The sequence below is a fragment of the Triticum urartu genome, chromosome 4A (genome assembly GCF_056163025.1).
Source record: "Triticum urartu cultivar PI428250 chromosome 4A, HENAU_Tu73, whole genome shotgun sequence".
In the NCBI taxonomy this organism is placed as follows: domain Eukaryota; kingdom Viridiplantae; phylum Streptophyta; class Magnoliopsida; order Poales; family Poaceae; genus Triticum; species Triticum urartu.
In genome coordinates, this window is record NC_141876.1 from 590,655,673 (window position 1) to 590,727,761 (window position 72,089).

Sequence of the window (72,089 nt, forward strand, 5' to 3'; positions counted from 1 at the left end):
CGGCCGGGTTCATTATCGAAGTCTTCCATCCAGAGTGGTTGGCTAACCCGGTGCTCGTGCTTAAAAAGAACGGCACCTGGCGTATGTGTGTGGATTACACGGACTTAAACAATGCTTGTCCGGCTAATCCTTTCGCTCTTCCTTGTATTGATCAAATCATTGATGCTACGGCAGGTTGTGAGCGCTTGAGTTTTTTGGATGCTTATTTTGGGTATCATCAGATCAAAATGGCGGTTAAGGACCAGGAGAAGATGGCTTTTATTACTCCGTTTGGAGCCTTCTGCTATGTATCTATGCCTTTTGGGCTTAAGAGTGCCCAGGCGACTTATCAGCGGTGTGCAGAACTGTCTTCATAGTCAGATTGGGCGCAATGTTCATGCTTATGTGGATGACATCGTAGTGAAGTCCAAATAAAAGGAGACCTTGATAGATGATCTGAAGGAAACATTTGATAACCTCCGGGTCTACAAGATGATGCTTAACCCGGCCAAGTGTGTTTTTGGAGTACCAGCAGGCAAGCTTTTGGGTTTTCTGGTTTCTAATAGAGGTATCGAGGCTAACCCGGAGATGATCAAGGCAATCACTTCTTTGGCTAAACCGGCGTGTATCAATGATGTTCAGCGTTCATAAGCCGGCTAGGTGAGAAGGCCATACCGTTGTACCAGATGATGAAGAAGACAGACGATTTTGTCTGGAGTGATGCTACTAATACCGCCTTTGAGGATTTGAAGAGACAGCTCACTGAGCCGCCGGTCCTTGCTGCTCCTATTGATAAGGAGACATTATTATTATATGTGGTTGTTAACACCCGTGCTGTTAGCGTGGCCGTTGTAGTAGAGCGCAAGGAGGCTGGCAAGGAATATCCGGTTCAATGGCCGGTTTACTACGTTAGTGAGGTACTTATTGAGTCTAAGCAAAGATATCCTCACTGGAAGAAACTCGTTTATGGGGTATTTATGGTGAGCCGGAAGCTTAAGCAATATTTCCAAGGTCATCCCATCACGGTGGTTAGTTTTGCTCCTATAGGAGATATTATTCAAAATAGAGAGGCCACAGGACGAGTCGCCAAGTGGGCCATTGAACTTGGACCTCATGGTTTGAAGTATATGCCACGCACCGCTATCAAGTCTCAAGCATTGGTGGACTTCATCAACGATTGGACAAAGATGCAGATGCCTGAAGAGAAGCCGGATAATACATATTGGACTATTCATTTTGATGGGTCCAGGCAATTGGGAGGCTCGGGGGCTAGAGTTGTTTTAGCTTCCCCTCGAGGTGATAAATTTTGTTATGTGCTACGGTTGATGTTTCCCTGTACTAACAATGCAGCTGAGTATGAAGCCTTGCTTCATGGTCTTCGGATGGCTAAGGAGATGAATTTAAGCCGGGTAAGGTGCTTTGGCAACTCAGATTTGGTGGCTCAACAAGTATCAGGCAAGTGGGATTTCAAAGATCCTCTCATGGCGGCTTATCGCCGTGAAGTTGATGCCATTGTTGGACACTTCAAGGGTTACCAATTGGAACACAGTGATCGCAGAAAGAATGAAGCAGCTGATGCTTTAAGCCGACTGGGGTCTCAGCGTAAGCCGGTGCCACCTAACACTTTCTTAGATTTTCTGCCTAACCCTTCTGTCAAGTTGCCTACAGAGGAAGACTTGGTTGTTCTAGACCCGGAAGCACAATTGGTGGCGGCTCTTCATGTCATCCCAGATTGGATAGTGCCATATTTGGCTTATATGACCCGGGGCGAGTTGCGTGAGGATGAGACCTTGGCTAGACAGATAACGTGACAGTCTAAATCGATGATGATTGCCAATGGTGAGTTGCATCATCGCAGTGTCACAGGGGCGTTTCAACGTTGTGTCTCTCCTGAGGAAGGTCAAGAAATTCTTCGTGAAATCCATGAAGGGGATTGTGGTCATCATGTCAGTTCAAAGTCCCTTGTAGCCAAAGCCTTCCGTCATGGTTTTTACTGGCTAATGGCTCACGCTGATGCGGAGGATCTGGTCAGTAGGTGTGATGGTTGCCAGAAATTCTCACGACGCACACACGTGCCGGCTCAAGAGTTGAGGATGATTCCAATTACTTGGCTGTTTGCAGTCTGGGGGCTCGACATGGTTGGACCTTTCAAAAGATCCAAAGATAAAAAGACACACCTTTTGGTGGCAGTTGACAAATTCACAAAGTAGGTTGAGGCAGAGCCGGTTAGTAAGTGTGATGCAGTCACGGTGGTTCAATTCATGAAAAAGGTGATCTTTCATTTTGGCTTTCCACACAGCATTATAACTGACAATGGTACTAATCTGTCCAAGGGTGTTATGGAGGAATTCTGCCAATGTGAGCATATCCGGCTTGATGTTTCATCAGTAGCTAGCCCCCAATCCAATGGTCGGGCTGAAAGAACCAATCAGGAAATCCTGAAAGGTCTCAAGCCCCAGCTTACGGTTCCTTTACAACGGACGCCGGGCTGTTGGGTGGAGGAGTTACCCTCTATGATATGGAGCATCAATACTACCCCTAACAGGTCTATGGGTTATACGCCTTTCTTCATGGTTTACGGAGCAGAGGTAGTCTTGCCTAGTGACATCCGTCATGACTCACCCCGTGTGGCGGCTTACGTTGAGGCTAATAATGAACAAGCCCGTCAGGATGCACTTGACCTGTTAGATGAAGAGCGTGACTTAGCAGTAGCCCGCTCCGCGATTTACCAACAGGACCTGCACCGTTATCACAGCCACTGAGTTAAGTCCAGAACCTTTCAAGAAGGTGATTTGGTGCTCCGGCTCATCCAGGATCAAACTGATGCACACAAATTATCCCCACCTTGGGAAGGACCTTTTGTGGTCAGCAGGAATTTGAACAATGGGTCATACTATCTTATCGATGTTCGAGAGCACAAATACTCATGTAAGTTGGAGGAAGAGACCCGCCGGCCGTGGAATATCGCTCATCTTCGGCCTTACAATACTTGACACCGACTCTCATGATGTACATACTTTGACGTTGTATATATTATGATAAGTAATAAAGCAGGACCTCTGTCCTTTTCATCCTCAATAATTACATGTCTTCATCATGATAATTTCAAAATGACCAACTGGGGGCTGATTCAAATCTAGCTTAACCCTTTGGTCCGGCTCATGATCGTATTTGAATCTAGCCGCTAAACCATATGGTTACTAGGGGGCTTCCTATTCAAACATATGGTGTATTCAAACCAAAGAGAACATAGCTGTCGGTACCCTCTTGATCGGCGCAATGCCAAAACTCACTAGGGGGCTTCTTGATCGTATTCGAATCATAGCTTAACCTCTTTTGGGTCTGACTTGGATCGTATTCGAATCAAGGTCGTTAAAAACCTCTCAATGTCATTTGGGGGCTTCCTGTTCAAACATAGGTCGTATTCAAACCAAAGAGAACATAGCTGTCAGTACCCTCTTGATCGGCGCAACGCCAAAGCCACTGGGAGCTACATGATCGTATTCGAATCCTAGCTTAACCCCTTTGGTCCGGTTTACTGATCATATTCGAATCCTAGCTTAACCCCTTTGGTCCGGTTTACTGATCGTATTCGAATCAGAAGCCTCCAAATTTTTTCTTTATGTTTGACTTACGTTTTTTGCAAGACAATCTTTGTTCTGCGTTTTTCGTCTAGATCTAAGTATAAGTATGGTTTCAATTTAACCCGGCTTGGTTTTTGACGGTAAATCGCCAGTGTATGACAGTCATCATAATTATGGAAGTGTTGGCTTCTACCAAGACTGGGTCATCACCCTTACTGTTCGAGTTACATAAACCGACAGTTCAAATTCAAGGTCACGGGTATGATATTGTTGTTATGTTCCAAAGTTAAAATTCATAATAGGCTAATTTGTGTATCTTCAATCAGAGGCTTTCCAGCCTTAATAATTCTTACATCCAGCCTTAGTAATTATTACATTCAGCCTTACTTATACAGATATGTTGGTCTCCATGATTGTGTATTGGGTGTTATGACCCGTCTGGTGATAAACCGCTAGGACAATTTTAATATATTGAATGCAGGAATAGATCCAACACTACTGATATTGTAAGGGATGTAAAACATATCTTTGTATGACGGACAACGGTGTTGTACGCAGCACAATATGCACGATGACATAGCAGAACAAGTTTCAACGCTAGCCTATTACAAGGCATTTGGAGCCCAAAAAGGGATAAAATTGTTTGTCTCGCATACATCAGGTGATAAGTTAGGCCGGTTCATAAATCATGGCATGGCTAACTTGATGGTTGTGGCTCATCCCTCGCCGGTTTGTCTTCCTCCACTGTCTGGAAATTGGATTTGGTCCAGTCAAAGCCACGTAGGGTGATAAATTCAGCCTTGTCATCTATCAGACCAGACGGGTCAATCTCAGGGGCAAAGGTGTGCTTGCGGTTCGGTGGGATTAAATCCATCACTTTGTATGCAGGAGTTGCTAGTCTCTTATTTTCAATATCAAAACACGGCTGATATTTGTCAAGTTCGGTCTCATTGCCAAGGATTGTAGCACATGGGCGAATTTCCTTAACGCAGGCAGCAAAATCTTGTTGGTCAAAAGGTGTTCCATCTTCCTTGAGACTAGGATATCCTTTCATTATATCAGCCGGGTCTAGCTCTGGCATCCAGGCTTTAGAGCGGCTTAAAGTCGACACAGCTCCGGCTCTACCGCAGGATCGCTTGATTTCTTGGAACCTACAGGGAAGACAGACAGCTTTTTCAAGACGTCGCTCAATAAGTTTGGCTCTTGGTTCACTGGGGAGATAGTAGCAAGAATCCGTTGAGCTCCGGTGTACAATTGCTCCACGAGGGTGTAAACCGCCTTCGGCTTTATCAACGGATCTTTGCTCAAATTGCTGCTCCTGGGACCTGTGCAGATTATACAATGAGTGAAGCAGCGGCTTATGTTATGATGACAAGGATTCACTTTGAATAATTAATAACATGACTTACCAAAGATGGTGGAGACCATCTGAGACACACGGTTCTTTAAGACGGTGAGTTCAGTGGTAACTTTTTCCAGAGCCGCCTCAGCTTTTTCGGCACGATGGATCAAGGCAGTTTTTTCATTGGCCCAAGCATCCTTTTCTACACTGAGGTTGGTCTTCAGTTTCTCTGTTTCAGACACACTAGCCTGCAATTTGGATTCAGCCTTTTGGGTCTCCTTTTCCTGAGCCGCCAGCCGGGTCTTCGTCTCATGCAGTTGTGTATCCAAATCAGCTATAGCAGACTGCAGGCAGCACAGGTATGTCAAAGTATGTTCAAAAGAGGATTACAACAATTAAAGTCCCAAGCACTTTGCCAAGCAAGCACACTTGGCACTTGGGGGCTAATGTCTGCCAAAGCAATTTTTTCTCTTCTGAAAAGTCCCAAGTGTTTTACAAGTAACAACACTTGGCACTTGGGGGCTAATGCATGTTGCTCAAAATTCTTTCTATGAGCCGGTTAAGCTGTCAACAGTTTCAGCTAATACATGAGGGATACGAAGTAGTGTATTGTTTTGTCTATAATGACCGGTTCAGTCATGCTGATTAAACCGGCCCTTGGGGACTAGACATGCAGAAGTACATTGTTACAAAAATCTGGTTTAAAGTTTTTAAATCGGACTTGAAGGAAGACTAGAACGGAAGCTTATAAATGTTTCAAGTCTACATATCATTCAAGTTTATCATAATCAAAAGACTTGGGGGCTGGTAGAGTATATAATTCATGAAAGTCGGGGAATGTACCTGTTGGGGAACGTAGTAATTTCAAAAAAATTCCTACACACACGCAGGATCATGTGATGCATAGCAACGAGGGGGGAGAGTGTTGTGTACATACCCTTGTAGACCGTTTGCGGAAGCGTTATATCAACGCGGTTGATGTAGTCGTACGTCTTCACGATCCGACTGATCCAAGTACCGAAAGCACGGCACCTCCGAGTTCTGCACACGTTCGGCTCGGTGACGTCCTCGCCTTCTCGATCCAGCAAGAGGGACGAAGTAGTAGATGAGTTCCGGCAGCACGAAGGCGTGGTGACGGTGTTGGTGATGAACAATCTCCGCAGGGCTTCGCCTAAGCACTACGAAAACTATGACGGAGGACAAACTAGAGGGGACAGGGTTGCCAGCACACGGCTTGGTGTTTCTTGATGTGTCTTTGGTGCTAGCCCTGCCCCTCTATTTATATGTTGAGCCCTGGGGTCGAAACTTGGAGCAAAAGCCTCCTCAAAGTCGGTTTTGCCTGAAAGGCAAGAGTCCCACTCGGACTCCAGGACCAAACTCCACAATCCTTGGTGTCTGGCCCAGACGCCATGGGCCTCGGCGTCTGGCCCATGGCCAGACGCCAGGGTCTCCGGCGTTTGGCCCCCTAGCCTCCGCAAAACTCCTTTTGCACCGACTTATAGCCCCATGGGCCTGACCCCTTGGCCAAACCATATCATCCAATATATTAATCTTTACCTCCGGACCATTCCAGAGCTCCTCGTCATGTCCGTGATCTCATCCGGGACTCCGAACAACATTCGGTCACCAACATACATAACTCATAGTACTATATCGTCAACGAACGTTAAGCGTGCGGACCCTACGGGTTCGAGAACTATGTAGACATGACCAAGACACCTCTCTGGTCAATAACCAATAGCGGGACCTGGATGCCCATATTGGCTCCTACATATTCTACGAAGATCTTTATCGGTCAGACCGCATAACAACATACGTTGTTCCCTTTGTCATTGGTATGTTACTTGCCCGAGATTCGATCGTCGGTATCTCAATACCTAGTTCAATCTCGTTACCGGCAAGTCTATTTACTCGTTCTATAATACATCATCCCGCAACTAACTCATTAGTTGCAATGCTTGCAAGGCTTATAGTGATGTGCATTACCGAGTGGGCCCAGAGATACCTCTCCGACAATCGGAGTGACAAATCCTAATCTCGAAATACGCCAACCCAACAAGTACCTTTGGAGACACCTGTAGAGCACCTTTATAATCACCCAGTTATGTTGTGACGTTTGGTGGCACACAAAGTGTTCCTCCGGCAAACGGGAGTTGCATAATCTCATAGTCATAGGAACATGTATAAGTCATGAAGAAAGCAATAGCAACAAACTAAACGATCAAGTGCTAAGCTAACGGAATGGGTCAAGTCAATCACATCATTCTCCTAATGATGTGATCCCATTAATCAAATGACAACTCATGTCTATGGTTAGGAAACATAACCATCTTTGATCAACGAGCTAGTCAAGTAGAGGCATACTAGTGACACTTTGTTTGTCTATGTATTCACACATGTATTATGTTTCCGGTTAATACAATTCTAGCATGAATAATAAACATTTATCATCATATAAGGAAATAAATAATACCTTTATTATTGCCTCTAGGGCATATTTCCTTCAGTCTCCCACTTGCACTAGAGTCAATAATCTAGTTCACACCGCCATGTGATTTAACATCAATAGTTCACATCATCATGTGATTAACACCCATAGTTCGCATCGTCATGTGACCAACACCCAAAGGGTTTACTAGAGTCAATAATCTAGTTCACATCGCTATATGATTAATACCCAAAGAGTACTAAGGTGTGATCATGTTTTGCTTGTGAGGGAAGTTTAGTCAACGGGTCTGCCACATTCAGATCCGTATGTATTTTGCAAATTTCTATGTCAACAATGCTCTGCATGGAGCTACTCTAGCTAATTGCTCCCACTTTCAATATGTATCCAGATTGAGACTTTGAGTCATCTGGATTAGTGTCAAAACTTGCATCGACGTAACCCTTTACGATGAACCTTTTCTCACCTCCATAATCGAGAAACATATCCTTATTCCACTAAGGATAATTTTGACCAATGTCCAGTGATCTACTCCTAGATCACTATTGTACTCCCTTGCCAAACTCAGGGCAGGGTATACAATAGGTCTGGTACACAGCATGGCATACTTTATAGAACCTATGGCTAAGGCATAGGGAATGACTTTCATTCTCTCTCTATCTTCTGCCGTGGTCGGGTTTTGAGTCTTACTCAACTTCACACCTTGTAACACAGGCAAGAACTCCTTCTTTGACTGTTCCATTTTAAACTACTTCAAAATCTTGTCAAGGTATGTACTCATTGAAAAACTTATCAAGTGTCTTGATCTATCTCTATAGATCTTGATGCTCAATATGTAAGCAGCTTCACCGAGGTCTTTCTTTGAAAAACTCCTTTCAAACACTCCTTTATGCTTTGCAGAATAATTCTACATTATCTCCGGTCAACAATATGTCATTCACATATACTTATCAGAAATGTTGTAGTGCTCCCACTCACTTTCTTGTAAATACAGGCTTCACCGCAAGTCTGTATAAAACTAGATGCTTTGATCAACTCATCAAAGCGTATATTCCAACTCCGAGATGCTTGCACCAGTCCATAGATGGATCGCTAGAGCTTGCATATTTTGTTAGCACCTTTAGGATTGGCAACTTTCTTATTGCATCATATACAACTCTTCTTTAATAAATCCATTAAGGAATGTAATTTTGTTTATCCATTTGCCAGATTTCATAAAATGTGGCAATTGCTAACATGATTCGGACAGACTTAAGCATAGATACGAGTGAGAAGCTCTCATCGTAGTCAACACCTTGAACTTGTCGAAAACCTTTTTGCGACAATTCTAGCTTTGCAGATAGTAACACTACTATAAGTGTCCGTCTTCCTCTTGAAGATCCATTTAATATTAATGGCTCGCCAATCATTGGGCAAGTCAATCAAAGTCCATACTTTGTTCTCATACATGGATGTCATCTCAGATTTCATGGCCTCAAGCCATTTCGTGGAATCTGGGCTCATCATCGCTTCCTCATAGTTCGTAGGTTCGTCATAGTCAAGTAACATGACCCCCAGAACAGGATTACCATACCACTCTGGTGTGGATCTCACTCTGGCTTACCTACGAGGTTCGGTAGTAACTTGATCTGAAGTTACATGATCATCATCATTAGTTTCCTCACTAATTGGTGTAGTAGTCACAGGAACAGATTTCTATGATGAACTACTTTCCAATAAGGGAGCAGGTACAGTTACCTCATCAAGTTCTACTTTCCTCCCACTCACTTCTTTCGAGAGAAACTCCTTCCCTAGAAAGGATCCATTCTCAGCAATGAATATCTTGCCTTCGGATCTATGATAGACGGTGTACCCAACATTTTTATTTTGGGTATCCTATGAAGACGCACTTCTCTGATTTGGGTTTGAGCTTATCAGGTTGAAACTTTTTCACATAAGCATTGCAACCTCAAACTTTAAGAAACGACAGCTTAGGTTTCTTGCCAAACCATAGTTCATACGGTGTCATCTCAACAGATTTAGATGGTGCCCTATTTAACATGAATGCAGCTGACTCTAATGCATAACCCCAAATCAATAGTGGTAAATCGGTAAGAGACATCATAGATTGCACTATATCAAATACAGTACGGTTATGACGTTTGGACACACCATTACGTTGTAGTGTTCCAGGTGGCATGAGTAGTGAAACTATTTCACATTGTTTTAACTGAAGGCCAAACTCGTAACTCAAATATTTTACTTCTGCTATCATATCGTAGAAACTTTTATTTTTATTACGACGATTCTCCACTTCACTCCGAAATTCTTTAAACTTTTCAAATGTTTCAGACTTGTGTTTCATCAAGTAGATATACTCATATCTGCTCAAATCATCTGTGAAGATCAGAAAATAATGATACCTGCCATGAGCCTCAATATTCATCAGACCACATACATCAGTATGTATGATTTCCAACAAATCTGTTACTCACTCCATTGTTCCGGAGAACGGAGTCTTAGTCATCTTGCCCATGAGGTATGGTTCGCAAGCATCAACTGATTCATAATCAAGTGATTCCAAAAGCCCATCAGCATGGATTTTCTTCATGCGCTTTACACCAATATGACCTAAACGGCAGTGCCATAAATAAGTTGCACTATCATTATTAACTTTGCATCTTTTGGCTTCAATATTATGAAAATGTGTATCACCACGATCGAGATCCAACAAACCATTTTTGTTGGGTGTATGACCATAGAAGGTTTATTCATGTAAACAGAACAACAATTATTCTCCAACTTACATGAATAACCATATTGCAATAAACATGATCCAATCATATTCATGCTCAATGCAAACACAAAATAACATTTATTTTAGGTTTAACACTAATCCGGAAAGTATAGGGAATGTGCGATGATGATCATATCAATCTTGGAACCATTTCCAATACACATCGTCACTTCACCCTTAACTAGTCTCTGTTCATTTTGCAACTCCTGTTTCGAGTTACTATTCTTAGCAACTGAACTAGTATCAAATACCGAGGGGTTGCTATAAACACTAGTAAAGTACACATCAATAACATGTATATCAAATATACCTATGTTCACTTTGCCATCCTTCTTATCCGCCAATTGCTTGGGTAGTTCCGCTTCCAGTGACCAGTTCCTTTGCAGTAGAAGCACTTAGTTTCAGGCTTAGGTTTAGACTTGGGTTTTTCACTTGAGCAGCAACTTGCTTGCCGTTTTTCTTGAAGTTCCCCTTTCTTCCCTTTGTCCCTTTACTTGAAACTAGTGGTTTTGTTTACCATCAACACTTGATGTTTTTCTTGATTTCTACCTTCGTCAATTTCAGCATCACGAAGAGCTTGGGAATCGTTTCCGTTATCCCTTGCATATTATAGTTCATCACGAAGTTCTACTAACTTGGTGATGGTGACTAGAGAATTCTGTCAATCACTATTTTATCTAAAATATTAACTCCCACTTGATTCAAGCGATTGTAGTACCCAGACAATCTGAGCACATGCTCACTGCTTGAGCTATTCTCCTCCATCTTTTAGCTATAGAACTTGTTGGAGACTTCATATCTCTCAACTCGGGTATTTGCTTGAAATATTAACTTGAACTCCTGGAACATCTCATATGGTCCATGACGTTCAAAACGTCTTTGAAGTCCCGATTCGAAGCCGTTTAAGCATGGTGCACTAAACTATTAAGTAGTCATCATATTGAGCTAGCCAAACGTTCATAACATCTGCATCTGCTCCTGCAATAGGTTTGTCACCTAGCGGTGCATCAAGGATATAATTCTTCTGTGCAGCAATGAGGATAAATCTCAGATCACGGATCCAATCCGCAGCATTGCTACTAACATATTTCAACTTAGTTTACTCTAGGAACATATCAAAAATAAAACAGGGGAGCTAAACGCGGGCTATTGATCTACAACATAGATATGCTAATACTAACAGGACTAAGATCATGATAAATTTAAGTTCAGTTAATCATACTTCCTCCGTCCGGGAAAAGTTGTCCACGGGACAGTGTATTTGTTTTTTTTCAAAAAACCCACAGAGTTTTAAACACGTCACGAATAACTCCATCTCCTTCCTTCCTCCTTCCCCGTCGCCCGCGCCTTGCAGCCATCGCCGGCTACCCACCCACCAGGGCGCCGCCGGCTGCCTAGACCTGCACCGCGACCAACGCCAGCGCCGCGTCCCAGCGCGTGACCAACAACAGCGCCGCCACTTGCTTGGACCCACACCGCGGCTTCCCACCTGCACCGCCCGCCATGAAGGCGACCTGCGCCGGCGCCCGCCTCGAGCTACGCCGCCGGGCCCGTTGAAGCTCGCCGCCCACGATCGCCGCCAACGTTCGCCCACCTTCGCCGCCCACCTGCACCTCCGATTTTATCATCTTCAGCCGCCGGCGCCGTGGACAACTCCAGCCACTCCCGCCTCTGACACTGCTACTGGTGGGCAACGCCGACGCCGTGGACCTCCGATGCTGTTTTTGCCTTTTCCCCTGGCTCGCCTCTGCTGCCACTCCCTCCTGTGCTACTGGTGTTGTTCAATTTGCTGCTGTGAGTCTGAATTTGATGTTCTTAGTACAGTAGTTACTCTGGTTCTCAAGCTGTAGATGAAATTCAGTCAGTGGATACAAAGCTAGAGAAATAATCCAGGACAAAGACTGTACAAAGATGCATTAGCCTTAAAATCACATTTCTGTTCTGATGTAAAAACACCAAAGATGCATCATGTACTCTACAGAAATGTTGCAAAAAAGATTCAGTTAACACAGAAATTAACTGAATGTGTCCCCCAATGTCCAATGTTCATCAGTTAACTGAATCTCACCTAGAGTAGAAGCAATTTCTGATCTACTGTTACTGTGGATTAAGTTGGATATTGTTGGACTAACATAATTTCTAGACATGGCCTAAAATTTCTACACACTGATTTGACAAGCAATACTCCATTACAGAGAATATTTACACTGAAAATAGAACATTTACAATGAAAAATAGGACCCCGAAGAAACTGTATTCAGTGATCTTATACTCTGAAAATAGAATATTTACACTGAAGCTTCAAACAAAATTTCAGAGATCTTGTACTCAATTTAGTGGCAATCAGACTTGAGATGCACTGAAGCTTCGAAACTGAATTTTCAAAATTTCAGTGATCTTGTACTAAATTTTCTACCTCACTTTCTTGAGTTAGTTCAAAATTTACACAACAGTAGTGACTCCAGTGTGTGTAGTTGCTGTGGAACAAACTACACACATTTATTTTCTACTCCAGCAGATGTTGTGGGACATTTATTCCCACCTCCACCACCATCTTGTCAGTTTTGACAGTGTGTGTATGGAGTAGTTTTCACAGCAGTATAAACCATTAGGATAGTGAAATCATTACTGTGGAGAGTAGAGTAATTTGACAACAGCAGCAATTTTCTATAAGTACTCAAATTCGGTATACTGTAAATTCAATCGAGTGTAAATGACAATTTTGTTTTTCTAGCACTGGATTGCTTCCCTTAGTGTAAATTCAGTTAGCACATTCTTCCTCCATATTTGGTTATCAATAGTATAAATTCAGTTAACTCCTACCCTGATGTCTAGAACACTTTACAAAGCAAGCAACTTGATCCCGGAAGAGGAAGATGAAGCTCAACAAGAAGAACAAGCTCAGCAAGGTGTATGTCTTGTGTCATGTGTCATGTGTATGTCTTGTGTATATGTGCATGTCATGTGTATTTGAATTAAGTTGGAATTATTTGAATTACAGTCGAGAGGAATTGGCTAGATGATTCTTCTCATCAATGAAAGCATTGAGCCTAGGGAGCTACAGTAACTGCATTTGTCCATTTTTTAAACATGATTCCAAATCTGTCCATATTCATTTTAAACTTGAACACAAACAATCTTGGATTTATTTGGAATTCTTCTTCTTCTACTCTTGCTAGCAGTGAGCAGGGAGATGGGAAGACGGATTATCTTCTTAGTTGAAAGCATTTTATTCACATAGTCCTAAATTTGTAAGCTGGAAATACAGGCTTCTGAATTTTACAATTTCGGAGTACTACTTCTTGCAAGCAAACATATTATACTGGACACATTAGAGCAAGCAAGAATTTAAGCAGCAAGGAGTAGAGCAAGAAAAAACATCATGAATCCAAAACAAGATTTTGCTGAATATTTTTACTGTTTGCAGCAAACAAAAATTATCTTGGAAAGTGTCCACAGAATTTCAGTCAAAGAGGCATGTCCTTTTCAAAAACATCATGAATCCAAAATCTAGGAGACAAACTTTGTGTAAAACATTCTGAATTTTTACACTGAACATTTCTGAATTACTAATTCAGTCTGAACATGTCACAACATTTCTGAATCAACATTTCTACAGTAAACCAGAGCAGGGATTCTACTCCATGAAGGTGTTGGCTCTGTCTTCTAAATCTAGTGAACATTTCTGAATACAGCAATGCAGAGAGCATCAAGCGATAATAGAGAGCAGAGAATGGAAATCTATGACATGGTAAATAATTCAATGAGTAAAATGAACTTCAGTCCATGAAAGTGCAGAGCTTAAGCTCTATTCAGCAAATGAAAACAGCAGTACGAGGTCTGGGCAGCTAAAGCAAACATTCGACCTTGAGGAACTCAGGGGCGGGCTCGACGGGGGTGGGCAGGAGCGCGAGCCTCCGGCGCGCTGCGGCGTTGCGCACCTCCTCGAGGACCTCGGGCATAGTGACCAGCCGGCCCGCGGTGGAGGCGTTGGCGTCAGCGACGGCCACGGCCAGGCCGCTCGAGTTGGCGCAGCTGGACACGATCCGGCTTACCGCCTGCGCGGACGACTCCTTGGCCACCGTCTCCCGCTACGCCGTCGCGGCCGCGCCCCACGCCACGGGGGTCGGGGCGATGGTGCCGGGGGGAGGCGGGGGCCGGAAGGCAGCGTCGCCGGCCGCCAGGCCGAGGGCTGGCCATGCTTCTTCCATCAACGCTAGGAGGGAGGGGTGGGCGCGAGCAAGAGACACGGCGGGAGGAAGAAGAAACATTTTTTGGGGTGAAAGAGGGGAGATTCGGGAGGCAGGCAAGGGAGGCAGCGGAGCTACGCGAGGCAAAAGGGAGCGGCGGAGGAGGGATCTGCGGCGGCGGCGGAGGACGCGTGAGAGAGCAGTGGAGCAGCGCGGCGCAGGGGAGCTCCGGCGTCCATGCGCCTGTGTCGGAGTGGCGGAGCATCGACTGGAGAAGATGAGGAGTGCGGGTTGTGTCGGAAGTTTGGGGAGGTTTTTTTTGTAAAATCGCCACGCGGACAACTTTTCCCGGACGGAGGGAGTATTACTTAAGAACTCCCACTTAGATAGATATCCCTCTAATCCTCTAAGTGATCACGTGATCCAAATCAACTAAACCATGTCCGATCATCACGTGAGATGGAGTAGTTTCAATGGTGAACATCACTATGTTGATCATATCTACTATATGATTCACGCTCGACCTTTCGGTCTCCGTGTTTCAAGGCCATATTTGTTATATGCTAGGCTCGTCAAGTTCAACCTGAGTATTCCGTGTGTGCAACTGTTTTGCACCCGTGTATTTGAACGTAGAGCCTATCACACCCGATCATTACATGGTGTCTCAACATGAAGAACTTTCGCAACGGTCCATACTCAGGGAGAACACTTATACCTTGATAATTTAATGAGAGATCATCTTATAATGCTACCGTCAATCAAAGCAAGATAAGATGCATAAAAGATAAACATCACATACAATCAATATAAGTGATATGATATGGCCATCATCTTCTTGTGCTTGTGATATCCATCTCCGAAGCACCTTCATGATCACCATCGTCACCGGCGCGACATCTTGATCTCCATCGTAGCATCGTTGTCGTCTCGCCAATCTTATGCTTCTACGACTATCGCTACCGCTTAGTGATAAAGTAAAGCATTACAGGGCGATTGCATTGCATACAATAAAGCGACAACCATATGGCTCCTGCCAGTTGCCGATAACTCGGTTACAAAACATGATCATCTCATACAATAAAATTTAGCGTCATGTCTTGACCATATCACGTCACAACATGCCCTGCAAAAACAAGTTAGACGTCCTCTACTTTGTTGTTGCAAATTTTACGTGGCTGCTACAGGCTTAGCAAGAACCGTTCTTACCTATGCATCAAAACCACAACGATAGTTTGTCAAGTTGGTGCTGTTTTAACCTTCGCAAGGACCGGGCGTAGCCACACTCGGTTCAACTAAAGTTGGAGAAACTGACACCCGCCAGCCACCTGTGTGCAAAGCACGTCGGTAGAACCAGTCTCGCGTAAGCGTACGCGTAATGTCGGTCCAGGCCGCTTCATCCAACAATACCGCCGAACCAAAGTATGACATGCTGGTAAGCAGTATGACTTATATCGCCCACAACTCACTTGTGTTCTACTCGTGCATATGACATCTACGCATAAAATCTGGCTCGGATGCCACTGTTGGGGAACGTAGTAATTTCAAAAAAAATCCTATGCACATGCAGGATCATGGTGATGCATAGCAACGAGAGGGGAGAGTGTTGTCTACATACCCTTATAGACCGTTTGCGGAAGCGTTATATGAACGCGGTTGATGTAGTCATACGTCTTCACGATCCGACCGATCCAAGTACTGAAAGCACGGCACCTCCGAGTTCTGCACACGTTTGGCTCGGTGATGTCCTCGCCTTCTCGATCCAGCAAGAGGGACGAAGTAGTAGATGAGTTCCGGCAGCACGACGGCATGGTGACGGTGTTGGTGAAGAACAATCTCCGCAGGGCTTCGCCTAAGCACTACGAAAACTATGACGGAGGACAAACTAGAGGGGACGGGGTTGCCGGCACACGGCTTGGTGTTTCTTGATGTGTCTTTGGTGCTAGCCCTGCCCCTCTATTTATATTTGTTGAACCCTGGGGTCGAAACTTGGAGCAAAAGCCTCCTCAAAGTCGGTTTTGCCCGGAAGGCAAGAGTCCCACTCGGACTCCAGGACCAAACGCCACAATCCTTGGCGTCTGGCCCAGACGCCATGGGCCTCGGCATCTGGCCCAGGGCCAGACGCCAGGGTCTCCGGCGTTTGGCCCCCTGGCCTCCGCAAAACTCCTTTTGCACCGACTTATAGCCCCATGGGCATGACCCCTTGGCCAAACCATATCATCCAATATATTAATCTTTACCTCCGGACCATTCCGGAGCTCCTCGTCATGTATGTGATCTCATCCAGGACTCCGAACAACATTCGGTCACCAACATACATAACTCATAGTACTATATTGTCAACGAACGTTAAGCGTGCGGACCCTACGGGTTCGAGAACTATGTAGACATGACCGAGACACCTCTCTGGTCAATAACCAATAGCGGGACCTGGATGCCCATATTGGCTCCTACATATTCTACGAAGATCTTTATCGGTCAAACTGCATAACAACATACGTTGTTCCCTTTGTCATCGGTATGTTACTTGCCCGAGATTCGATCGTCGGTATCTCAATACCTAGTTCAATCTCGTTACCGGCAAGTCTCTTTACTCATTCCGTAATACATCATCCTGCAACTAACTCATTAGTTGCAATGCTTGCAAGGCTTATAGTGATGTGCATTACCGAGTGGGCCCAGAGATACCTCTCCGACAATCGGATTGACAAATCCTAATCTCGAAATACGCCAACCCAACAAGTATCTTTGGAGACACCTATAGAGCACCTTTATAATCACCCAGTTACTTTGTGACGTTTGGTGGCACACAAAGTGTTCCTACGGTAAATGGGAGTTGCATAATCTCATAGTAATAGGAACATGTGTAAGTCATGAAGAAAGCAATAGCAACAAACTAAACGATCAAGTGCTAAGCTAACGGAATGGGTCAAGTCAATCACATCATTCTCCTAATGATGTGATCCCGTTAATCAAATGACAACTCATGTCTATGGTTAGGAAACATAACTATCTTTGATCAACGAGCTAGTCAAGTAGAGGCATACTAGTGACACTCTGTTTGTCTATGTATTCACACATGTATTATGTTTCCGGTTAATACAATTCTAGCATGAATAATAAACATTTATCATGATATAAGGAAATAAATAATAACTTTATTATTGCCTCTAGGGCATATTTCCTTCAGTACCTCATATTTCTGCTGAATCTGTTTGACCATGTCAATTTCTGAGTCTCGATTGGAGTGCGCTTGACTGAGATAGCCAGATAGCACATTGCTTATACTCAGGTGAGCATAATGAGAAACGTCAGACCTCACTCTCTGTCTCTCCATAACTTCTTGCTTGGCGGAGTGTTTTGCCAGCACAGTTGGGTTCCCCGGCTCAATGAATCTGGAACCAGTAATCAAAATATCATCACCATGGGTCTCTGGCGGCTTAACTGAGCTTGCCGGTTCAACATTTGAGAGATCACGAGCGGTTTCATCAACAGACGGCTCAGGAAAAACCGGATGAATATTGACAACAAGATCCTCCGGTGCTTCAGATTGTTCTGGTACAAGAGGCGGCTGCTCAGATTCAACAGTTTTTGGATCCTCGGCCGGTTTTGACACCTTTGCTTTTTTAGGCTTTGCTTGACCACTATAAGAAAATTTGTGATGAGTCAGCATGGTGACAAAGATATAAAGGAACAGACAGAGAGGCAGTTATCCTTACCCAGGGGCAGTCTTGAAAGCCGGTAGTTGAGTCTGGGAAGAATCACCAGAAGAACGAGAGACCTCCTGCAAAATTGCAATCACAGTTAAGAGAGCAATAGAATAAACTCATTGGTAAGGGCAAAAGGTCAAGGATGAAAGAAACCTCATTTTGACGTTTCCGATGAGTCTTTGGTAAACCAGAGAGTAAATTGTTATCTCCGCCGGTCCGGCTCTGGCAGCGGCTCTCATGTTGCTGTCGTTTCAAAAGAAAATGAGGATCTAAATAAGCCAAGGGGTGTGAAAACCTTACTTTCCGGATTACCTGCTGAGGTTTCTGTCTTGGTAAAGGTTCTGAGGCGGAGGAAATAATAGTTAGCTCGTCTTCGACTGCATGGCTGGTTCCCGTGTCACCCTGATAATAGTCAGTGTCAATAAGGTTGTTAAAAACTGACCAAGAGAATCAAGAGCTACCTCCGACTCAGAGGTGTCGTCCAGCTTGAGTAATTCAGAAGCGGTTTGTTTCTTCCTAGATTTTCTGTTGGTCTTCTTGGCGGCTATCATAGCAGCTTTAGCTTTTTTGGCAGCCTCGTGGTCATATTTGTCTTTCCAAAAATCAGATTTGGCCTGGGAAAGGATAACATGTTGAAATATGTTCAAATACTTAACTGCTGAGGGAGAAGAAGTTAAAAGGATTTACCTCTGGAGCCGGGTTAAGCTTGCAGAAAGGATTTAAACCCACGATGCTGCAATCTTCATATTTATTGTTAACAAGAGTGCTCGCCATTTCAACGATGGCCTCTTTGGTCAAACGTAGAGGACTATGGCGCAGAGGGTATAATTACACATCAAGCCGGGTCGGCGGCTTAGAGGGATGATCTGCCATGCGACCCAGCAGCGGACTAAGTCAACACCAGTTAAGTCGTTTCCCAGCAAAGCTTGAACCTTTTTGATCTTTGGCATAAGTTTCTTGCGTTCGACGGCAGTCAGTTTATCAGGGAGGTTGTAGGTGGTGTCAAGACGCTCTGCACGGTAACCCGACATCGGTTTTTCATCAGACGGTGAGGTGTCCTGGCAATAGAACCATGTTTGATTCTAGTCCTTAGGATGGCTCGGTAAAACTATTATAGGGAAGATGGCATCTCGTCGCGCTGAATTGAGATCCCGCCAAGCTCCAAGCTGGGACCGTTGGTGTATTCATTCTGGCGGTTTGAATAAAAGTATTCTCTAAAGAACTCAACAGTGGGTTCTTCTTGTAGATAAACTTCACAGAAAACTTGGAAGTTACAGATGTTGGATATGGAATTGGGTCCAATATCCTGTGGATGAAGCTTGAAGAAATGCAGGATATCTCTAAAGAATTTTGAGCCAGACGGCGTAAAGCCCCGGTTCATATGGTCGGTGAAGACAATGATCTCACCGTCCTTTGGTTGCGGTCTTTCTTCGTCCGGGTCAGGAGCACGATAAGACATGACATTTGTTTCAGGTAAATACCCAACGGTGACAAAAATCTTTCAGAGTGCTCTCGGTGACTATGGAAGGGACCCAGTTGCAAGTTGTCATCGTCTTTGGCGGCATGGTGAAAGTGCAACCTAAAAGAAAACAATTCACTGGCTTAAATTAGTTGGTGGGATTGCAAGTTAAAGTTTACAGTGCATGTTTATCACGGCGGCTTAAACAAGGGCTAATGATATATGGATAAGCCAGCTAAACCGGCGGTGTAAGCCGCCATGATTAGAGGCATTCAAGATCTACCAAGGATGTAATTTGCTAAGTGTCAGGACAAACAAGTTCCGCAGATTGACGGTATAAATTTGGATCTACCATTTTCAAAAAAAGGGAGATAAATTCATCTGCAAAATAACGGAGGAAGAGCAGAGGAGCCCTAGAAGCAATCTGGCGCAGTAGGGATATGTTCTAATGTTTTAATAGGCACGGAAACTGCGGCCGCACAAGATTTCTTGGCTTTTTTGGGTCTAATCTATGGATCTAGGACAAAAAGGAAAGGAGGGCAGTGACAAACATCCATGAACTCCGACGAACACCAACAAAACCCTAGTAACAGATCTATGACCAGGGAAAAGAAGCTTACCGAGATCGTCAGGGAAGCAGAATGGCGCCGCAAGTTTCTGGTCTATTCAGGGCGATGCAACGGCCAGAGTTGAGGCTGGAGACAGGAGGTCTGCGGCGGCGAAGCTTGAGCGGGTCGGTGCGTCACAAAAAATAATTTTCATGGTCACAAATAATAAAATTGCCACGGTCTATAAACTAAATTTGGCATGACGAATTACTAAAAAATGCCATGACCCATGAATTAAATTTGTCGTGGTTAATTACCCAAAATTGCCACGGTCAATTAATAAAATTGGCCATGGAAAGTAGTTAAAAATACAACGGTAGTTTTAAATCTAGAAGAAAAAAATAGATGAAATATATCATGGCGACTTTAGTGTAAACTCTATGGCAATGATAGTGTAAATATCATGGCAACATTTGGCACAAAAAAGTCATCGAAACATATCAATATGAGATGTAATTGTGAAGATTTTATCGAGACGGATTTTTAAACGAAACTTTTACTTAAGAGATAAAACATTTTTAAGTCTGAGAAACCAAAAAGATTTCGCTTATGTCACCTGTTTGATGTGGCAATATAGGTGGTAAAGGAGACGTTTGGACCATGTTACTTCATGCCACACGTGTGGCAGGAACGCGTGCGTGCGAGTGAGGAGGATCTTGGGATGGGTCAGAAGCGGGCCTGGGTGTTGTCCGTACGCCCGCAAAGACCCCCATGTTTGTCTCTGAATTGTGGCAAAAAGTGCGTCCAGACCGCTATACAGACCGATACAGACCAACATTAGATGACACAACACGTTCGGACCACGCGGTCCAGACATATGCAGGCGATTTAAGGATTGATGTTGGAGATGCCCTTACAAAAAAACTGAACCAAATTTTATGGGCAGTTTTCGAGAATCTTGATTCTGGAGAACCCTATGCGAAAAGAAGTGCTAGTAAAAACCGTTGGAAAGTGGGAATACCATTGAAATTCATCAATTGCATTTCCAAAATACCAAATTATGACCGGGTATAAATAAATAAATAAATGAATGAAATGCATATCATAGTTGGAATGCATTTTCTTTAAAACAGACAAGTGCATTCGAAGCTTTTGCAGAGTGCGCGGAGAGATGCTTTTCCATTTTCCATTAGCCATGCAGAAATGGATCAGATATGTAGGCTGACGTGGCAGTAAAATCTGGACCGCGATGCACACGTGCGCAGATTGGTTAGTCCGTTGCTTGACGTCTCTCTACTCTTCTACTCCACCCCCGGAGCACATCTCTGCTCACTGCATTGCCCCGTTTCTCAGAGAGAGAGAGAGAGAGAGAGAGAGAGAGAGAGAGAGAGAGAGGAGGCTCATGGCGGCGGCGGTGGTGGCGGGAGCGCTCCGGCGGGGAAGAGCCGGCGCCGGCGGCGCGGCAGAGAGGACGCTGCGTAGGCTCGTGAGTCCCCTTTCCCCCTTCTCCCCTCCCTACGCGCGCGTTCGATCCGATCCGGTTCCGAGGTAGAGCCTCGTCCCCGTCCGAGAGCCGGCGACCGTGGCGATGACGGACGCACCGGTGGTGGTGGTGGTGGTGGCCAGCCGGACCAGCCCGACGACCGCGGCGAGGCGAGGGGAGGAGGGGCGAACCAACTCTGTCTCTCTGTCTTTCTCGGACAGTTTCAGTTCCATGACTGCCTACTCCGCTCCAGAGTAGCGTGGGAATGCTATAAGTAAAGGAAGAAGAATTTGCGTCTTGATCTTGTAAAGATTTTCACACGCGAATGGAATTACCAGAGTTCAGTGGTGGTACAATTCATTCCACTCCTCCTTGGATTGGATTGGGTTCAGGCTATTGCCTCACCTGTGCTAGGTTCAGGGTCCTATCCTATGAATTCATTTCCTTCGTATCCATCCTGTACATGCCTGCTACGGCCTCTTCCTAATGCTGCATTCTGTGTCTGTATCACCTGAGTGGAAGCTACCTTATGCCATTACTTCTGCTGAATTATTATTGAATTTCAGTCTTGCCTCAGCATCATCATCACCTAAAAAAACGTTAGTTTGCCCTGTGTCTCCTGCATGGTGGATCCGCCGCCGCAGGCCACGACCCTCGCAGCTTGACTCTGGTGTTCTCCTTCTTGCTAGGTGAGCACACTGATCATAGCGGAGCACGAAGGCGGGCTCGTGAAGCCCTCGTCTCTGAGCGCACTGGCGGCCGCCGAGGCCATCGCCAAAGAGAATAAGGTGTCTCTTCTCCTCGGTGGATCCGGACCGACTCTGCATAAGGCTGCCGAGCATGCTGCATCTAGCCACCCATTGGTCAATGAGGTATTGTTACTTACTGACTAGTCAGCTAGTATCTGTGTTTGCATAACTGCATCTTTCTTTTTCTTTTGCCATTTCAGTTCTGACTTCTGAGAGGGTGAAGAGAACTTGGCGAGAAAGGAAGCAGATGTTCATTTGTTTATCTGTCGGCTCTCTTGCGTTGCAGGTTCTTGTTGCAGATTCAGACATATTTGCACATCCTTTAGCCGAGCCTTGGGCCGAGCTGCTCCGCTCCGTGCAGCAGAAAGGGGGATACTCTCATGTTATAGCCTCTTCGACATCGTTCGGGAAGAATTTGCTTCCACGCGCCGCGGCTCTTCTAGATGTCTCCCCTGTCACGGACGTCACTGCAATCTCTGAGCCCCGGGTCTTTGTGAGGTACGATACTCCACTCCACTGTTTTGTATTGTTTTATCAGTAGTGATTCATCAACAATACAAGATGGACAGCAACCTTTGCTTTTATTCGTAGGGTAATCATCATATGCCTTGATGTTTTAGCATAGCCAACTCGATGATATATATCATATTTTGATTAATACATACTCTTTTTTAAGGCCAATCTATGCTGGAAATGCACTCTGCACTGTACGATATACTGGGGAGTCTCCTTGTATGATGAGTATTAGATCAACATCATTTTCTCCAGCTGCCGAGTCTATGTCAGAAACTAAAGTTGCGCCTATAACCCAGGTTGATCTCTCTTTCCTCAGTGAAGGTTTGTATAGTTTCCTCGCCATATTCTTTTATTATCAACACCCTTTTTTTATTTATAGAGTTGTTATTGTTAATTCTGCATTACCTTTCTTGGACCTTGGATCTATTAAGACGATATTCTGACTTCTGCAATAAAAAGTTCAAGGTCTGATTTGAGTATTACTAGATTTCCATTTCCAAGCACTTATTATGGTTTACGGTCCATAGTTCAGTCTTGAGCAGGCGCTCATGCTTGGGTGTGTGGGTGGTAGTGTCACTGGTGTGTGCGTGCATCTGCGGGTTGTATTTATTGTTACAAAACATGCTTTTACGGATCTATAAATGATGCCACGTATTTGTTAAACTCTTTCCTTCGGTGTGCAGCTAGCTCAAGGAAATCTTCATGGGTGAATCTTACATCCCAAGATACAGAACGGCCAGACCTGGCAAATGCACGCGTGGTAGTCACTGGAGGCAGAGGTTTGAAGAGCGCCGAGAATTTCAAATTGTTGGAGCAGCTGGCAGAGAAACTTGGCGCCGCAGGTTTGCGCTTTTACTTGATTGTCCATTGAACCTAGGTGACACTGAACCTGTGAAAGCCAGGCCTCGTGTAAAATCCATTCCTGTGCACACGGTTTTACGTTTTTTCCCCCTTGTGTAGTGGGTGCGACCAGAGCTGCCGTCGATGCAGGATATGTGCCAAATGAACTACAAGTAAGCTCCTCGAGTCTATCAGAGTGGCATAACCAAATACTGGCAACTAAATGATTCATGTTCTGATCTTGTCCCTAGCTTATGTACTCGGTATACAATCCCTCCCGTCGGTTACCATCTGATGTATCATCTTAACGCCCTGATTTCTCCGCAGGTTGGGCAGACCGGGAAGATCGTTGCGCCTGAGGTCTACATTGCTTTCGGGGTTTCAGGGGCGATACAACACTTGGCGGGGATGAGAGATTCCAAGTACATCGTGGCGGTCAACAAAGATATGGACGCCCCAATCTTTCAGGTTCAACTCCGCTCCCCCTGCAGACTGAGCTTGGAGCATCGAACCCCAAATATCGACCGCTGTTATTGATCCCGCCCTGGTTTTTGTTTCTGCTGCACAGGTCGCGGATTACGGGATCGTTGGCGATCTGTTCCAGGTCCTTGAGGAGCTCCTGGAGAAGATCCCAGACAAGAAATAAGTGTCGGGAGCGTGTCAATCATCCGTCATGTTCCTCGTCAATGCGTGGAAGGGGCTTTCGTCGAAATGTGTCATTGTTGTATGGTTGGCCGGTTAATAAGCACCTTGCTGGATAGCGGTGTGCAAGCAGCATAACTGGAGGAATGTGTTCACAGTTGACATTTTTGAAATCTCATCTCCCCAGTTTTGTACATATATGCACCAGAATATTGAGTGCATGTGAATAATAATGAAGTCATGGTTAATCCAGCTATTGGTACAACATTTGACTCACTACAAGAGGCTTGTTACTTGTACTACGAATTTTATTCATGGGGACCTGGCTTTGGAATCAGATATGCAAAGAGCAGGCTCCGAAAGGGAGATTGTTTGTGGTTGTGTGGTATGGTTAACATGCATCTCGCTGTGCACAAAATGATACGCACACACACACACGAGGACTTATATAAGAAATTTTGCATGGTAGTAGGGGCGAATAACTGCAGGTCTACGAGGTGTGGGTGCAAGGCTATGATATGATAGGCTGCCAAGAGCTGACGACAATGGCTGGTAGTACATACTTCCTCCGCCCCATAATAAAAGTAGCTAATACTCCCTCCGATTCCTAAATATTTGTCTTTTAAAGATTTCAAATGAACTATCATGTACAGATGTATAAAATGTAGATTCACTCATTTTGCTCCGTATGTAGTCATTTGTTAAAATCTCTGGAAAGACAAATATTTAGAAACGAAAGGAGTAACAAATAAGAGATCAGATCTCGACCACTTACTGTCGTAAAACTACATAAGCATGTACTGAGTAGATGTGCGCACCAAAGAAAAGGGTAAAACAGCTACTCCCTCCGTTTGTTTTATAAGACGTTTCAAACAGCTTGCTTTGTACTATTGAACGACGAGACGACCATGAATTCAGTTAAAGCGTCCAGGTCGAAGACCAAAGGTAGAAAGAAAATTAAACTAACTGCAATGCAACGGATGCATCTATCATACTCCCTCCATTCCAAAATATAATGCACCCACGCTTCCCAAGATCCAACTTTGACCATAAATTTAACCAATGAGACCAACTGCGACGGAAGAAAAAATTATATAATTGAAAACTTTTTTCGAATACGAATTCACTGATATAATTTTTGCTCCCGACGCAATCGATCTTGGTAGTTGAATTTACGGTTAAAGTTGAAGCACGTAGATAGAGGAAACACTACATTATGGAATAGAGGGAGTATCAAATAGATAGAAAGTTAAGCTACATGAGTAGTAAAGTACTCCCTCTGTAAACTACTATAAGAGCATTTAGATCACTACTTTAGTATTCTAACACTCTTATATTAGTTTACGGAGGGAGTAGTAGATACACAAAGAGGTGAGAATCACATCGCTTTGCTCTTAGCAAGCACAAAAATGTTATTCACATGACTAATTCCTTCAAAACACACGAGTGATGGCTGGACACGCAGCAACAGATTCTTGTGATCTATGACAAAGCAAGGTCCGAGTAGGGCGCTCTTACATCACCGCCCGCTCCTCCAGGGTGATATTCTGCATCAGCCCGAAGGCACCGGTCCCGGTCTTGGCCGGTTTCCCCAGGGACACGGTCGCCGAAGGGCCCGTGAGGTTGTCCACCTCCCCATGGTAGGCCGCCTCCATGATGAACCTCGTGGCCTGCTCGAAGCTCATCTTGCCAAACGGCGACGTGCAGAACCGGGCCATCCCGAGGCTGTTCATCGGTCGGTAGGAGCCTCCCGAGGTCATGTAATCAGCCGCTAGGCTCAGGTGCCTCGGGTCTACCTTGATGCCAAAGGGCTCAAATACGGCCTTCACCTCGTTAATGATGGTGGCCCTCGCAGCCTCCACCCCGTATGTCCTCAACATAGCATGTATGTCGTTAGATGTAAGCTTGCGGACGTTCAAGAAGTCCTGCAGATCCCAGAATACCTCAAAGTCCAGTCCTGACGTTTGCAGCCCTCGATAGGCTTCTTCCCTCTCTGTCTCTTTTTGCTTGGTTTCAGTTTCACCTTTCTTTTTCTTCTCTGGCCAAATAACATTACATAGACCTATGTTTTTGTTATGGGATCCACTGACAAATAGGGACCTCAATGTCTTCTGGGCAATCTGGAAAAGCAAAATTAAAGGCATCTTCTATCAGATTTTCTTATGCCCAAAGTTTTATAAATCCCATAGACTCGCAGAAAGCCTGGTCCGACTAACTTTCTCAAATACTGATTTAAATTGCCTACAAACTTCTAAATCCAAAACATAACATGATCCTAATCAAATGCATGTATCACTTCTAAGACACATAGATGGATTACTGCAATGCCATTACTCATTGGAACAATGTACAACTAAACTTACAAGATGTCAGCAGCAGTGCTTGCCGTGACACAATTGAACAGCACGAGAAAAGTTTAGACCATAAGCATACGGTGGGCATGATACAAGTTCCCCATGGATTCATAGTATAGGCAGATCAACACATGTTCAGAGAGGAACTAACAAAAAAAAATAACTTATGTCGTATTCAATTACTACCATCTGAAAGAAAAGCAAACATATAGTGTTCTGTTTATGATGAGGTACCTGGGATAGTAAAATATGTGGTTCCTTGTGCAAGATGTAGTGAACCTCAAAATTCAAATCTGCGCTTTCAACATGAACAGTCAGCTTTAACTTTTTGCTGCGTTTCTGGGTTATTTGTGCCTGCTTCTGCTCCTTCAAGTTTTCCACCGTTTCATTTCTCTTTTTCTTGAGTTTAGTAGCTGCCAGCCCGCCTTCTAATTTTGCAGTCTTGTTACTGGAATCTGACAAATGTCCTTCGTCATTCTCTTCTGATTCAACACCAGACTCAGCTGGATCATCCTCATTATCAAGTTCATGTTTTGTCTCTTCATCAGGGTCACTGTTCATGCCATCTTCATTTTCAATATCATCCTCATACTCCATCTCATCATTCTCTTGTCGTTTCCTCTTTTCTGCATCAGCTCCCAAGTCATCCTCATTTTCATCGTCACCATCACTCGCATCAGACTCGTCACCGTCGGTAGGTCTGCCCTCGGATTCTTCAGGACCTTCTGATGGTAAACTCTCAGTGTCCTTTACCCTTGTTTCCTGGATTCCACTAACTTTGTGTAGCAAATTTAGGTGTTTTTCGATTGCATATTCCATTGCATCAACAAACACAGTTCTCAAGGATGCTTGACACTCATCTACTGTAAGTTCCGACTCAGGAGGGTAACAGTCTGGTGAGAATAGTTTTAGATGCAACTTATAGAGACTCGAAATATGCCCATTACTGTTGTGAAAAGGAACTGTGCATACTTCAATTCCTTCCACAACATCAGCCAACGTAACACCCCTTAGTTTTTCGGCCAGACGTGCAGCATCCTTCCTAAATATCCACATGTAGAGAATTAGTGCAAGTATCTTGTTGAAATTCTTGTTTACTTTTTATAGAGGAAAGTTGATATCACATCTTTAAAATAAAAACAAATAAATCTCACCTCTTCTTGCCTTCATGCACAGGGCACTTCATATAAGGCGTGCCAATGTTAGCTGATGCTTTCATTAGGATTTCCTGTATGCGAGGCATCCCAAGTGTGACATTCATGTCCCCTCTTCCAGCAAGATGGAAAGTGTTGAGTCTGCAGGGCATGACAAAAATGTATACAAGAATTTTGAATGGGTCCCCAGATAAGAAATGCAATATACCCCGAAACAAATAAAAAAAATGGAGTCGATATTGAAGTAATGCACATAATATAGTTCTAGTTCATGTAAACAGATGTGCAGAAATGCTCTTACGTCATCTGCGTTGAAGGTTCTCCTAAGGATTGAGCAAGGATCACACCAACAGCTTCACCAGGATCTACAAGGCTAGCCACGTACTTGACTTTCAGTAACTTCATTAGTTCCTCCTCCTTGATGTTATAACGGCAGCGACACTTCTTTTTAAGCTTGCGGCAGCAACACTTGTTTTCTTTATGAAAATTTGTTGCGCTTTTGGTGAGCTCTTGAGGCAGTTTAGTAATGTATTTGGACTTGAATGACAGGGGATCGCCATTGTAGATATCAAGCTCACCCTTGTACCTGGCAAGCCTGTCAGACACAGCTTTTCTATTCTGTGATTTGGAACAAATTGCAAACAATTAGCAGTCCAATCAAACAAATGCATAGAGCAAGGCATACTACAAGTCTAACTTGGGTAGTTTTATAGTTGGGAATGTGAATGTCTTACATCAGCGAGTTCTTTAAACTTTTTGAGAAAGCTACTTTTATGGACATCAACTCCATCTTCTCCATAGCAGAATTGTATGATTGATCCATCAACATTACGCACAGAGTGATCATATGAAACGAACAATGATTCGAGACTTTTGATAAGACAACGCTGAAGATATCCACTACGAGATGTTTTGACTGCTGTGTCAATCAACCTGCAATGAACATACACAAGCTAAACATCATAACAACAAAAGCCACTGCACATGTAATAATGGATGGCTCTAAGGAGATGATATATCTGATTATAATGATGAGATGAGATTGCCAATTGAGGATATGAAAGTATCACTGTTATATGAGAAATATTTTCTTTTCCACCAAGAGAATAATAATTCTCCTTCGTTAATACTAAACAGGGATGCTGCAAACACACGAGAGAAGGCGATAACTGGAGGTAGATCAAATTTCTTGTGTTCCAACGGGCTTCACATCAACATATTATCAAATTTATCAACCACTCCATATCCAAATAGCATTGGTTCATCAAGAATACTTATGTCCACGGAGCAAGTTTAAAAGCTTGGCACGCCGATCCAGGCCAGAACTTAAGTATGATTTTGAGATGTCAACATTATTGTTTGTGAAGTGATTGATGCAAGAAAGAGTGTGCAATGTTGTGCGGAAGTAACATTGTTTTGTGTGTTTCCAATACTATGTCAAATAAGGGCAAACAAGCGAACGATTTATAATAGGAAGTAATTAGACCATTTGTGCAACTCACTTGTCTCCACTTCTAACAAATACGAACAGCCAAGTATGCCTGATATAAATCGATATACATTTAAAAACAAAACATCTGCTTAGAAACAAAGCTATAAATGTCAAACAACGCTGGGAAAGTGTATGCATTGATGCATAAAAAGGTAGTTTCTTAAGTATTAGAAAGAGCAAAGAAACCTTTACCCATTTCTGCCAGCCATACAATGGAAATAGTACTCTTGAGGGCGGAGACCAGTTAAAAATCTGTCACTGACGTAACCACCAGCTCTTGAAGAACCATCCCATGGTGGAAAGCAAGGTAATGACTTCCCAGATATCATTCGTGGAACACGCGCTCCTTCTAAATCTTGTGAGCCTAGCAATGACGAGATTTGTGTCATATTAACCTAGCAAGAGAAATGAAGTGGCAGGATATTAGGCCAAGTAGGTACGCTTCGAGTTTAGAATTGTATCTTCCATGAAACAATTCACTTTCCCAGGTCATCCAATATATTTCGAGTTCAATACAGAATATTGCATTGTTCAGCAACCCTGGAAAGAAAACTTACATCGCCTCCTTTTGCTCCAGTTGCAGTCATAAGAGTGAGACAATTTTTAGGAAAGGGCTTTTGTAGACCATAGGGAAACATGTTCTTATTGACCTTAGTTGTTAACCCATTTAGTTCGCTTAACATTGCTTTATCCAACGCAACGTTCGCAGATTCTCCTATTCTCCGAACAACCTTTTCGATGTTCATTTGCAATTCCACTAGATCTGCATAAAAATAGCAAATGTAATAAGGTTGCAGCTCCAATTTGAGTACAAACAGAAAGGCTGCTGTTGTGGGCTAAAGAGGTAGCCCAGCCCATTAATACCACAGATGGAAAGTAGGCTATTAGTATTATCGAAGCATCTTACGATTTTATGACTTCACCAGAGGCAAACAATACAAAAGTATCACAATATGACTTGTAAAATTGCTAGTACCACAAGAAAAATATGATTATATGTGATCCCACATTTGTAGCCCAGCCCAGATTAGATGTAGTCGCTGCAGATCAAAGAAACTAATAAACTGACTTATACCTTGTTCCTTGATGGATGTGGTACAAGGGATGCAGAGAAGTCTCTCAAGTAAGTCACTTGCTCAGCTGTCCACAAGATGAGCTCTCTTGTTCATGGGTGTATCATGGGCTATGCTTTGTAAATGGTAGCGCATCTAACATAATAACCTTTAAGAAGAAATCTATAGAATGTTTATGTTTTCCCAAACAGCTACGTCGATAATCCATTAGAATTATATTTATGTAATGTATAAATTTGTTATATTTTAAGAACTAATACTACGATCCAATAAAAAGTACTTTTGATTAGAATCCTGATACCGACAACATTGGTTATTGGGTAGACACAATCACATAGGTATGTAGGAAAGTGTTTTTGATTAAACAATGAGACCACTTTAATTGGAGAAAAGATAAAGTTTGTGTCTTGTGGTAAATCGAGTCATCCTTAACTAGCATGCAATCCATTTTTGTTCATGCAATAATAAATAAGAAGTTGTTAAGCGTGAGGGTCTCTTCGCGACAAGTACGAGCCCCGCCGCCAGTGACATATTAACCAGTATCCGGACAATTGTCCAACCCTAATCAGCCTGTTGTGAATCAAGCACGCACACATCGGCTGCATTTAGCTAAGTTGCAATTTCAAAAAATGCAAATCATCACAGGTAAAACTTACAACGTCGAAATATTTGTTATTCGTTGCAAGTACTAAGCGGAAGTGGCAACTCAGACAGCAAGCAGATGGATCTAGGATTTTCTTTAAATACTGGTCACATGCCGCAAAGGAACGAGAAATATTTTGATAACACACACCAAACATCCGGTCAGTATTCTAAAAGGCACTATGTTCTATTTCGCGGCACCACTATGCTTCGATGGTCCACTGCAACCTCAGCCCTGGCCACCCTTTAAAGTGTTACGCAGCCCAGCAACGCCAGAACTGCAAATTAGGCAGGTACCACAGCAAAAGCTACCTAGGTGCCCCCCTCATGCAGACTTCAGGATACTGTTCACAGACTGACAAGGTTTCTGTTTTCAGGACTAGTAACATCTCAAGAAAAGGACAGTTATTTTGGAGGAATTGCTATTTTGTTAGTTTATTTGGGAGCAATTGCCATTTTGTCAGTTAGCATCTTGTGAACGCAAGATGATTTGGGTCCTTAAGATCTGTGATTATTTTCTTCACTTCCTTCAGTTGGGACCCTTACTGTTCCCAAAAACCAAGCAAAAAACTATTTTTACTCATTAAACAATGGGATTGAGGATTTGATACTCCCATAGAGCATCTCAATGAGAGAGACTAGCTGTCCTCATAATCATTTACAAAATCATTATGAATTCGTGGCTTGCACACAAAGTATTTGCTGTCCAGATAATATTGAACAAACCTGTATCAACATCTTTCTTGCACAGAAATTTCTTATGGGCTTCTTCACTGTGTTCCTCACTTTTCGACAAAAAATCCGTCCTCTCATTATTTGACTCTTGGGATAGTAACAGATCATCTATTCCACAAGTAAATCCATGAAACTGCAAGAATTTAATGTATCTTAGACCAACAGTAACATAATTGCAACTAAAAGTACTGTGAAGAAACAAGACAAAACCCAAAGACAGTGTGCCAAAACCAAAGGAAGTTAAATTCATAATAATAGAACAACTTGGAATAAAGGTGACAACAAATAGGCCACAGCTTAGACACAAAGGGAAGTACATATTACTCCTGACCTTTGGCACTAGCCACTAGGGCTACTTAATCCCCTGACATTTGAAACCGAGTAATTCCACCCTCAACCTTTGTAAAAGCGGTTAAGTAACCCACCTGAGCATAAACCGCTACACCGATACCCCACCAGCAAACAACTCACACCATCAGCGAGCCACTACCAGTACTATTATCACATTATTTTTCCCTCTATTCCCCTTCTGCACAGATGGCGCAAAGAACAGAACCACGACCAAACCTCAACTTTTGAGCTCTGTTCCATTCCTTCTATGATTTAGACCATGATCTGGCAAAATTTCTTTTAAAGAAAATACTTTCATATCTACAGCATCATTAACGCTCTAAAAAATCCAGATCTTTATAGCTCAATTTTAGCTAAGCTACAACCTAGCACTAGTTTTCTTGCACGGCTCATGTCCAAGCTCCAGCCATGCATTTTAAACTGTCTTGCACCTTCTCTCTTGCCCTAGATAGTCTGCCAGCATCCAAACTGGCGCACATTCATCTATATGTGTTGCATCACTTTTTGCATGCAACTTCAAGTTACCATTATGACAAGAGTAATACTAACATTTAGATCACCAATATTTTACAGTTCAAGGATAGCATCTCACCACTGGAAACACAAATAGCAAAATATAATAGCCAGTTCCAAAAGGTTAGGGGTGATGTGTACATTGTTTTTCTAAAACATAGTGATTGATTAGCACCAAGCCATCCTAAATAAATCCAAACACTAGAATTATACTGTCAACCTGAATAGTGGAGTAAAAACAATTTTCATAATCCAATTACCCAAACCTATACTGGGTCGAGATTGCTTCAAGAGAGATCGACTGATATATCACGATGATAAAATAATTTCACTAACTTGCTAGTAAATGCTAATTAAATGATTTGAAAGGCGAGAACAGGAAAACATAATGTTCCAGTAGAAACGACAGCTATTAACGCCTATCTTATATTATCTTCTGGTTCACTAGTCCAAGCACTAGTTATAAAAAACAGATGACTGATTGAGCATCAAGTGAACCAATGCTATTTTTATAAGGAAAAACAGCAGGGCTTAATAAAGCATATTATAATAGGACAGTGCTCTAATAGTATGGTGTTACAAGCTTCAATATGCCAAAAGAAAGAATTAGGTACAAATAGGCAACTACTCCCTCCGTTCCAAAATAGATGAATCAACTTTGTACTAACTTTATACAAAGTTGAGTCATCTATTTTGGAACGGAGGGAGTATATTTCAATCAAAATAACTACGGCCTATTTGCTTAGGCAACACAAAAGTAAGTTGTATCACGCTGTTGTGGCAGCTGGGTAAGTTTTTCACATGATCTACCGCGGAATGACAATATGGTTCAGCACAGGACTAAACGTCTTCAGTTTGCCTCTTGCGGCGCTATATGACTCAAATAGACAACTCAACAGTGGATTGGCCCATTCAAAGTAGTCCGGTATGCAGATCCAGATTAGATTTCCTTTTCATTTCTTTATTTGCTACATAGCACGTCTAGATGAATTTCCAAGGCAGATTATCTGGTTGCATTGCCAATATGTGCTGCATGCTGGTGAAGAGTATCAATGGAATTCTTTATTTGCTCCAGATAGCCATCACGCTGGTCATGACTCATGAGTATTAAAGGAATACAGTCTTCCAACTAAAAAAGAGTAACTAAAGATGACTAGAAAATGCTTCATTTTTGCCAAAACATTCAAGAAGCACGTCTAAGGTCTAGAGTGTTTAATTGGTTCAACTGTTTTAGTAGCACCAAATTCAAGGAAGAGTAGACCGTGCTACTGTCTATCACTACTAGCCTAGCAGTCAGACACTCTACCTATAGTGAAAAGATACAAAAAATATGTTTTCAAAGTTACCTGCAAGAACAATGTAAACAAGCGGCTGAAAATCGAGAGCAATCTTCCAGCTGTATCTGCACCATAGAGTTCATGAACTGTATGTACTATCCCGTGATTCCCGAACTGGTTCTTGTCTATCATGCCCTTTAAGAGCTCATTATGGCGAATATATAAAACTAGTTCTTCAGGATCTCTAAGTTTTTCTCCTTCAGCAACATGGCGTACTTTAGCTGTTAGATATTGTACTGAAATTTTCCCTTTCATCTCCACAGTAAATGGTGGGTGGCCTTTCGTTAAATGGTTCAAGATGGTTGTTATGACCTGCACACAAAACAAAAATGCAGCTGACTTTAAAGCAATGTCAAGATCAAGACCAACAGTCACACATGTTTCTTTGTATAAACATCTAACCTGTTTTCCCGTCCACCGCTCTGGCTTCACAAAAGCTGGAGGAAGAAGTTCCAATGTGTCATCATCATTCACAATGGATACCCTTTTACCAGATTGACAAGGACCACGAGTTGAGGACACACAAGACCCATAGACAAGCTGACTGTATTCCTCACGGCTCAAGAATGTGTCCACTTTTGTCAGGAGAACAGCACCAACAATGTGGTCCTACAAAAATACAGAAACAACTGTTATTGCTTGTCAATATCACAGGCATGGCGAGTTTGCTAGTTAGAATAGATGCATGTGGCAACTGACTATACAACAGTTGACATGGTGAAAGACACATCTGCATATACATAGTGTTACCTGAATGAGACCTCTGACAGCCTCCCCACTCCTTGGACCAATGTACTGCTTATTTGCATCAACAATGTTGATGGCCTCAGCCCGAGATATTTCATCTTGCGGGAAGTGCACATTCATTTCATCCCCATCAAAATCGGCATTGTATGTACTAAAAAGAAACAAAATTATTTCATCATTTGATATAAGCAAAAGAAAATAACAGGGACATCTCCAAATACCTGCAATTGGCATAGTGCATTCGAATTGTCTTCTCTCCAGGCAACACACGAACAACATGGGCCATCATGCTGGGCTTGTGAAGAGTAGGCTTCAAATCACAAGCAGAGAGGGATTAGGGATGTAGACTAACAGTTCGCTGCATCTACAAAAGCTAAGTGTTAATGCTGTCACAAAAATCCTAAAGCAGTATGATTGGCAGCAGAGTGGTGAGTGGTTGCAACTCCAGCCAAAAGTTCACTATTAGATTGTGATGTTCATGTTTTGACTTTATAGTGAAACACATCCTGAAACTGGCAATGCCAAAACTATGAAGTTGGCCTGCCAAGTAGGGCTACAAGTCATGGGTCTTATGTCGTATGCAAAATTGCAGTTGATCTTGGTATTTATATCGTCTTAAATTTTAAATAAAACCATGAGATGAAAGCGTAGTTTTGCATGCACCTCATAGACCCAATATAGATTTGTATGTTTAGCTCTATGTACATAAAAGAATGAAGAAATTAACACAGCTACAAAAACTAGCATGTGGTGCCTGCCCGCACCTCATAATTACATATACTCCCTCCATTCCATTGTTGGAAGTTCTAGGTTTGTCCTAAGTCAAACAATTTAATTTGACCAAGTAAATAGAAAAATATGACAAACCTAGAACTTCAAGTATTTTGGATCAGAGGGTTTGCCTCTTTACAACAATGCTGCAAATAAATTATAAATGTGTATTTGCATGGAAAAAGTTGCATCGAAGAAGTAATAATAACAACATTAAAAAACACACTTTGCTAAAACAACAACGGAATGAGATTGAAGAAGGTTTTTCCTTTGTTTTCAAGTATTGCTACTGAAGAAAATGGAATGTTAAGCATGCTAGCAAAATATTTATACCTGTCTGTTGACCAGTACAATGTCACCATCTTGAATATGTCGATATACAACTTTGCTTTCAAATTCACATCTAGGGTCCTTCCCTGGTTGAGAAATTGATCCTCTAGAAGCAAGCAACGTCTTAGCAGTGGGATGACGTTTGGAATGGTCAGCCTGTAATTTATACAGGTTATTGTTAACCTTGTAGTGTGTCGCGCCAGGATGAATTTCGGCGCCATTACGTATAGCTCCTCGTAGATTTTTGGCATTCCAGGGCGTCACTTTCTGCTCACGAAAAAATATATCATGATGAATCCTGTAAATTACATACAAAACAAAAGAACAGCTTGGATACAGGTTAAGATATATCCATAAAAAGAGAAACATCTTCTGTATAATGGTGTGTCTTCTCTCTTCCCCGCATCTCCCAAAAAGGTGGGACGCAACTGCTAACTCAACAATAAGAAAAAGTACCTCTTATTTAATAACTAGCAACCAATCCAACTTCAATGTTGTTCAAGAAGAAAGGATACAAAGTTACCAGGAGTCATGTGCTTTATTGGATAGGATAACACTAGTAAGATAGCATGTCTACAGCGGTAAAGAAAAGGCTGGTGGATATTTCAAATATATTTAGAGCACAAACATAAACATAACCATAGAAATATTAATTAAATGTCAATACAGAAGAAAATGCAGGTCAATCCATGATGAAAGTACCTCAGGATAAGTCAGCTTTGAAGCAGCAGCAGGAGGAATGCCAATTTCGTTAACAGCCAAAAACGGATCCGGAGATATAACTGTCCGGCAGGAATGATTAACTCTTTTGCCCATTATTTTCTGTCGAACAATCCCGGTTTTCTTATCCACCAATTGCCGTACACCATGACCATCTTTATCGCTTTTTACTGCCACCAGCATAAACATTTCGGAAGAGTCAGACTTCTTAGTGGGGATAAATGTATAAAATGCATGTAAAACCAAGCCCATTAGTGAAGGCAATGCTATAGTAACCATAAGACTTCTACTAAAAACAATCATAAACATTATCAATGACAACAAATATATCTGCATGTGCATCATAATTCTTCAACGCAAGCACAAACAAATTTCTGAGCATTTCCTAAGTTGATACTCCCTCCGTTTTAAAATATAATGTGTTCTATTTTTTGGAAAGTCAAACTCCTTATGTTTGATCAAGCTTATTGAGAAAAGAATCAACATCTACAATACCGAATCAGCATCAGTGGATTCATCGTGAAATCTATTTTACTTATTTGGTATTGTAGGTATTAATATATTTTTACTATAAACTTGGTCCAACATAAGAAGATTTGACTTTTAGAAAAAATCAATACATCCTACATTTTGGAACGGAGGGAGTAGGTCATAACAATGCAGCCAAATAAGCAAGGGCACTACATTCACATTAATCACTGCCCATAAGAAGGGCACATAACAATTCAATTCTATTGGCGCTACGTAATTCCTGTTCTTAACTAATATATATAACCCTGAAACTAGGTGATCTAGTTGAGAATAGAGGCAAGAAACTCCAAGGCAGAAAGAACTCTACCAAATTATAAGAGCATAATCTGATTAGGGTCGAAATTGTAGAAGCAAGAAGCAATCCAATCCATATTATCATGAATTGCCATATATGACTGCATATAAACAACTGAGAACAAACTGGTAACAGCTACCATGTATAGCATTCCGAAACTTGATTCAACCAGTTATCTAAGTAGAGGAATCCAGAGATACATGTAACATGTTTGCGGTTTTTTTTGGTCGAGTGTCAGAACAAAAAGGGATGGTCTAATTCATTAAAGGAAAGAAAGCATACTAACCAAGGCCTTTACTACTATCGTAAAATAAATTTACACTTGTTTGCAGATCCCTCCATCTTGTAAGAATATCCATGTGATTAGGATTGTCATGCTGTAGCGCAAGATTGGCCTCTTGCACTTTACTTAGCATAACATTTTGTGGATGTTCCATAATCTATACCCAAACAAATTAGCATGATTAGTTTAGAAGAAGACTCGGTGAATTAGTACAACTATATGGTCTACTTACTCCAAGGCTAGAGTTAGTTGAGGGACGGAATCTATTTGGTGGCACAAGCATACTCTTCAAGAAAAACATCTCATAGCCCCTCCTCTTTTCTGATACACATAAATTCTTCTGAAAGTCGCATAGTAACATGCAGAACCTGGCTTCCTTTTCCCACAGGTCTTTGAGAATAGATTCAACCTGACGCAGTTCAAAAAGAAAGAACTCAGTCATATGCTGCCTGTAGAACATGCACAAGGCATCTCAATGTGACTTCAAAACCAAAAAGGAAATGAAAATGCAACCTCTGTAGCCAAGAGAGGCCTATCATCAGAAAGGTCTTTTGTTTGATTGCTTGATGCTTTAACTCTATCATCCGTAAGACCAGAAACACCAGTTCCATTTGGGTTGGAAATATGGCCATCTCCTTCAAGATTATAATCGGTGATTGCTTTTCTTCTTACAGCAGAACCATCTGTACCCTGCAAATCACGTACAATGAGGACCTATGATGCAAGAAAATGCTATACACATAAAGACTGTGAGATGATGACATCAAGGATTAAATCACACATGCAAAACATGAAGTAGAGGTGGGCAGTAATAGTGTTGATCAAGGCACTATGAAACCTAGAGATCACAATGTAAGGCATCCAAGATGATAAAACAAGTGCAAGTATATATAGAACCCCAACAAGGATATGCAGAGTAGCTAGTAACAAGCAAACTTGTAGAATGGTAGAGTAAGAGAAAAAGCACAGCTACAAGATTATGTCTAGCTTTCATTGGTTTAATCGGAAATTTTCTCGCCTTCTCTATTTAATTTTGTATTCCTTTTGGTTGGAGTAGTTCTTGTTGGGTTTCATCTAGTGAACAGGAGGAATAATAGCAATATACAGAGCCGCAGTTCATAGGAAAATTTGGCCTATCCTCTGTCCTAATGTGCCTAACGTTATTAGTTTGTATATAGAAGGTAGGTAAGTACACCTGGTTTACTCAGGAACACTGAAATTCAACATATTTAAGCAGAAGCAGGATGAAGTAGGTCCAGGTTTTCAGACAATGACAGTGGTACAGCTCGAGACATACCTGAATGGTGAGCCAACCATATATCTGGCATTTGATGGGCGGGTTCTTCATGCCGCAGTTTGCACACTTGTTCACCCGCTTTTTCATCAGCTTGGAGAAGATAGAATGGGCCTCTTTCAACTGGATGGATGTCCAGATTTTGTTCCCTCGGTCAGAAGGGGACGCCGGTTTATCAACCGAACCGTCCTCGTCCATTTCAACGCTTTCCTCCGAAACAGCGGAATCTTGCAAGTTCTTGGCCTGGACAACATCGCCCCTCGCCAGCAGCTCAAGCTCACGGGCGTACCTGTCGACCTGACAACGAAAGGCCCGAAATCATACAATGAATCCATGGAAGGGGAATTATCACATCACCACTGCCAGGATGGACAACGAGAGGCGTTACCAGCTGGGCGCTGAGGCGGAACTTGCGGCAGGTGAAGCAGGTGGAGCGGAGGAGGTCCCGGAGGGTGTCGAAGAGCAGCGGGTTGAAGAGCGGCTTGGAGAGCTCGATGTGGCCGAAGTGGCCCGGGCAGTTGCCGGGCTGCTGCGCGCAGGTCTTGCAGCTGCTCGGAGTCGGGACGGCACAGAATCATCCATCAATCTAGTCTAGCAACACCGGAAGGAGAAGAGACAAGGGGGAGAAGGGGGGAGGCTGGCTTACGTGTCGTTGGCGTTGACGGGGCCCATGGCGGGGTCGAGCAGGCCGCCGGGCACGGGGCACATCTTGGCGTCGAGGCGCTCGGACCTGGTGAGCCGCTTGACGCTGAGCCGCCGGACCTCGTCGTCGGTGTAGAAGCCGAAGAGGATGGAGTCCACCTCCACCGACGTCGCCTGCTCCTGCTCCTGGTGAGGAAAAACAGACAGACACACACGGACGGACGGGGTTATTACGGCCTGAGAAATCGCCGGCGTGCGGCGGGGACGAGGGAGGGAGGGAGCAGGAACTCGCCATGGCGCGCCGCCGCCCGCCGGCGTTGGAGAGGAGGGGGTGGGGAGGGGGGCGTCGGAGCGGTTCGCGGCGGCTAGGGTTTTTGCGAGAGGGAGGGAGGAGGGAGGGAGAGGGTTTAACGCTCACCACCGCGGCAGGCCCATCGTAATAAGCCCATGCCTCCCAGCGTGCGCGCGCACGGGAGGCGGTGGCCTTAAGTGGGCTCGCTGTTCTCAAAAGATTAACCTGGCTTGGCCCGACCGACCGAATTCATCGGCCCGTCTGGCTGCGTGGTTTTCATTATTATAATACTTTCTCCATTCCTAAATATTTGTCTTTCTACATATTTCAACAAGTGAACAAAATGAGTGAATCTACACTCTAAGATATATCTATATACATATCTGTATGTGATAGTCCATTTAAAATCTCTAAAAAGATAAATATTTAGAAATGGAGGGAGTAGATAGTAGTAGATCTTATTGCGAGGAACTCGCCTTTTCTTAACCCAGAAAAAACGAGGAACACACTTTTTTAACCTTGTGTGTGATGAACTTTTTTTCCTAGGAAAACTTTCAATCTATTCATTATCAATCACGATAGTACAATGAATACGAGAAATAATAAAAATTACATACAGATTCGTAGACCACGTAGCGACGACTATGAGTACTGAAGCAAGCCGAAGGCGCACTCCGGCATCGTCCCTCCCTCACTGGAGTTATGTAAAACTTATTGAAGTAAACAGTCGGGAAATCGTCGTGCTAAACCCTATAAACCAACACATAAAACTGTGTGTGATGAATTTTGCTCGATCGTTTAAAAACTTGGTGCCATGCGTTGTAAAAAAAACAGAACTTGGTGGATGCTCGGCAGCTAGCTAGCCGCATGTATTTTCTTCCCTTATTTATTTGTGCAACTAGCTACTGTCCCCGGTTATTTTTAGTCTGCATATAAATTTTGTCAGAAATCAAAATATCTCTATTTTGATCATATTTATAGAAAAGAGTATCAATATTTACACTGCTAAATTAATATTGTTACATTCATTGCGGTTTCATAGTGTATATATTTGGTGTTGTAGATGTTGATATTTTTTAATACAAATTTGATCAAATTTTATAAAGTTTGATTTGACACAAATCTAATACGGGGAGTAAAAAGGACAGGAGAAAGTACTAAATTAGAACTGATTGCATCATCACACGGCATTCAAGGAAGCACCCACTCACTTTAATCGATCTCTCAACATCTACTATAACACTCAGCTCCCTAGGGGGTAAAGGCCTCTCAACAATTGAGGACATTGGTCTGGATTGTTTCCCAACAGTTGGCCGGCAATTTTTCAATGAGCTCTCTCATTCAAATGAGGTGTTTAATTTTAAATTTGGTCACGACTCAAATCAATCGGCAAGAACCAGCTTTTAAAATTATAGCGGTCTTATGCATGCTCTTATTACCTCACAAAAAAAATGCCAACATGCAACATTGTAGCATCAATATAATTTTTGGTTGAGTTCCAATTTTTGATTTGGTCAACAGTTTCTCAAGGAGCTCTCCCATTCAAGTGAAGTTTTAACTTTTTGAATTTGGTTCGTGATTTTGACTGGTAATGATTTATCATATCAATCGACAACAATCAGCTTGTAAAGATACACCAGTCTCGTGCTCTCTCATCACGTGATAAAAAAATGCTAACACACGGCACTATAGCACCAATACCCTACATAGTGTGGGTTCATTTGCAGATAACACATGACTATACTCCCAGAAAGAGACCACCAAAATAACAGATTGTTAGAAGAGAAAACACACTTCATCTTCTCCCATACACACCAAACAAATTTTTGTATTAAGTCATAACAACACCAACCGCACGGCGAAGCACGCCCATTCCTTCTAGTATATAAGAAGTAAGGAGATCAACAACTCTGAATGGTAGGGCCATGCCTTAGAAAACCAAGGGTGGGTGTGAAATAAAAATTTAGGCCCCGTGTCTAAATGTGTCATTCAAAATATTTAAACTTAAATCATTTCGGCAGTATTGTGACTTTTTCAAAGGACCTGAATTTTTAAAAAGAATCAGGACCTTAAAGAAACAACTCAATGAGATAATCATTCGATGACACCAATACATAGGTGATTGCAGCAGCCTTGTAGTTCATTGCTCTCTTCTACGAATTTGTGAAGCCACCAACGGAGAATCAAGGAGGAGACAAAAGGAGTAAGGGCGTCTGGAATGCTGACCTCAAAACCGCACACCGAATCGGGGGGGGGGGGGGGGGGTAGTCTACCAGCACTGATGCGGGAGCCGGCCATCCAACTGTACCCGCACTCATATCAAAACAAAGTTCAACAAATACTACACCATACTATAATGATCACAAAAGGAAGCAAGAGAATATGCTATTGCATATATTAATCCTTGCGCTCTTACACCAGTGAAATGCCAATTAGCATCTAGTATAAACGAGAATGACAACAATATTTAGGGAAAAGTCCATTTTGAACCTTAAACTTGTAGAGCTTAGCTAAATCAAACCCCCAACTCTGAATCCGAGTTGTTGGCACACTGAACTTATCGATCCCGGTCTAAACATCGAACCCCGGAGTTGTTTGGTGCACTGGGGAAGCGAGGATCCTGGGATTACCACATCTCTCACATCGCTCCTTTGGTGGCCCGGCCAACCTGAAAAATAGTCACGACTTTTCTTTTGAAATTTGAAAAATGTGCGTGATTTTGAAAAATCTTTGCAAATCTGAAAAAAAATCAGAAATTAAAATATGTTCTTAAATACGAAAAATCTTTAGGAGTTTGGAAAAATGTTCGTGAACTCAAAAAATGTTTGCAAATAAAAACAATTGGAAGTAAAAACATTCTCATAATTGAAAAATCTTCAGGAGTTTGGAAAGATGTTCAGAAAGTTTTTAAAAATTTCGAAGTTGAAAAATGATCAACACATAGAATTGAGCATGTGTCATAAAATGCTCATTGTATATAAAAAATGTACATCAAAGTAGATACATAATGTTCATGTGTTTTTTTATAATAAGAAAAGGAAAAATATAGAAAGAAATAAAAATAATTAAGAAAATAAAAAACCTAAGAAAATTGTAAATAAAATAGAAATAAAAAAGGATATAAAAGTGATAATAGAAATTACAGAAACAGAAAAAAGAGACAAAAAATGTTCTACTAGGCGGCCCGCACGAGACTAGAGGTGGAAGATAAATATGACAGGCGGGTCAAATCAATCCACGAAAGTAGAAAATTATGATATTTGTGTGTGTGTGTGTCTATATATATTTCATGTGAAAAACAGCTTCAACATTCGATTTAGACCGGGATTGATAAGCTTAGTGTACCAACGACCGGGATTCCGAGTTGATGGTTTGATTTAACTAAGCTCTACAAGTTTAAGGTTCAAAATGGACTGTTTCACAACATTTAACAAGTCATTCGGATTTTCCCCTTCCTTATTACATACATGTCTGCAGATACAGATTTTTAATATAAATCAGAAAGCAAAGGTGGTAAAAAAAATTCTCACTTAGTTCTTTCTTGTAGGAGTACAAACAAAGAAAATAAAAGATGAGCAGATCTTTTTATTAGACAAGGCGTTAAAAAAAAGAGAAGGGAACTTGTAGTACTTAATTGAGAAAAAATGTCCCCGTAAGGTGTTCCCGGGGGTGGGAAGGTCCAGGCTTGATTCAGGTCAGGTGGGACGGTGCGCCCAGCTGCGTAGACAGTTGTCAAGCGCCATGGGCTCACGATGCTTACTTGGACTAGTAAGTGTGCACGTGCACGCACGTCTCGACAAATATTACAATCCTATATGAGAATTCACGTGCATAGGAAAAACATTATGATAACAATAAAAAATACTACAAATCATCTATAATTTAATTAAGTTCCAAGAAACGCTATAATTTAGCATTGTATGCATAGAGTAACGACACAAGAAATTATCTTAGTAATTAATCACTAATAAGCTTATGCAATTCTCTTGGATGTTTTCTCCAGCTTCATTCTCGATGTAGTTGAGCAAGTGCACCACAAGTGGTATTATGAGAATCAACATTCATGCACCGTATCTGGCATTATAAAATAAGTTTTGATGGAGGGAGTCAATAAGTATCATGCATATCATCATGCATAGAATTTTACTTATGCTAATCTTATTGTTGAAAAAGAAAGGCTTCCTAGGCCGCCAACCTCTATCAGATTTGCAATGTCATTAGATAATTTTCTTATATCTCCCTGCGACTCTGCATGCTGATTTCCCCCCAACATGATCCAACAACAGTGCCTTTATAAATAAAGCAACTCACTCGCAAAAAAATTTAAAGCAACTCAAAGTGGTGCTGTTAATTGACAGGGTACTCTCTAACCTTGTTTGCATTCATGAGTTGCAGCTACAATCTCAGACGACCACGCCTCCCTTATAATACATCTTATTCATAAATTTGTTTAGGTATGGTTGCAAATCTTGCTAAAGATCGATGCTTCAACACTGACCTTTGTGGGAGCATGAACTGAACACCATAATCTAGAAAAGAAACAAGTTCCTTATAAGGAAAAGAAACAAATGGCATGGAGATGAATAATATTTGTAGTTATTCACTTGTAAGCACCACCAAAATAAGCTAAAGCTTACACCGGTTTTGGGAAATTTCCACCAAATCTTAAACCACCCCGTAAAAAAAAATCTTAAACTAATGCTTAATCTCAAACCAAGAGGAAACATCAAACCTGGGAAAAGGAAATTGAAATAATGTGTGTCTTCTCATTTGTTTCATTCAAAGCTAAAGGAAACTAAAATCTGATACATTTGTAAACTCCACAAAACATGAAGGTGGATCAGACCGCAAAGTACCTCCACATTGCAGTAAAAGGTACTGGTACGAAATGTAGATAGATAAAAAGATCTGGTAAAGAACCTAGATCGAGGGTATAGAAAATCGAAAACCCAATAGATACATACAATTGATTCTTAAAAAAAATACAATTGAATGAAATCTAAGCAGGTGCCACTAACCTCTCCTCTTGGTACTCTTGTGCAGACTGAACACAAACAACCCAGCCTGAAACAATGGAAGCATAAATGTATACATTATGAGCTTACGGCGGCAACACCGCTAATTTGGGAATCAAATATACCATACGCATTTTTAACTTCAACTTACAAATGAACTTAAAAACTGGAGTTCGAAATATAAAAAAAATCTTTTGCGGTATGAGAAATACATAAATGGGTAAAAAACAATTAAATTCGATTTACCGGCACTCAAAGACAGAAATTTGGAAGAGGGTGAATGATATGATAGATTATTCTCGATTTCTCAGAAGAAGAAACAATGTGGAGTATGAAACATTAACTAGCACAACTACTGTATGTCAGTAGCAAACATTGGTATGAAATAGATGTCTAGTTCTCCATTGGCAACGCATCTTATTTTTCTTTCTCTCGTTGCAATAGCAAAAATAGAAGAATTTATGTAAGTGGACTGAAGTTGTTTCGACTGCCTGGATAACAAAATATTGGGGGATTTAACATCAACGCATTGTAGTACCAAATACAAGCTGGTTAGATAATAAATATTAGGGCATTTACAACAAAAAAAATGGTTGAAGAAAATAGTATAAGGATAGAACAGTAGGCCTACTGTATTTAGTAGACATACAAAGAAACACAGAGAGAGTGAGTAGAGGACGCGTCAAAAAAAGTGAGTAGAGGAGCAACTGAACATGGAAAGCATGGAGGAGTCGCTGCAGGCAGGTGTAGAGAGGATTCAGGGGTTGGCCGGACTGACCTGCGACGCCGTTGCCGTCACATTCGCCGTCACGTCGCCTACTTGTTCTCCTCTCTGTTTAGTTTGTGTGGCTAAAATAGAACGCAGGGGGAGGAACAGGACTTACACTGTTTATCCATGTTGAACAAAGACATCTTGCGGGTGTGAGTTGTGACAGTACCGGCCGGGCGGCCGGCCATGAAGGGATGATAGCGGACGAAGTACACAACCAACAGCTCCTTCTCCAGCTTTGGATCCGGCTGAGGAGCGGAGCCGCCGACGGGCCTGATGCCCAAGATGGTACGGGTCCCATTGGACGACTTCCGTCCACCATGGGGGCGACGGTGTTGCAGGCGAGGTCAAATATAGGGCCCGGTTGCCGAGGTCCTTGGAGGCGACGATGAGGTCGCGGAGCGCGGCGTGGTCGAGGTCGGCGTGCCAGCCCGGGTCGGCGTGGGTATGTCTGGAGCGGTGGAGGATCAGGGAGAGGGCGGCGGACACGACGCGGGGGTAGCCGCTGCTTCCGCCGGCCGGGGCATAGATGTCGACATGTTGTACATGATGCTCGCCTCCGCCTTGGGCGGCCACCAGGTCAAAGTCGTCTAGGCACTGCAGCACCACCATCTTCTTCCAGTTCCTCGTCTTCGGTTGCGTCGACAACGACGGTGACTCCGCCGTGATCACCTTCCCTCTCTTCCGCTCTCATATTCTCCTGTGATTTTTTCTTGCTTTTCCCCATGGTTTTGTTCACGTACGTGGGATCGCCGGAAGTTGCCCATGGCTCCTCCTCTGTTGATCTGATGAAGCGCGCGGAGTCGCAGGTTAGTGATCGATCCATGATGGGAGTTTATACAATCTGGGCGGACCGGCGGAGAGATGATTAGATTGATGCTGCCATCCCTCTTTCTACTCTCCCTTTTCCTCCCTCCTCCTGGCCGCCTCTCCAGACCTCGGCACCTGGTGCACCTCCCGCGGCGGCGAGGTCATCGTCCAGGAAAGGCGACGGTGCTGCCGTGCGGCCAAGGAGCCCTCATTGTCTTGGAAGGCGGCGTCTGACCGGGTGAAGACAGGGAGTCGTCGGGATTGAGGGAGAGGAGATTCGATCGCGATCAGTTTCCCCTTTTTGCGTGCATGCGTGATCGTAGGGGTTGCGCTGTGTGGAGATTTCCTCTCTATGGTGTGAAGTACGGCCAGTCAATGAAAATTACTATCTATGGTGAAGTACGGCCAGTCAATGAAAATTACCATCTGCACATCAGGGAATAGATTAGATTAACGCTAGCTGTTAGATTAAGTTTAGTAACGCTAATTAAATGATGGTAATGGGTCCGTGTACATCTACGGGGTGCGTTTAGAAAAGATAATCTTTGATTGTTTATTCCGTTGGCGAATCTGTCGACCATGGCCTTCCGGCGTGGCCGTGGCGCCGGCGGCAGCGGGTCCGTGCCGCCGGGCGAACTCTCGATGAGGCGGCTGGTGACAGCCATGAGCTTCTCGAACTCATTGCCGTTCAGGGGCAGAGCTACAGGGTGGCCAGGGTGGGCCGCGGCCCACCCTGGGATTTTGGGTCAGTTTATTATATACCTATGGATTTTTAACTGGGCCAGAAAAAAATCAGCCCAAAACACATACCGATTGATCCAGCAGCGGAACGGAGCCACGCCCTCGTCTCGTCCACTGCAGGTCTACAGCCGCCTCGTGCCCTCGTCTCGACGCCATCCGGCCCTCGCCTCACCGCTGCCGTTCCTCGCGGCCTCGCCAGTCGCTGGCCGGAGCGGCGGAGCCCAGCCCGCCTCCCCTTCTCGCCCGGCGCTCGCCTGGCCCTGCCGCCCGCCCGCCCCTGCCTTGACCCGGGCCGCCTGTCGCCTGGCCCCACCGCCTGTCCGCCCCTGCCTCCGCCGGAGTCCGGCTCTCTGCCTCGGTGCCTCCTTGCAAAGCCGACGGCCGTCGGTGCCGCTCAGGCGCTTAGTAGCCAGTCTCCGGAGGCAGCACCGCAGCAACCGGCAAGTGTGCAAATTGATTTAAGGTACCAAAACCCCCTAATTTGTTATTTAGGGTTTGCTTTTTTGCACTAAGCTATCATGAATTGATGAACACATGCATAAATTTCACATCATTTCTGCCGCAATTAGCTTTATTGATAGAAACTAATTTTTATTGCGGAATTGTTGAAGAATGAAGAGGGCCGGAGACATTGTTTCTCTTTTCCAGAGAGAAGCTATGGAGATAGGGAAGAAGAAGAAGGCAGGGAGATGTGGCCGAAGAGCAAGCCGGAGAAGAGAAGTTTTCCTTGGAGTCATTGATCAAATAAGTCAAGAGCTTGAAAATCGGTTTGGTGAGACTAATATGGAGTTGCTTTCTTGTATGTCTGTTTGAATCCTGCCAACTCATTTGTTGCTTTTGATGCATAAAAGGTATGCAAATTTGCTTCTCAAATTAGTATTGCTTCAAGAATTCTTATTAAATCCCTCCAACTAATTTGTTTTTATGCACACAAGATACGATGGATGATAGTCTTTTGGATGATTGCCTAGTCACACACATTGAGAGGGATGCTTTTGCCGAGGTGAATGAAGATGATATAATTGATATTTTCATGGCAATGCAAAAGCGTAGGCCAAAAATATAGTCTTTTTAAACTTCTCAAGGTATGTATTATGGTCCATATAGTATGCACTATGTATGCTTCTTTATGCAAAACTTAGACTTAATTGAGAATTTTAATAGTTTGTAAGACAATAATGATCTATTTCTATATGATATTGGTAACTGGTTAGAAGGTCCACATGTCATATTTCTTGTAAAAAAAAAATTGAGGGTCGGACCACCCTGATGTCAAATGCTAGCTCCGCCACTGTTGCCGTTGGATATGGCGTCCGGCGGCTTCGGGGCACCGCCGACGCGGCAGTCCTCGCAGTTCCAAATCTTGAAGCAGGTCATGTCCTCTTTCTGAAAGTATATGCACGCCTCGAGGAACGAACCTGGCGGCATCGTCGGCGGCGTTCTTGGCCTCGAGGGCCGCGAGGGCGACCTCGATCCCTTCCGCGCATTTGCCAAAGCAGTACGCGGCGTCGCTGCCCGGCGGCGCGGCCTTCTTCTCGGCAAGCGCTGCGGCGTCCGCGGCGGCGGCCATCTTGGCGGCGGCGCGAATGGCGATCAGGGCCAGCCCGAGCACGTTGGCGGTCGTGCCATCGGGCGTCGCATGCAGGACCTTGAGGCACACGTCCCGAAAAGGCACGGTGGAGCAGGCCTTATCAACATCGGCGAGGTAGACGGAGACATAGACACAGACGAGGAAGAAGAGGAGGAGGGCCGGTCCACGCATAGACGCCAACACACCATGGTCGTGCGCCTTGCTTCTTCGGTCCAACAAATGAACTCCAACGATGTGTAGCACGGTCGATCAGTAGGGCAATTAATGGATCGAGGCAACAACTACACACACACACACACACACACACACACACACACACACACACATGGCAATGGCATTGGCGACTAGGGAGAGAGAGAGCGTGTGTCCGTGCGCGCGAATGGTCCACCTTCATGATCGTGGCACGGTAAATCTCATCCCCGCATTGTTCGTAGTACAGTATGAGCTAAGAATAGTTTGCCTCACTTACAAATATAGATATACCCAAACAAGTAAGGACTCCTTCATTTTCAGCTACACGTACAGGAGACCCTCTGCGTGCACTAGAGTAGTTTTTGTCAGGGAAGAGAGAGAATGCAGGGAAATGACACTTGCATGCCATATGCATGCATGCTAAACATCCAAACTCTCCCCCTCCCAGCGCTTCTTTGTACATTGATGGATATATTTTGAATCAATGCTTTGGTTTTATTTTCTACTATATATATTTGGATTCCTAGCTAGAAGATCTTCAGAACGAGATCAATGATGAGTACTACTATGTTTTAAGGCAGTTGCATGTGTTTGCACCGGGCCGGGGGTATAATTATTCTCCCGTAATGCATGGTTACGTCACTATGTCGCTGTGGTTCCCCGCCGCTACAAGCCAACGCTGTTGCACCCGGCCGGCCACCGTTACTGAAGCAAGGCTGAGAAAACACACTCGGTGGGGCCACTGCCAACTGTAGAAAAATCAACAAAAAAGTTATCTTGCAATAGATAACACATAGTTTCTCCAAATCGTCTCAGACATAAGATAGTAGTGAAGACAATGTAAGCATATGCGTGCTCTAAGATATGCACATGTGCGAGAGATATATGCATGGGAAATACTCCTTTCGTCCCATAATGTAAGACGTTTTTTTGACACTACACTAGTATTGAAAAACATCTTACATTATGGGACGAAGGGAGTAGCTAAATATGCCTACCTACCTACCTACCTATGTTACTATGTAATATCCTAAACAACCTAATCTTGTAGTATTATGAAAAAAGGTAACAGCTATCGTTAGAATGATTCCATATCCTGTGTTGAAAAGATAGCGCATCTTCTGCCATGAATCATATAGTGTTGCTCACAACAAAATAATGTGCATATAAATATATAGCGTCGACAGAAAATAAGTGTCGTCTCGCATGACATCCTGACCTACACGTCTTTTTTTAACACGGTACAGACAGAAGCGCTCATACATAAGCGCATACACTCACCCCTATTAATGCACACACGCACACCCTACTTCTATGAGCACCTTCGTAGAGACTGAGCCGGCATATCATCTTGAGATTTACGAAGTCCGGGAACGTCTCGTCTCAATGAATGCCCATCGCTGAAAATCCTGAAATAAATTCAGGAATAATACGAGCATGCACGAGGACTTGAACCCTGATGGGCTGGGAGCCTGGCAGTGGCGAATCAACTGGGCAGGCTTTAATAGGCTTGAGCCTGCCCTCCAGCATGCATGCAAAAGAAAATTTTATTAGTAGTTAATAGTACATGTTCCTAGTAGTATTCTAGCAAATTTTAACCTTGTTTTCACAAAAGAGCTGGGAGTTCATGACTTTTTTTCACATCATTAACTTTGAGCCTACCCTTGATTTTCTTACAAGATTCGTCACTGGAGCGGATACCACTGTCCCTCTCGGATGTGTTTGGTTGCTAGGCTATCCCACACTGGGACAGGGATAGCCATTTTTCTCTAGATGCCAGTCATTTGGTTCATGGGCGAGCAGGGATAGGCGCCAGATGCTAGGAATATTCCTTCATAAAGAGGCTCCGCCTGTCCGCGAAAATCTCACGGACCTGGGTATCCCGCGTGCGCCAGACGCGAGGGCAACCGCAAACCGTTTATTGCGACCCCTTTTCTCGTTCACCTCTCCCCCAACCCTATCCCCTCCCCCTTCCATCTCTGTTCTCTTCTATGGCGGCGGCGGCAGAAATCGAAGCACGACTACAGAGGTGATTGCGCGGTGGAATGGAATGGATCTCCTCTTCCGTATCTTCTAATTGGCATGCCCTCTCTTCTTCGTCTGTCATTTCTTCCTGCAGATGGAGGCGGATCTCTCCGCACTAGTAGAAAAGGGGGCAAAGGTCCAGGCCGGGTCAGCCCATTAGTCCCGGTTCAGTCCAGAACCGGGACCAATGGGGGCATTGGACCCGGTTCGTGAGCCCAGGGGGCCGGCCGGGCCACGTGGGCCATTGGTCCCGGTTGGTGGGACGAACCGGGACCAATGGGCCTCGCTCCTGGCCCACCACCATTGGCCCCGGTTGGTGGCATGAACCGGGACCAAAGGCACCCCTTTGGTCCCGGTTCATGCCACCAACCGGGGCCAATGGTGATGCCTATATATACCCCATCGCGCAAGAGCAGAGCACACTGCTCTGTTTTTTCTGGCCGAGGGGGAGAGGGCTTGGTGGTGCTCTAGCTCACCTCCTATGCATACAAGGTGTTTGATGGAATGCCCGAGCCACACTACTTAAGCTTTCTCCTCTCCAAGCTCCATTTTCCTCAATATTTGTCTAGGTTTAGCGGTCCGTCACACACCGTCCCCGTCTTCACCGACGTCGATCACCCGCGCCGAGCTCATCGCCGGCACCACCGTGGTGAGCCTCTTGTTCTTATCTTCTTTCTGAAAGGAAAAAATATTCTTACTTGTATGTTTACATAGATACTTGTATTATTTTCTTACTTTTATCCGCCCCCGTCGGCCCTCATCCTGTCTATGATTCGGATGTGGTATATATATATATTATCTTTATAACTATTGGTTCATTTATTGTTTATGAAAATTATGCCGACCAACGTGACATAGATTTTATTTATCTAGGATGTATGTGAAGCGGAAATTCCAACCGACCCTATTTTCGAGAGGTTAAATTTAGTTGAAGAAGAAAACAATTTCTTGAAGGAAAAAATAAAAAAAATTGAGGAGGAGAAGATGATATTGGAGTTGCATGTTGCGGATGTCGTCGATGATCACAAGATCAAGATGGATGCAATGCGCTTGAAGATTAGAAAGATTAGAAAATATGCCATTCATACCGAGTGAGGGAGTCCTGGATTAGGGGGTGTCCGGATGGCCGGACTATAACCTTTGGCCGGACTCCTGGACTATGAAGATACAAGATTGAAGACTTCGTCCCATGTCCGGATAGGACTTTCCTTGGCGTGGAAGGCAAGCTTGGCGATACGGATATGATCTCCTCCCATTGTAACCGACTCTGTGTAACCCTAGCCCTCTCCGGTGTCTATATAAACCGGACGGTTTTAGTCCGTAGGACGAACAACAATCATACCATAGGCTAGCTTCTAGGGTTTAGCCTCTCTGATCTCGTGGTAGATCTACTCTTGTACTACCGATATCATCAATATTAATCAAGCAGGAGTAGGGTTTTACCTCCATCGAGAGGGCCCGAACCTGGGTAAAAACATTGTGTCCCTTGTCTCCTGTTACCATCCGCCTAGACGCACAGTTCGGGACCCCCTACCCGAGATCCGCCGGTTTTGACACCGACATTGGTGCTTTCATTGAGAGTTCCTCTGTGTCGTCATCTTTAGGCCCGATGGATCCTCCGATCATCAACAACGATGCGGTCTAGGGTGAGACTTTTCTCCCCGGGCAGATCTTCGTATCCGGCGGCTTTGCACTGCGGGCCAATTCGCTTGGCCATCTTGAGTAGATCGAAAGCTACGCCCCTGGCCATCAGGTCAGATTTGGAAGTTTGAACTACATGGCTGATATCTGCGGGGACTTGATCTTCGACGGGTTCGAGCTACAGCCGAGCGCGCCGCACTGTCACGATGGGCATGATCTAGCTCTGCCGCCGAACAGTGCCCTGGAGGCCGCACCCGTGTCCGCTTCGACCCTTAGCTCGGAGCCGACTGCGCCAATCGAGGACGGGTGGTTGGACACCACCTCGGGGGCTGCAATCTCTATGGCGATCGAGCCGAACACCACCCTATTTTCTATGAAAGCCCGTGGCTCCAAGGTGCCGGACTCCTCTCCGGACTCCGAACCCTCCGCGCCCCTGCCAATCGAATCCGATTGGGCACCGATCATGGAGTTCACCGCCGCGGACATCTTTCAGCACTCACCCTTCGGCGACATTCTGAATTCACTAAAGTCTCTCTCTTTATCAGGAGAGTCATGGCCGGACTATGGTCAGCAAGGTTGGGATGCGGATGACGAAGAAATTTGATGCCCACCCACCACCCACTTCATAGCCACTGTCGATGATTTAACCGACATGCTCGACTTCGAGTCCGAAGACATCGACGGTATGGACGACGATGTAGGAGACGAACAGGAGCCAGCGCCTATAGAGCACTGGACCGGGGGGGGGGGTGAATAGGCGATTTTTATGAAAGTCTTCAAAACGTGGAAGTTATGAAGACAAACAGTAGAGATATGCCTATTACTATGCAGCGGAAGGTAGACTACACTAGGCAAGCCATGGTCAAGTATCCAATAGAGTGAAAGCACAATGACAAATAGCTGCAGTGTAGTAAGGATCAGGTAGGAAGATATTGTGAAGCCAAACAGAACACATAGTCACTCAATGAAGACAGAAGATAGAGCAAACATGCAATGACTTCACAACGAGTAACAGTAAGTAAAGGGAAGTGAAGATGAAACCAGTGACTCGTTGAAGACAATGATTTGTTGGACCAGTTCCAGTTGCTGTGACAACTGTACGTCTGGTTGGAGCGGCTAGGTATTTAAACCTTAGGACACACAGTCCCGGACACCCAGTCCTGAACATGCAGCTCAGGACACCCAGTCCTCACCGTATTCTCCTTGAGCTAAGGTCACACAGACCTCGCCCAATCACTCTGGTAAGTCTTCAAGGTAGACTCCCAAACCTTCACAGACTTCGTTCAGCGGCAATCCACAATGTCTCTTGGATGCTCAGAACGCGACGCCTAACCGGCTGGAGGATGCACAGTCCTCAAGTGTAATAAGTCTTCAGATCACTCAGACAAGAAGACTTAAGTGATGCCCAATTCTCTCTGGCTCTGGGTGGTTAGGGCTTTATCCTCGCTAGGTATTCTCTCTCAAAGGCTTCGAGGTGGGTTGCTCTCAAACGACAAAAGCCGTGCACTGAATCTGAGCAGCCAACCGTTTATGGTTGTAGGGGGTGGGCTATTTATAGCCACTTGGCAACCCGACCTGATTTGTCCGAAATGACCCTGGGTCACTAAGGAACTGACACGTGTTCCAACGGTCAGATTTCAAACTCACACGGCAACTTTACTTGGGCTACAAGCAAAGCTGACTTGTGCGACTCTGGACAAGATTAGCTCTCATAGTATTCACTCGAAGACATAGGTTTTTAATTAGGCATCACTTTAGTCATTCTGACTGGTTCTCTTGGACCCCACCTAACAGTACGGTGGTTCCTATGACTCAACAAAAATGAAAAAGAACTGCGAAGGATCTAAGTCTTCGAGCTCCATAGGCTTCATGTGGTGTCTTCTCTTGTCATAGTCTTCAATGTGAATATCTTCATATACCACCTTTGTCTTCAATGTCTTCAAACATTTTTAGGGGTCATCTCTGGTAGGAAAACCGAATCAATGAGGGACTTCTACCTGTGTTATCCTGCAATTCTCACAAACACATTAGTCCCTCAACTAGGTTTGTCATCAATACTCCAAAACCAACAAGGGGTGGCACTAGATGCACTTACAATCTCCCCCTTTTTGGTGATTGATGACAAACTAGTTGAAGTTTTCAACGGGGAATATAATCTGTGAAATTGTAAAGGATAAGGAATTATCTTCATAAGTTGCAAGGGCTCCCCCTGAAGATGTGCATATAAGTAATTTGCTTTTGGAATGCAAATGCACATGGCAGTTTGTACTTGTGGAGATCCACTTCAACTTATGATGACAATCCACTATGCATGTAAAAGTATATGAAGATGATGTCATGCATAATGGAAAATGGACGTCTGCAGAATGATCTAAGTGCGTAATTTATCGTCGCACATGCAGAATTTATCTTCGCAAAACAAGGTGGCAAACAAGTAGCAGACGACCATCGAGTTTAAGTGTTACAACTCAAAGAACCAAATGTAGCAAAACGAGAGTTGTAAGCACGAAGCAAAATATAGCAAAATATAAAGCTCCCGCCCATATGAACCCGCTTGAAGACTATCAACCCCATATGCTTCTCCCCCTTTTGTCAGTAAGGACCAAAAAGGTTTGAAGACATAGAGTTTCTACTCGTTCCCATGAGCAGCAGGGTCGTTGGTGGTGTTTGGCGGTGCTGAAGAGCTTGGTGCAGAGTCGACGCGTGATGAAGGAGGTGGCGGTGATGTAGCATCGTCTTCATCCTCGATAACTCTGGTAGTCACTGTTGCAGCAGAGGAAGAGAACTCAGAGTCTTCAAGTGATGGAGTTCCTCGCAGCACAGCCCTTCGAGGAGGTGTGGAGTCAAACTTGAATCGCTCTGTGAAGCCATCCTCTTGAAGATCAGCTTCAGAACACATCATCGTGAGTCCTTTCCATGTGCGGCGACAGGTTTCATGTGCAACGAAGGCATTCTTGGTGGCAAGATTTCGAATGTGATTTACATCCACCAAGAGGCTTTTCATTCGTCGCGTCAGCCAGTCATGATGCCTATCCTGTTTCTGATGTAGAGCCACAAGAAGCTCTCGGTCGGTGAGAACACGAGTGCGCTTCTTGGATCTTGGAGCAGTTGTGCTGTCAGTGGCTTCAGTGGAAGTAGGGCGTGGTGCACGTGTAGTGCCAGCCAAAGGATACACCCGAGAGACAGCTTCAACACCTTCAACGTTCTGAGTGAAACTCTGATGCTCTGCATTTTGAAGACTTAGAGGTTGCTCGGCAGGCTCAGGATAGATGGCTTCAGCAGAGGTATCCACATCAGGCAAGAAGATCCGATGGTTGCGGGCTGAGGGCTGATACGAGATAGTAGAGTGAAGTTTGATCAGCCGCATTACCCAAGGGGCGTAGAACTTCAAACCAAACAGATCAGAGCCTGATGCAGCAAGTTGGCGTATGAAGAAGTCCTGTGCATTGAAGCATTTGCCATGAAGGATATAGAATATCAAAGTCTTCATTGCACCCTCAATCTTGGCATTTGGAGAGTGTCCTTTAATGGGCCAAAGAGTCCGCCTAATGATGTGATAGATGGTTCTTGGCAGATACTCAAGGTCTTCAACGAAGAACGCTGTGGTATAAGCAGCATCTTGGGGCAATGGTTTCATCATGCTAAGCATCTGACTCATATCAGGTTCAGGCCTCTGAAAGATGCTCTCAATAGCTTCAGTATGCAGCTGACAGCCTTGCTCGAAGAGATCGCCAGGAGTGGGCAAGCCAGTGAGCTCAATGATGTCAAATGCATTGGCTTCGTGATGAACATTGCCGGTCATCCACTCCAGGACCCAAGTCTTCGGATCTCTGTTGTACCCACGGATGTGGAGTGTGGCATAGAATTGGAGCAGCAGCTCTTCATTCCAATGCTCTTGGTCAGTTATGAATGGTAGCAGTCCAACTTGCTTGAAGCAATCCAAAGCTTCTTCTAGGCAGGGCAGACCAGCTATAGCTTCAACGTTAAGGCGCTTGTGTGGGAAGATGCGACCTTGGTTGTACAGTATGCATGAGTAGTAGCTTCGCTGAGGATAGCTCCAGAACCGATCTAATGAAATCCTTTCCCTTGAGTAGGGGTTCTTGGAGCTATTGAAGAATGTATTGTCTGCCCTAAAACCATTGATGTTGAAGGAGCCAGGTGCGGATGCAGGACCTGGGAACCCTGGCAGTCTTGGGATTGGCTTCTGTACCTGAGGCCTGTGCTCAACATGATAGTCGAACTGGGGACCGGCAGCAGACTCAGGAATAGAAGTGTCAGGATCAGTGGCTTCGCTTTCTTCTGATGCTTTTGGTGGGGAGGGCTCCACATTAGCTTCACTGTTAGTTGTGGCAGCCTCACGATTTTCATCCTCCACTTGACGAGCTGGAGGGTCGGACACAGGCACGTTCTCCGTAAGAACTGCTTCTTGGTGAGACGAGGGGACTTGTGGTACTTCTTCGTCTTCGACTGATGCAGCCGGAATGTTTTCAGTAGAGACTTGAGGCCTTGGACCTTTGCGAAGCCTGCGCAACGCGGGCGACGCTTGTGGAGATTGAGTGGGCTGGGCCTCATTGTCTTCTTCCTCTTATGGGCGATCCGCCCATGAGGCATCCTGGGCAATTGGCGTCAATGGACGACCAATGCTGATGAGTTCGCTATTGTCTTGCTGAGGAAGGACTGCATCATCTTCTACATTGTCATGTTGACCAATGTCTTCAGCAGTGATGAGATCAGCTGCTGGAATGTCTTCAGCTTCATGAGCCTCTGTGGAAGCAGGCTCATGGACAGTCAGTTGGCGTTCAGCTTCAGGATAGACCACAGAAAGGGGTTCAACCATCAAGGGCTTTGTGGGAGCAGCCCGATCTTTCTTGGTCTTCCTCTTCTTCTTAGAGGGGGCAGTAGGAGAGGCTTCAGGATATTTCCTTTTCCTTGCTTCAGCCTCAGCAGTCTTGGTCTTCTTGAGCTCTGAAGCTGTTGACCGGCTTTTTGGCTTCGAGCCAGTCATTCTTGTGGGGAAGACAATCGGAATTGCTTCCTGCCTTGGTGCATCGGGTTCAGCTGTAACAGACTTCTTCTTCTTCTTTACGGCCATCCTGGGGTCGATGCCAGGATGCCCAAGTGCCTTGCGCTTCTCAGCCTCATTGTAGGCTTGCACACATCTATCAGCCAGAGTCTTCATGCGATCACGCGAACCCTGAGCTTCTGCACGTTTCTTCAGAAAGGCTTCCTTGAGCTCGTGCAGCATGATCTTGAAGTTCTTCACATCTTGCACGCTGAGCTTGGCCATATGCTTCTTGAATTGAGCCTTTTCATAGTCAATCTTCTGCTTCAGCTCAACAACGCGTTGGGCGATGGCTAGTTCTGAAGCAATGGCTCCTTGGAAGGCGACACTGAGGCCAATGGGTAGCTGCAGATCATCAAAGCTGATGTTTGGCATGTCAAACCACTCGTCAATGAAGTTGTGGATGATGGTGATGTTGGAAATATGCCCTAGAGGCAATAATAAATAAGTTATTATTATATGTCCTTGTTCATGATAATCGTTTATTATCCATGCTAGAATTGTATTGATAGGAAACTCAGATACATGTGTGGATACATAGACAACACCATGTCCCTAGTAAGCCTCTAGTTGACTAGCTCGTTGATCAATAGATGGTTACGGTTTCCTGACCATGGACATTGGATGTCGTTGATAACGGGATCACATCATTAGGAGAACGATGTGATGGACAACACCCAATCCTAAGCCTAGCACAAAGATAATGTAGTTCGTTCGCTAAAGCTTTTCTAATGTCAAGTATCATTTCCTTAGACCATGAGATTGTGCAACTCCCGGATATCGTAGGAATACTTTGGGTGTGCCAAACGTCACAACGTAACTGGGTGACAATAAAGGTGCATTACGGGTATCTCCGGAAGTGTCTGTTGGGTTGGCACAAATCGAGACTGGGATTTGTCACTCCATGTAAGCGGAGAGGTATCTCTGGGCCCACTCGGTAGGACATCATCATAATGTGCACAATGTGATCAAGGAGTTGATCACGGGATGATGTGTTACGGAACGAGTAAAGAGACTTGCCGGTAATGAGATTGAACAAGGTATCGGGATACCGACGATCGAATCTCGGGCAAGTATCGTACCGCTAGACAAAGGGAATTGTATACGGGATTGATCGAATCCTCGACATCGTGGTTCATCCGATGAGATCATCGTGGAACATGTGGGAACCAACATGGGTATCCAGATCCCGCTGTTTGTTATTGACCGGAGAACGTCTCGGTCATGTCTGCATGGTTCCCGAACCCGTAGGGTCTACACACTTAAGGTTCGGTGACGCTAGGGTTATAGAGATATTAGTATGCGGTAACCCGAAAGTTGTTCGGAGTCCCGGATGAGATCCCGGACGTCACGAGGAGTTCCGGAATGGTCCGGAGGTAAAGATTTATATATAGGAAGTGCTATTTCGGCCATCGGGACAAGTTTCGGGGTTATCGGTATTGTACCGGGACCACCGGAAGGGTCCCGGGGGTCCACCGGGTGGGGCCACCTGCCCCGGGGGGGCACATGGGCTGTAGGGGTGTGCGCCTTGGCCTATATGGGCCAAGGGCACCAGCCCCAAGAGGCCCATGCGCCAAGAGATAAGGAAAGGAAGAGTCCTAAAAGGGGAAGGCACCTCCTAGGTGCCTTGGGGAGGAGGGACTCCTCCCTAGCCGCACCCTTCCTTGGAGGAAGGGCCAAGGCTGCGCCCCCCTCTCCCTTTGCCCTATATATAGTGGGGGAAAGGGAGGGCAGTCCAACCTAAGCCCTGACGCCTCCCTCTCCCTCCCGTGACACATCTCCCTCTTCCCGCAGCGCTTGGCGAAGCCCTGTTGGAATCCCGCTACTTCCACCACCACGCTGTCGTGCTGCTGGATCTCCATTAACCTCTCCTCCCCCCTTGCTGGATCAAGAAGGAGGAGACATCTCTGCTCCGTACGTGTGTTGAACGCGGAGGTGCCGTCCGTTCGGCGCTAGGATCATCGGTGATTTGGATCATGACGAGTACGACTCCATCAACCCCGTTCTCTTGAACGCTTCCGCGCGCGATCTACAAGGGTATGTAGATCCACTCCTCCCTCGTTACTAGATGACTCCATAGATTGATCTTGGTGACACGTAGGAAAATTTTGAATTATTGCTACGTTCCCCAACAGTGGCATCATGAGCTAGGTCTATGCGTAGTCACTATGCACGAGTAGAACACAAAGTAGTTGTGGGCGTCGATATTGTCAATTATCTTGCCGTTACTAGTCTTATCTTGATTCGGCGGCATTGTGGGATGAAGCGGCCCAGACCAACCTTACACGTACGCTTACGTGGGACCGGTTCCACCGACTGACATGCACTAGTTGCATAAGGTGGCTGGCGGGTGTCTGTCTCTCCCACTTTAGTCGGATCGGATTCGATGAAAAGGGTCCTTATGAAGGGTAAATAGCAATTGGCATATCACGTTGTGGTTTTGCGTAGGTAAGAAACTTTCTTGCTAGAAACCCATAGCAGCCACGTAAAACATGCAAACAACAATTAGAGGACGTCTAACTTGTTTTTGCAGGGTATGCTATGTGATGTGATATGGCCAAAGGATGTGATGAATGATATATGTGATGTATGAGATTGATCATGTTCTTGTAATAGGAATCACGACTTGCATGTCGATGAGTAAGACAACCGGCAGGAGCCATAGGAGTTGTCTTAATTTATTTATGACCTGCGTGTCAACATAAACGTCATGTAATTACTTTACTTTATTGCTAATCGTTAGCTGTAGTAGTAGAAGTAATAAGTTGGCGAGACAACTTCATGGAGACACAATGATGGAGATCATGATGATGGAGATCATGGTGTCATGCCGGTGACGATGATGATCATGGAGCCCCGAAGATGGAGATCAAAAGGAGCAATATGATATTGGCCATATCATGTCACTATTTGATTGCATGTGATGTTTATCATGTTAATACATATTGTTTACTTCGAACGACAGTAGTAAATAAGATGATCCCTCATAATAATTTCAAGAAAGTGTTTCCCCTAACTGTGCACCGTTGCGACAGTTCGTTGTTTCAAAGCACCACGTGATGATCAGGTGTTTGATTCAGACGTTCACATACAACGGGTGTAAGCCAAATTTACACACGCGAAACACTTAGGTTGACTTGACGAGCCTAGCATGTACAGACATGGCCTCGGAACACAAGAGACCGAAAGGTCGAGCATGAGTCGTATGGTAGATATGATCAACATGAAGATGTTCACCGATGATGACTAGTCCGTCTCACGTGATGATCGGACACGGCCTAGTTGACTTGGATCATGTAATCACTTAGATGACTAGAGGGATGTCTATCTGAGTGGGAGTTCATAAGATGAACTTAATTATCCTGAACATAGTCAAAAGGTCTTCGCAAATTATGTCATAGCTCGCGCTTCAGTTCTACTGTTTAGTTATGTTCCTAGAGAAAATTTAGTTGAAAGTTGATAGTAGCAATTATGCGGACTAGGTCCGTAAACTGAGGATTGTCCTCATTGCTTCATAGAAGGCTTATGTCCTTAATGCACCGCTCAGTGTGCTGAACCTCGAACGTCGTCTGTGGATGTTGCGAACATCTGACATACACATTTTGATAACTACGTGATAGTTCAGTTAAACGGTTTAGAGTTGAGGCACCGAAGACGTTTTGAAATGTCGCGAAACATATGAGATGTTTCGAGGGCTGAAATTGGGATTTCAGGCTTGTGCCCACGTCAAGAGGTATAAGACCTCCGACGATTTTCTTAGCTTGCAAACCAAGGGAGAAAAGCTCAATTGTTGAGCTTGTGCTCAGATTGTCTGAGTACAACAATCGCTTGAATCAAGTGGGAGTTGATCTTCCAGATGAAATAATGATAGTTTCTCCGAAGTCATTACCACCAAGCTGCTAGAGCTTCGTGATGAACTATAACATATCAGGGATAGATATGATGATCCTTGAAATATTCGCGATGTTTGAAACCACAAAAGTAGAAATCAAGAAGGAGCATCAATTGTTGATGGTTGGTGAAACCACTGGTTTCAAGAAGGGCAAGGGCAAGAAAGGGATACTTCATGGAACAACAAATCAGTTGTTGTTCTAGTGAAGAAACCCAAAGTTGAACCCAAGCCCGAGACTAAGTGCTTCTGTAATAAAGGGAACAGCCACTGGAGCAGAATTACCCTAGATACTTGGTAGATGAGAAGGCTGGCAAGGTCGATAGAAGTATATTGGATATACATTGTGTTGATGTGTTCTTTACTAGTACTCCTAGTAGCACCAGGGTATTAGATACCAGTTCGGTTGCTAAGTGTTAGTAACTCGAAATAAAAGCTACCGAATAAACGGAGACTAGCTAAAGGTGAGATGACGATATGTGTTGGAAGTGTTTCCAATGTTGATATGATCAAATATCGTACGCTCCCTCTACCATCGAGATTGGTATTAAAACCTAAATAATTGTTATTTGGTGTTTGCGTTGAGCATAGACATGATTGGATTACGTCTATCGCAATACGGTTATTCATTTAAGGAGAATAATGGTTACTCTGTTTATTTGAATAATACCTTCAATGGTCTTACACCTAAAATGAATGGTTTATTGAATCTCGATCGTAGTGATACACATGTTCATGCCAAAAGATAGTAATGATAGTACCACCTACTTGTGGCACTGCCACGTAAGTCATATCGGTATAAAACGCATGAAGAAGCTCCATGTTGATGGATCTTTGGGCTCGCTCGTTTTTTGAAAAGTTTGAGACATGCGAACCATGTCTATTGGTGTATATGCATGAAGAAACTCCATGCAAATGGACCATTTGGACTCACTTGATTTTGAATCACTTGAGACATGCAAATCATACCACATGGGCAAGATGACTGAAAGCCTCATTTTCAGTAAAATGGAACAAGAAAGCAACTTGTTGGAAGTAATACATTTTGATGTGTGCAGTCCAATGAGTGCCGAGGCATGTAGTGGATATCGTTATGTTCTTACCTCACAGATGATTTGAGTAGATGTTGAGTATATTTACTTGATGAATCACGAGTCTGAATTATTGAAAGGTTCAAGTAATTTCAGGGTGAAGTTGAAAGATCGACGTGACAGGAGGATAAAGTATCTATGATATGATCATAGAGATGAATATCTGAATTACGAGTTTGGCACAGAATTAAGACATTGTGGAAATTGTTTCACAACTGATACAGCCTGGAACACCATAGTGTGATGGTGTGTCCGAACATCATAACTGCACCCTATTGGATATGATGCATACCATGATGTCTCTTGTCGAATTACCACAATAGTTTATGGGTTAGGCATTAGAGACAACCACATTCACTTTAAAAAGGGCACCACGTAATTCCAATGAGATGACACCGTATGAACTATGGTTTAGAGAAACCTAAGCTGTCATTTCTTAAAAGTTTGGGGCTGCGACGCTTATGTGAAAAAGTTTCAGGCTGATAAGCTCGAACCCAAAGCGGATAAATGCATCTTCATAGGACACCCAAAACAGTTGGATATACCTCCTGTCTCAGATCCGAAAGCAATAAGGGATTGTTTCTAGAATCGGGTCCTTTCTCGAGGAAAAGTTTCTCTCGAAAGAATTGAGTGGGAGGATGGTGGAGACTTGATGAGGTTATTGAACCGTTACTTCAACTAGTGTATAGCAGGGCACAAAGAGTTGTTCCTGTGGCACCTACACCAATTGAAGTGGAAGCTTATGATATTGATCATGAGACTTCGGATCAAGTCACTCCCAAACCTCGTAGGATGACAAGGATGCGTACTATTTCAGAGTGGTACGTAATCCTGTCTTGGAAGTCATGTTGCTAGACAACAATGAGCCTACGAGCCATGGAGAAGCGATGGTGGGCCCAGATTCCGATAAATGGCTCGAGGCCATAAAATCCGAGAGAGGATCCATGTATGAAAACAAAGTGTAGACTTTGGCAGAACGGCTCGATGGTCGTAAGGCTGTTGAGTACAGATGGATTTTAAAAGGAAGATGGACAATGATGGTAAGTATCACCATTAAGAAAGCTCGACTTGTCGTTAAGATGTTTTCCGACAAGTTCAAGGAGTTGACTACGATGAGACTTTCTCACCCATAGCGATACTAAGAGTCTGTTGGAATCATATTAGCGATTACTGCATTATTTATGAAATCTTGCAGATAGGATGTCAAAACATTGTTTCCTCAAGATTTTCTTGAGGAAAGGTTGTATGTGATACAACCGGAAGGTTTTGTCAATCCTGAAAGATGCTAATAAGTATGCAAAGCTCCAGCAATCCTTCTAAGGACTGGAGTGAGCATCTCGGAGTTGGAATGTATGCTTTGATAAGATGATCAAAGATTTTGGGTGTATACAAAGTTTATGAGAAACTTGTATTTCCAAAGAAGTGAGTGGGAGCACTATAGAATTTCTGATGAGTATATGTTGTTGACATATTGTTGATCAAAAATGATGTAGAATTTTTGGAAAGCATACAGAGTTATTTGAAAAGTGTTTTTCAATGGAAAACCTGGATTAAGCTACTTGAACATTGAGCATCAAGATCTATAAGGATAGATCAAAACACTTAATGGTGCTTTCAAATGAGCACATACCTTGACGTGAGCTTGAAGGTGTTCAAGATGGATCAGTCAAAGAAGGAGTTCTTGCCTGAGTTGTAAGGTATGAAGTTAAGACTTAAAGCTCGACCACGGAAGAATAGAGAGAAAGGACGAAGGTCGTCCCCTATGCTTAAGACGCAGGCTCTACAGTATGCTATGCTGTGTACCGCACCTGAAGTGTGCCTTGCCATGAGTTAGTCAAGGGGTACAAGAGTGATCCAAGAATGGATCACAGGACAACGGTCAAAGTTATCCTTAGTAACTAGTGGACTAAGGAATTTTCTCGATTATGGAGGTGGTAAAAGAGTTCGTCATAAAGGGTTACGTCGATGCAAGCTTAACACCTATCCGGATAGCTCTGAGTAGAGATACCGGATACGTATAATGGAGCAACAATTTAGAATAGCTCCAAGTAGAACAGTTATTTGGAATAGCTCCAAATAGAACGTGGTAGCTACATCTAGGAGATGACATAGAGATTTGTAAAGCACACACGGATCTGAAAGGTTCAGACCCGTCGACTAAAACCTCTCTCACAAGCAACATGATCAAACCCAGAACTCATTGAGTGTTAATCACATAGAGATGTGAACTAGATTATTGACTCTAGTAAACTCTTTGGATGTTGGTCACATGGCGATGTGACCTGTGAGTGTTAATCACATGGCGATGTGAACTAGATTATTGACTCTAGTGCAAGTGGGAGACTGTTGGAAATATGCCCTAGAGGCAATAATAAATAAGTTATTATTATATTTCCTTGTTCATGATAATCGTTTATTATCCATGCTAGAATTGTATTGATAGGAAACTCAGATACATGTGTGGATACATAGACAACACCATGTCCCTAGTAAGCCTCTAGTTGACTAGCTCGTTGATCAATAGATGGTTATGGTTTCCTGACCATGGACATTGGATGTCGTTGATAACGGGATCACATCATTAGGAGAATGATGTGATGGACAAGACCCAATCCTAAGCCTAGCACAAAGATCATGTAGTTCGTTCGCTAAAGCTTTTCTAATGTCAAGTATCATTTCCTTAGACCATGAGATTGTGCAACTCCCGGATACCGTAGGAATACTTTGGGTGTGCCAAACGTCACAACGTAACTGGGTGACAATAAAGGTGCATTACGGGTATCTCCGAAAGTGTCTGTTGGGTTGGCACAAATCGAGACTGGGATTTGTCACTCCGTGTAAGCGGAGAGGTATCTCTGGGCCCACTCGGTAGGACATCATCATAATGTGCACAGTGTGATCAAGGAGTTGATCACGGGATGATGTGTTACGGAACGAGTAAAGAGACTTGCCGGTAACGAGATTGAACAAGGTATCGGGATACCGACGATCGAATCTCGGGCAAGTATCGTACCGCTAGACAAAGGGAATTGTATACGGGATTGATCGAATCCTCGACATCGTGGTTCATCCGATGAGATCATCGTGGAACATGTGGGAACCAACATGGGTATCCAGATCCCGCTGTTGGTTATTGACCGAAGAACGTCTCGGTCATGTCTGCATGGTTCCCGAACCCGTAGGGTCTACACACTTAAGGTTCGGTGACGCTAGGGTTATAGAGATATTAGTATGCAGTAACCCGAAAGTTGTTCGGAGTCCTGGATGAGATCCCGGACGTCACGAGGAGTTCCGGAATGGTCCGGAGGTAAAGAATTATATATAGGAAGTGCTATTTCGGCCATCGGGACAAGTTTCGGGGTTACCGATATTGTACCGGGACCACCGGAAGGGTCCCGGGGGTCCACCGGGTGGGGCCACCTGCCCCGGGGGGCCACATGGGCTGTAGGGGTGTGAGCCTTGGCCTATATGGGCCAAGGGCACCAGCCCCAAGAGGCCCATGCGCCAAGAGATAAGGAAATGAAGAGTCCTAAAAGGGGAAGGCACCTCCTAGGTGCCTTGGGGAGGAGGGACTCCTCCCTAGCCGCACCCTTCCTTGGAGGAAGGGCCAAGGCTGCGCCCCCCCTCTCCCTTGGCCCTATATATAGTGGGGGAAAGGGATGGTAGTCCAGCCTAAGCCCTGGCGCCTCCCTCTCCCTCCCGTGACACATCTCCCTCTTCCCGCAGCGCTTGGCGAAGCCCTGTTGGAATCCCGTTACTTCCACCACCACGCCATCGTGCTCCTGGATCTCCATTAACCTCTCCTCCCCCCTTGCTGGATCAAGAAGGAGGAGACATCTCTGCTCCGTACGTGTGTTGAACGCGGAGGTGCCGTCCGTTCGGCGCTAGGATCATCGGTGATTTGGATCACGACGAGTACGACTCCATCAACCCCGTTCTCTTGAACGCTTCCGCGCGCGATCTACAAGGGTATGTAGATCCACTCCTCCCTCATTGCTAGATGACTCCATAGATTGATCTTGGTGACACGTAGGAAAATTTTGAATTATTGCTACATTCCCCAACAGGTGACGTCAAAGAGCGGCAGATCATTGAAGATTTCTGCTTCTTCTTTGCTTTTGATGAGTTGCTCAAGAGCGTCATCTGCTAGGTCTTCATCACTTGACAGGTCAATGTCATCATTGCGCAGAATGGCAGCAGCTGTGAGCTCTTGGCCGCTGTGTGGCAGAGGCACCTTGGCCTTCTGGGGCTTTGAGATGCGTGATAAGTCTTCAAACGACACACTGTCTTCAGGAGGTGCAGTTGCCAGTGGCTTCTGAAGGAAATATGCCCTAGAGGCAATAATAAAGTTATTATTTATATCCTTATATCATGATAAACGTTTATTATTCATGCTAGAATTGTATTAACCGGAAACATAATACATGTGTGAATACATAGACAAACTGAGTGTCACTAGTATGCCTCTACTTGACTAGCTCGTTAATCAAAGATGGTTATGTTTCCTAACCATGAACAAAGAGTTGTTATTTGATTAACGGGATCACATCATTAGGTGAATGATCTGATTGACATGACCCATTCCATTAGCTTAGCACCCGATCGTTTAGTATGTTGCTATTGCTTTCTTCATGACTTATACATGTTCCTATGACTATGAGATTATGCAACTCCCGTTTACCGGAGGAACACTTTGTGTGCTACCAAACGTCACAACGTAAATGGGTGATTATAAAGGTACTCTACAGGTGTCTCCAAAGGTAGATGTTGGGTTGGCGTATTTCGAGAATAGGATTTGTCACTCCGATTGTCGGAGAGGTATCTCTGGGCCCTCTCGGTAATACACATCACATAAGCCTTGCAAGCATTGCAACTAATGAGTTAGTTGCGAGATGATGTATTACGAAACGAGTAAAGAGACTTGCCGGTAACGAGATTGAACTAGGTATTGGATACCGACGATCGAATCTCGGGCAAGTAACATACCGATGACAAAGGGAACAACGTATGTTGTTATGCGGTCTGACCGATAAAGATATTCGTAGAATATGTAGGAGCCAATATGGGCATCCAGGTCCCGCTATTGGTTATTGACCGGAGATTTGTCTCAGTCATGTCTACATTGTTCTCGAACCGTAGGGTCCGCACGCTTAACGTTACGATGACAGTTATTATGAGTTTATGCATTTTGATGTACCGAAGTTAGTTCGGAGTCCCGGATATGATCACGGACATGACGAGGAGTCTCGAAATGGTCGAGACATAAAGATTGATATATTGGATGACTATATTCGGACACCGGAAGCGTTTCGGGGAAGTTTCGGATAAAACCGGAGCACCGGGGGGTTACCGGAACCCCCCGAGGGGTTAATGGGCCTCATGGGCCTAAAGTGGAGAAGAGGAAGGGGCTGCCAGGGCAGGCCGCACGCCCCCTCTCCCCTAGTCCGAATTGGACAAGGAGGGAGGGGCGGCTCCCCCCCTTTCCTCCTCTCCTTCCACCTCTCCTACTTGGACAAGGAAGGGGGGGGAGTCCTACTCCCGGTAGGAGTAGGACTCCTCCTGCGCGCCTCCATAGGGCCGGCCACACCCCCCTCTTGGATCCTTTATATACGGAGGCAAGGGGGCACCCTAGAACACACAAGTTGATCCTCGGGATCGTTCCTTAGCCGTGTGCGGTGCCCCCTTCCACCATATTCCACCTCGATCATATCGTTGTAGTGCTTAGGCGAAGCCCTGCGTCGGTAGAACATCATCATCGTCACCACGCCGTTGTGCTGACGGAACTCATCCCCGAAGCTTTGCTGGATCGGAGCCCGGGGAGCGTCATCGAGCTGTACGTGTGCTAAGAACTCGGAGGTGCCAGAGTAACGGTGCTTGGATCGGTCGGATCGGGAAGACGTACGACTACTTCCTCTACGTTGCGTCAACGCTTCCGCTGTTGATCTACAAGGGTACGTAGATCACACTCTCCCCTCTTGTTGCTATGCATCACCATGATCTTGCGTGTGCGTAGGAATTTTTTTGAAATTACTACGTTCCCCAACAGCTTCGCCCTTGAAATTTTGGGTGAAGGGGCAGGCTTTGAAGCTTTAGGCTTCTTCATCTTCTTTGGCTTCAACACTGCAGGAGCTTCTTCTGATTCAGAGTCAGCTGGAGGCTCATTCACTGCAGTCCCTTGAACTAAGATGCGGGTGATGAGGCCTTCAAGGTTGGCATAAGGACCGATGACATTGGGTTCTGCTTCTCGTGTGCCATCTGCCCTTGGTGCTGAGGGACCAGGGTTGAAGTCTAACCCAAATTTCTTCTTGTTCTGCTTCGCTGAGTTTTGGGCAAACTGGAAGTTGCGCTTGAACAGATGGTCGTCATGACACCAGAGTAGTGACGACGGGTGTGCATCATCAGGCTGTGGCCCACGGACCATGCATGGATAGAAGCTTTGGGCAATGGCTTCACCTCTGGACCTGGGTAGAAGATTCTTGTATAGGATGTCTCCCCATGGTCTTTTGATGGCACTTTTCTCAGCGTACTCTTGGGTTACGAAGCGGTATTTGAACCATTGTTCTGCCCAATATCGTCGAATCCATTGGATTCGGGTCTTGCGCTGACTGTAATCCTCTTCAGGATCTGTCTTGTACATTTCTGCATGTTCATCTGGCAGATCTCTGGATGTTCCGCCACGACGCTATCTGCCCCCCTTCCTTGCTGCTTTCTCTGAAGCCATAAACTTTAACTTGAAAGGCTTCAAGACATTCAAAGGCTTCAAAGGCTTTCTCTTGCTGGACCAACATGAACTGGCTTCAGGAGAATTTATGTGATGCTGTAAGAATTCTGCAAATGAATGCAGACTATGAGAACCAAAGGATTCTCCCACGGACATGTACCTGTGACAGCATTAAGGTGCGAGGGAAGGGGAAGAGGTCATATGCATTCTCAGAAGATTTTGAAGATAAATCAGTTTAGAAGACATTGACCTCATCGTGCGAAGACATTCACTCATAGGTAAGAAGTTGATTCCAGATTTGTACGAACCCACAGATCAGTACAAGTGAGGAATCTAACTACTTTGTGAAGCACAAGTGAATATACCAGGCATGTTATGATATGCAGTATGAGGGAGATCTAACTTATCTAACTTGTGTGAATAGAAACTTCTTATGGTAGAAGGTGACAAAGCCATAGGATCAAAAGGGGCCGTAAAAAGAAGTTTTATTTACCACACTGGGAACTGCTAGACGGAGTGGGAGATGAGGCCGAGCAGTTTAATCTTCCGTGCCCTAACTTGGCGACAGAGGACACCTACAGCGACGGCGGAGAGGACGATGTCCGCGATCAGCGTGAAGACGGCGTCGGAGAGGTTGCGGCAGCGAAGCGCTTCGTCGCCGGCGTCGTCGAGGGCTAGCGGTGGCGCTAGGGTTCGTGCGAGGGTGGAAGAAGAGATAATGACCGCTGTGAGTGTGTATTTATAGGTACAGGGGCGGCACTGCGCTATTACACAGGTGCCCCTGGCGATTCGCATCTGAGTAACACATGGCCATCATGCGGAATTTTGGGATTTGTTCCACGTCCCACGCACGCCTGGATTGTCGGGTGGTCGTTCCTACTTCTCCGGATTTCATGTGGATGAATGAGCATTGAAAACGGACTTAAAGGTTGTCTCTATGTCTTCTGCTGTCAAGGGCGTAGAGAAGACATTCGACAGTTTCAATAGAATGCATATGACTTGGAGAGATAGAATTTGAGATAGGAAGCATAGAGAGGTTAGGGTCCGATCACATTCACTTAGTTCAAAAGACTCAAACAAGAAGACATAACTATAAGTGAATGCTGTAGAGGACGGAACACTAGTATATATATATATCTATACAATCAACATAGTGAAGATAATCATGAAGACATGTTGAGATTGAAGCCAAACCAAATGTGAAGACATTGCAAGGTAACGCCATGAGTGAAACACTTCAAAATAGACCGTTTGGTGGTGGCGTTACCCACCGTATAGGAAGTATTAGACCCAGACACGGCGCACAATTATCGTGGCGCTCCGAAACCAAATTCCACATTAATGTATTCACACTTGAATGTATGTCTTCATTGATTGAAGATATACGTTACTTCGTGTGTTGCACATCTAAGTCATCAATATGCATAAGTGTTAGGATGTGTGCCTGATCACAGGACATTTGAGGATTCCAGGATATTTAGCTCACACCGTAACTTGCAAAATATCTTCTCATCCAAGGGCTTGGTGAAGATATCTGCCAATTGCTCTTCAGTGTTGACGTGTATGATATCAATATCTTCCTTCACAACATGATCTCTGAGAAAGTGATGACGAATTTCTATGTGCTTTGTCTTCGAGTGCTGAACTGGGTTGTTGGCAATCTTGATGGCGCTTTCGTTGTCGCAGTAAAGTGGCACTTGCTTCAGATGAATGCCATAGTCCTTGAGAGTTTGCTTCATCCACAGAAGCTGAGCGCAGCAAGATCCAACAGCAATGTATTCTGATTCAGCAGTGGAGAGGGATACATAGTTCTGCTTCTTTGAAGACCAACATACAAGTGATCATCCCAGAAAGTGGCATGTGCCTGATGTTGACTTCCGATCAACCTTGTCACCAGCATAATCAGCATCCGAGAATCCAATCAGATCAAACTCTGAGCCCTTTGGATACCATAATCCTAGAGTTGGGGTGTGAGCCAAATATCGAAGAATTCGCTTCACAGCTAAGTGATGCGACTCCTTTGGTGCCGCTTGAAATCGAGCACACATGCAAACACAAAGCATAATATCTGGCCTAGATGCACATAAATAAAGCAAAGAACCAATCATGGAGCGGTATACCTTTTGATCGAACTCTTTACCATTGTCGTCGGGACCCAGATGATGTTTGGCTGGCATTGGTGTTGTGAAGCCTTTGCAGTCTTGCATACCAAACTTCTTCAGGCACTCTTTGAGATACTTCTCTTGAGATATGAAGATGCCATTGCGCTGTTGTCGTATTTGAAGACCGAGGAAGAACTTCAGCTCCCCCATCATAGACATCTGATATTGCTCTTGCATCATATAGCCAAACTCTTCACTGTACTTCTGATTGGTGCAGCCGAAGATAATGTCATCCACATATATTTGGCACACAAACAGTTCACCATCATATGTCTTCGTGAAGAGAGTGGGGTCTAGGGAACCAGGTATGAAGCCTTTGCTCTTCAGGAAATATTTGAGTGTGTCATACCAGGCCCGAGGGGCTTGTTTGAGGCCATACAGTGCCTTGTTGAGCTTGTATACCATGTCAGGATGTTTTGGATCTTCAAACCCAGGCGGTTGTGCAACATACACTTCTTCTTCAATCTTGCCATTGAGAAAGGCACTCTTCACATCCATTTGATATAGAAGTATGTTATGATGATTTGCATAGGCCAGCAGTATACGTATGGCTTCAAGTCTAG

At 44.2% G+C, this 72,089-nt stretch overlaps 2 protein-coding genes and 1 pseudogene across 3 annotated transcripts; 1 reads left to right on the plus strand and 2 right to left on the minus strand.

Moving 5' to 3' along the window:
* Window positions 1-11,004: 11,004 nt before the first annotated feature.
* LOC147976937 (uncharacterized) lies at window positions 11,005-14,641 on the minus strand (annotated as a pseudogene). The gene is made up of 2 exons (XR_015601742.1): window positions 13,994-14,641; window positions 11,005-11,971 (listed from the first exon to the last, which is right to left on the minus strand). The product of XR_015601742.1 is annotated as an uncharacterized LOC147976937 (transcript).
* A 6,719-nt stretch (window positions 14,642-21,360) lies between these two features.
* ETFALPHA (electron transfer flavoprotein alpha) lies at window positions 21,361-24,526 on the plus strand. The gene is made up of 8 exons (XM_048716778.2): window positions 21,361-21,517; window positions 22,204-22,386; window positions 22,550-22,761; window positions 22,940-23,100; window positions 23,463-23,621; window positions 23,740-23,792; window positions 23,947-24,087; window positions 24,188-24,526. Exons 1-8 carry the CDS (start codon window positions 21,434-21,436, stop codon window positions 24,263-24,265), a joined length of 1,071 nt encoding a protein of 356 aa, XP_048572735.1. The 5' UTR covers window positions 21,361-21,433; the 3' UTR covers window positions 24,266-24,526.
* Window positions 24,527-25,633: 1,107 nt separating this feature from the next.
* On the minus strand, window positions 25,634-39,941 carry NRPA1 (nuclear RNA polymerase A1). The gene is made up of 21 exons (XM_048716776.2): window positions 39,818-39,941; window positions 39,530-39,711; window positions 39,272-39,431; window positions 38,887-39,180; window positions 38,103-38,279; window positions 37,822-37,998; window positions 37,593-37,746; window positions 36,463-36,650; window positions 35,764-36,027; window positions 34,881-34,969; window positions 34,663-34,810; window positions 34,315-34,521; window positions 33,922-34,224; window positions 31,703-31,844; window positions 29,819-30,024; window positions 29,454-29,656; window positions 28,504-28,702; window positions 28,071-28,387; window positions 27,770-27,910; window positions 26,850-27,657; window positions 25,634-26,381 (listed from the first exon to the last, which is right to left on the minus strand). The coding sequence occupies exons 1-21, from the start codon at window positions 39,818-39,820 to the stop codon at window positions 25,776-25,778; spliced, it is 4,968 nt and encodes a 1,655-aa protein (XP_048572733.1). The 5' UTR covers window positions 39,821-39,941; the 3' UTR covers window positions 25,634-25,775.
* Window positions 39,942-72,089: the final 32,148 nt, after the last annotated feature.

Bases quoted from the DNA above. Each gene is read 5' to 3' on its own strand.
- ETFALPHA (XM_048716778.2), top strand. From the start codon at position 21,434: ATGGCGGCGGCGGTGGTGGCGGGAGCGCTCCGGCGGGGAAGAGCCGGC. The intron at 21,518-22,203 runs GTGAGTCCCCTT...CCTTCTTGCTAG, and splicing joins AGAGGACGCTGCGTAGGCTC to GTGAGCACACTGATCATAGC. The intron at 23,622-23,739 runs GTTTGCGCTTTT...CCCCTTGTGTAG, and splicing joins AGAGAAACTTGGCGCCGCAG to TGGGTGCGACCAGAGCTGCC.
- NRPA1 (XM_048716776.2), bottom strand. The intron at 31,845-33,921 runs GTAACTTTGAAA...AAATTCTTGCAG, and splicing joins TGTTTACATTGTTCTTGCAG to TTTCATGGATTTACTTGTGG. The intron at 30,025-31,702 runs GTTTGTTCAATA...ATTTTTATGCAG, and splicing joins CAAGAAAGATGTTGATACAG to ATCTAGTGGAATTGCAAATG.